Genomic DNA, 72089 nt, shown 5'->3' with positions numbered 1-72089 from the left:
TGGCATACAGTCTAGAACTTGATATGTAATCTGATTATAGTGTTCAAGCGAATCTATTCTGTGACAGCAGGTGGTAAGAAACCCATGAACAACACACGTTATTCACACCGGACAAATCACTCTAAATCACTCCCATACTCCAGTGTGATCAAATCCAGTCAGTGATTTTCAACCCAAATTAGCATTCCTGTGGTGATGAAGTAAGATTATCTTGCTGAAACCATTACAGTAATTTTGTGCACTGCTTTTGTTTTTCTTCTTAATTTGCTAAGCGCATTCTAGGTCAGTGAAGACGAGTAGCATGTTGCGTGTGATGCATATTTTGGATAATATGAAATATGCAGCAGCAGGGTTTGGCTGACCGTCTGTCCACACTGAACTGTAATTTCATTCCCAGGAAGACACTGGCACCCTTAAAGCTGTCAGAGTGTCTAAGAGATCTCAACTACCACGACATAATTTAGTGTCAGACTGGATGCTAATATGACTGACTAAGTAAGAACTGATGACCTTCCTGCATGGTCTTGAATCTAGACTCCATTGGGTTCTTGAATCAATATTAAAGAACACTTAAATTTATGCCAAAATGGTTCTATATAAGAAGAAATGTCTATGCATAATACACTTTCATGCCTAAATGATTATCATTTTTGTGTGTGTGATAAAGTATTTACAAGCTGTTTAAAGGGGTCCTTGATTATGATTTCAATTTTTTAACTTTAGTTTGTGTGTAATGTTGCTGTCTGAGCATAAACAACATCTGCTAAGTTATGATGCTCAAAGTTCAATGCAAAGGGAGATATTTTCTTTTAAAAAGGGAGGTATTTTCTTAAAAATCAATTTTTAAGGACTTCAACAAATGGCTGGTAGGGACTACAATGAGCTTCTTCCCGGGCTGGTGATCACAAACCCCAAAATTTACATAAACCCTGCCCCCAGGAACACATAACAAAGGGAGTGAGGCCATGTTGGGCTGCTTTAGAGAAGAGGAAGAGTTGTTGTAGTAGAGTGTTGTTACCATGCCATCATTTTACGTCAGACTGCTTCACAAACGAGGGTCAGTTCAACGCTGGATTTGCATAAAAGATTAACATGACGGCACATGCTAGTTACACAGCAGCTACATAAATTTATCCACTACTAACCATTCAGAAACATCCAGTTTGATTTTAAAAATTGTAACTTCTTCCTGAGTCTCTCCAATAGTGTCGACTCCGGTTTGAACAATGTAAGGCTGAACACCGTTACTGACAATCCTCATTTTGGCTGCGTGAGATTCTCCAGCTTTGTTGTTGTTGAGCAACCAAAGCACGCGTTGTTAAAGCTCCGCCCTCTTCTGGAAAGGGGGCTGGGAGCAGCAGCTCATTTGCATTTTAAGGGACACATAAAAAGCATGTTTTTGCTCACACCCAAATAGGGGAAAATTTGGCAAGCTACAATAAATTATCTATTTTGGGGTATTGTGGGGTATTTTGAGCTGAAACTTCACAGACACATTCTGGGGACACCAGAGACTTATATTACATCTTGTAAAAGGGGTATTATAGGTCCCCTTTAAAGGGGCTATATTTAAGAATTTTCTTCTATTAATGGCTTTTTTATTGCTAATGTGTGAACAGCTTGTAACTAAATTAAAACAAACAAAACAAAACAACAAAAAAACAAGACCTTCCCTGACCTCCTAGGTTGTCTATAAAAGCCTGTAGACTGATTTTAAGTGAAGGACTCGAGATGTTTTTGCCAGGAAAAGGATGTGATGCTTACAGTATGTGCCTTCCAGAGAGCCTCTCTTCCATTCAATGACACATGAAATGAATGCTTATTCAATGTTCAGGATAATACCGAAAAAGCCATTCTGTACTGTAATGTCAATGTGTCATGCAAAGAAAAGGGATTCATTCAAACTATAGTCTCACATTGCGAGATCTATATAGTCTATAGTCTCAAATATACTTTTTAATCAAACTATCATAACAGTGTAATTTTAATGACCTCATCTGTCAACATGATGGTGGTTAATCGCAACTTACAACAACCTGCTTATATAAGAAAACATATCCACATCGCAATGATCAGATGCTTTCTTAACTGCTGCTTTCTCACCACTGTCATTTTTGTACATATTTACTGTACATATGCATCTAAATGTTGCTCTCATCAGCATGGGTGGCATTGTTCATTAAAATTATATCACTGCAAAGGAATTTCCAACTTCTTTTTAACACTAAGACATGAACGGAAAAGAACATAGCTGTGAGAATATCAGGGCCTTTGATAACGTCCAGTCTCTTCTCTCTTGTAGACCTTCGTTACGTGTCGTGTGCTGCAGTTCACTTAATGGCCATTGGAGTCACTAACTTCTGAATTCTACATATAGCTCCTTTAATTCATAACATTTTATTTAAAAAAATTAATTAAAAGAATTAAATTAAATAAAACTAAATCCATAAAATAAAAAAATTAAAAATTAAATTTTGTTTATTTAAAGTATAAATGTAATAAATATAACTCAAATATACTGAAAATATTTAGTCAAATTAATAAAATTAAAATGAGGGATTTGATTTGAAAATCATTTTTAGGATATTTTCATTTTTAAAACAAGTATTTCTGTCTATTGAAACCCTTTGATGGACTACAAACTAAATAAGACTTTTGTTTTGTTTTGTCATGCTGTTCTTATAAATAACACTGTCTCTTTGATGAAAGTACTGCTGAATGGAGATAAAAATAGAATCTGATCCTGTGAGAGTACGCAAAAAACAGTCACCTTCGATCGGACTTATAAACTGTTCTTTAAAAAGACAGACCGACAGTGCATACGTGCAAAAACGCACATATATAACCATATTCCTAACACAAAAAATTCTGCTTCAACTACTGATTAACTACTCTGCATCTTAAAAACCAGTTCTGAAGTTTTGAATGCAGTGTTTTTGTAGAAACTATATAGGCCAGCTTAGTTTTTGTGCGTGCCTCTGAATAAACATATCTGGGGATATGTGATATGAAGTCTCAGCCTTATGTGTCTGATATATGTCAGTGAACATGTGTTTACGTGTGCTGCCCATGCAGGTGGAGGCAGTACCAGAGATGTGTAACTCTTCCCAGAGTGGGTGCTTCTTCCATATAAAGCGTTGCAGGAGCTCAAAGCCCTTGTAAGAACAGGAATCCTCACTCACTTCGGCTGAAGCACTGCTGCTTTTGCTGCGCGTCTGGGCACCACGATCTTTTGCACAGCTGCAGAGAGGTGAGAGAAGGGCAGAGAGAGAGAGAGAGAGAGAGAGAGAAAGAGACATTACTACACAGCTAACAATGGCAAATTTGTCGATTAAGTTATTTATTATTTTATTATTTGTTATTTTTGTGCATGCATATGAACACGCATATTATTGTGCTAGTCTGAATTTACAAATATTTGCATTTCAGTGATTTGTAAATAATTGTGGGTTTAAATGTTTCTTAAATTTGCCAATGCAGTTGAAGACTGCTATGTTAATATTAATGGAAAACTGCATTTTTGTTGGACTTAAATACACAGTAAAAAGTGGTAACATGCAATTGTTACCTTAAATAACTATTTCTTCCTGATTTAATGGATACAACTTAGTTTGTTTGGTATAAATCAATGTATTTAGGTGGGTTCAGTGATGTTAAATAATATTTTTGACTTGAATAAAACATTTTTAGTGGGTTAATTTTGAAATGCTGAATTAATTCTAAAAGGATTTATTGGCTGGATTAGACAAAACAGTGCGATTTAATTTACTTTACATATACATTAATAAAGTAATAAATTAATTACATGACCATTTATGAATATTTATTAGAAATCCATTTTAATTTAAGTAAAATTAATGTGGGTGAAGTTATTAACATCATTATATATGGAATCATGTTTTCATTTTATTATTTCATTATTATTATTATTTTACTGTTCATTATTTTAAATTGGAATAACATGCAGTGTAACTTACAACAACCTGTTTATATAAGAAAGTTAAAAAGGAAGGAAAAGCTCATAACCGATAATCGCAAATAGCACACTAATAATCTCACATACCACACATAACAACATTACATTCTGTATTTCTTTTCCTGCTGCGGCAGGCCTTGTGCACATGTTTTGTGTGCACACAGAGTGTCAGAGTACAGAAAGACCAGGAGCTTTACAAGAGCAGGAATGTATGTAGTGAGTGTTTGGAAGCTGAGGGGGAATGTGTTGATTGTTTAGTGACGAGTGACGAGGACAAACAGAAACACTTCAGCTATTGCATATGTGAATATGTAATACAAGAGTTGCGAAAAGCTAATAGTCAGTTTTCAGTTTTTGATTAATTAAATTTTTGATCTGTTATTTTTTATTTATTTATTTTTAATTGCTCTTTTGTGAAAAAGAATTTTCTCCAAGATGCTGTGAAAGAAAACTTAAAATAGGTTTTTATGTTTATTAAACTTTTATGTATTAATTAAACTTTATATTTATTAAGTGGTCTGCTGGGGCCTATGGGGGTCCTCTCTTTGATGTCTTTTACAGTTTTACACATGACAACAAAATTGCATGACAACAAAATGGTTTCTGAATGTTTGTTAAGCCACATTATATATATATATATTATATATCATATTAATAATATATTTGGGTAACAATCATATAGTTATTAATATTTATATAATCTTAATCATAGATAAAAGCACATTTACAGCGGGGCACAATTTCTATTGAAAGCACTGTAATGTTAACATTTACACACTCTAAAGTGATCATACACATTGTGCTAATTATGCTTTGGTTTTCCTGTATTTCCCAGAACAGGCAGTGCAATGATTGAACTGGGCTCAGTGGAGGAGGGCAGCAGTCTAATAGACGAGCTGATGGAGTTGACATCTCAGAGCTTATGTCAGCTTGAGATTAAAGAACATTTCAACATCATTAAAGAAATTGGCCGTGGCAAGTATGGCCATGTGCTGCTGGTCACTCACCGCTGCAAAGGTATGTCACCCAGACGTAATCAATACGCAGAATTTGCCCTCTGCATTTAACCCTTCCAACTTAGTGCACACCACACATATTAGTAGTGAGTAGTGAACACACACACCCGGAGCAGTTGGCAGCCATTTTGCTGTGGCGCCCGTGGAGCGATTGAGGGTTTTGGTGCCTTGTTCTGTCATTTCCTGCCAGTATTGAGAATTGAACCATGACTTTTATTCTTACAGTATGAGGTCACTCACTGTGTTTTTTAAAAGTTCAGTAAGTTCCAGGATTTTTTTTTTTTTCTTTTTTTCAAAACAATAGTGTTTCCCACAGAATTTAGTGAGACTGTGGTGGGTGGACATCGGCCCTTTCTTACCCCCCCCCCCGTAAGAAAAGTTGGACATTTTACATTTAAATGCCTAAATCTGGCGCATTTTGTAAGCAAAATTAATGAACTCAGTGTTTCCCATACATTGACTAGACTGTGGCGGCCCGCCACATTCTAATTTGTCCCGCCAGTCTCAGAATGAAACGGAAATTAGGTTTGTCGCGATATATAAATTACCGTCTGATAATTGCGCTCTTTTATATGGCAAACGTGGGAGACATAGAGAAAAATAAGTAGACTAGTACCAATTAAGTTTTCGTGCACTATATTCAAAGTCATCTGAATCCATTCCATAGCTTCATGTGAGGGACAGAAGAAATGTACATCGATAAGTTCACGGTCAGAAACTCGTCTTCCCTCCGCTACAGCTGTCAATCATTCAGCACTCAAACAGCGCGTCGCGTTCGGTAATGACAGTCAGCACGGTAAAACTCTCCAATATGATATATTCCCATTATAATACTTGATATGTAACATAAAGAGCTGTGGATTTGCATAAAATGACTTTATCTTGCTGGAGTTTATTGCTGTTTCTGAACGATGTCATCATACTGGCTACAGGATGTCTGTTAGATCGCACAACACAAGGACTATCAATTCGTGTCACACGCACAATAACTGGAATTTAAAAATGAAAGAAACAAATGATTAAAAAACTGTTAGATACAGTCAGATGTAAACAGGGATTCTCTTTGTACCGTGAACTTTTCAATGCGCAGCACAACTTCGCGCTCTGACTCGATATTGCTTCAAGCGCATCATTCTTGCACCCGGGATGCGCATTAGCGGTTTTTTTTGCTGCTGTTTTGAAGCGTTTCATATCATCATGGTTTTGCACACTGAAAGATTATTAATAGCCGATTTTTTTCTGTCGTATCTATAGCTTGTTGCCCCATTAAAAAGCTGCACGATACATTTAAAATAAGCGCCTTTTAATTTTACATTAATATAAACACATTTAATTATTTACATATAAATCTAATATAAATAGTTTTTTCATTTCAGAATACAAATAGTAATTTTAAACTTTTTATTAACATTTGGATTTATAAAATTACTGTGCAAAGTTTTTAGGCTAGAATATTTTTTGCTGCTGAATTATATACTCGCCTAGTTTACTTATTTATTTATTGGTCAGCTTATGAATATATTTTTATTCATTTGTTATTTTTCTCTATAATGAGATGGTGTGTTTAGTGCATTCTGGATTGGTTAACAAATCAAAGATACAGGCTCCCAAAATTAATTCAACAAAGGTAACCTCTTTTGCTACATATTTTTAATGGTTTAAATGTGTATACTCTACATGTTTGACCACTTATGAACTATCATTTAGCCTACTATATGTTGTGTACATGACTAATGTGCCCCACCATCACCAATAAATAAATTACTTTTAGAGCACAAAATTGTTTACAAGAGAACAAATTTCTTTATTGATCTAGTCACGTAATTTTGCTCTCAGAATACACCAGATTTATGCATTTAAATTAAAAATTTACAAAATTTTCCTCCGGGGGGACATGCCCCCGGACCCCCCTAGAGGAACCGACGTCCACCCACCACAGTCTCCCAAAATCATGTGGGAAACTACAATGAATACTACATCAATGAAGAAATTTGTTTTCTTGTAAACAATTTTGTGCTCTCATAGTAATTTGTTTATTGGTTGCATAGACATGAATGATGATGTAGGGCACATTAGTCACATAAACAACATATAGTAAATGATAGATACATAAATAATACATATTTATAATGTACAGTTATTATTTCCTAGTGGTGTAATGGTTAAAATTACTCACAGTTCAGTTTTTATTACGGTTTTAGGGTCACAGTTTCGGTATGGTTCGGTATACTCCTATGTTCAGGGGAAAAATAGTATTTCCTAGTGGTGTAACTTAATGGTTCAAATTATTCAGTTCAGTTTTTATTACGGTTTTAGGGTCACAGTTTCGGTACGGTTCGGTATATGCTATGTTCAGGGAAAAAGATTATTTCCTAATGGTGTAACTTAATGGTTCAAATTATTCATAGTTCGGTTTTTATTACGGTTTTAGGGTCACAGTTTCAGGGGGAAAAGGACTGTCATATAGAAATTAAGAAAATAAGAACAAATAATCAAACCACAAGCACAAACAAATACAGTAGAGCAAAGATTCAAATAATATAAACCGTGCTTTCAGTTAGGCTACAGAATAAAGTACTGAATAAAGTAATCAAATGTAAAAATATCATTACATATTTGACTGTATAAATTAAAGAGTAATCCTTATTAAAGTAACAAAATTTCTTCACAAATAAAAAAACAGCATTTTAACGAACCCCGTTTTGGGGTTTTGTGTCATCCTAATGATTGTCTGACTGCAACGTACATTTTACAGCTCACAATTTATTACAATCACTTACACAATAAATGAATGAATGGAAATGAATTCTTGATTTGAATTGGGATTATTTCATTATTTTACCTTTAGTTTGTCTATTCCGTTAGTCCATTAGTCTATTACAACGTACAGAACAATCGACGACCTAGTCATGACTCGAGACGAAAACCGTTTGTATGAGTGCGCGAGTCCGTAGTGTGATACGAGACATGAAAGTAGCGCCGGTCAGTTGCAGAAATGTAATGAAATAAAACGCTAACAATAAAGATAACTAGCTAGGTTAGCTAATTAGCTTTTACTGCCGTTAACACTTTCTCTGACCAGCGGATGCAATGTGACGTTCGGCATAAAGCCTCTGAAAATGCAAAATAATTGTTTTTATTAACTGGACACCGAATTGAACATTCCGAGGTCATGTGACAAACATATTTCGCGATGGCGTCATGGTAGGCGCACTATTTGAAATGTTAACTGTGGAATACTGTTTATTTCATTAACTAAAATAACCTAAAGTAGAATATTTTAGACTTTTATAAAATCAGTTTAGGTTCAGTTACCACTTGAAGAACATTTTAGGTCATCTATCAAAACATTTTAATAATTAATTTGTGTAGGCCAAAGCATAGGGAAATAATTGTCATTATTTTACTAATAAAAACAATTTCCTGACCAACAATTTATGGTTAAGACAATTAAAAGCTTAGTGTTTAGCCATTTTGGGCTTGGCCCTTTTTCCGTCCAGGAGTGTAGTACATGAACATGGGAATTGTTCAGTACCATTATGTGTATCAAATTAGCCTATTATAGTATTATTGTACCATCCAGTCTATGTGTATCATGCACACTTTTGTTATAGGGAACACTTTGAGCAGTGCAGAAATGAGTTAACGCTATTTAAATGAAACACTACCTCCGCTTTTACACTCCCACAGATCTTAATGCCAAGATATCACCCGAACAGCTGTGAAAATACTTTCCACTACAAACTTAAGACTACACGTCATTTTATTTCTCTAGAGCAGCTTCTATGAAGGCCAAAAGTCCTCTGATCTTGTCTATTTTTCTCTGCTGATTGTGTCACAGGGACTCCAATGGCTCTGAAAGTGCTGCCCAAAGCCTCGACCAAACTGCAGGGCTTCCTGAGAGAATACTGCATCTCCTTGCATCTGTCTTGCCACCCCTGCATTGTGGGCTTGTTTGGGATCGCCTTCCAGTCCAATGAGCACTACGGATTCGCCCAGGAGCTTGTCACAGGACGGGACCTGTTCGCCATCATCCAGCCACGGGTGGGTGCTCAAACATCATGAGATCTTTCCCTTCATTCTTGTTTGCAGATTCACAGACACATGGGTCTTTCTTCAACTATGGGCAGTTTATTTTTATTAAAACTCACAAACATTAAAGGGATAGTTCACCCCAAAATTCTGTCATTAATTACTCACCTTCATGTCATTGCACAACGTTAAGACCTTCGTTCATCTTTGGAACCCAAATTAAGATATTTTTGATAAAATCTGATAGCTCAGTGAGGCCTCCATTGCCAGCAATGGCTTCAGTATGCTAAAGAGGATGTTTTGTTTTATATATTTTTGCAATATTACTTGAAACTGTCTTTACTAACTGATAAAAGGCTATTTATTAGGTGCACTGAAAGGAATAATATTAATATACATCATCTATGCACGAGGTAGGGCCTTAAAAACATCAGCCAATCGTTTACGCGATCATCGCATAAACGATTGGCCCTCTGGCTTGTCAATCACTGCCGTGACGTTCCTTGTGAGAGACGTGCACAGATTGGCCCTCTGGCTTGTCAATCATTGCCATGACGTTCGACGAGCGCGGCTGTGCGCTCCAGTAACTTTCCACACTCCACAGCTGCATGCAATGTTTTTGTCAGGAGACAGGAGTAACAACTGCAGATTATGAGTTACCTGCGGTGAGTCCGACATAATGAATCCACGAACACGACACAGCGAATGCCGGTGGTAAACACTCATGTTCCAATACTCGTGCACGAGTTTTGGGAGGCGTTCCATTGATATGAGGCAGGGTTGTTCTTACGCATGCGCTCATTTCAAAAACTCAGTAACAGTCTTTGGTTTCTCAGTCGACAAAAAGATCCTCTTTAGCACCGTTAAATAAATAGAGATAAATATATGTGTGTGTGTGTGTGTATATATATATATATATATATATATATATTTGTATTTATTTAATACTGAAGCCCAAAGAAGTCACACTAAGCTAAACATAGTGACATATGTCTGTCATTGCAAGATAACTTCCAAATCAGTGTCCGACACTTGAGAAGGTTACAATTTCATCGTCACAGACACTATGTGTCTCTAGATGTGGTATATTTTCTGTCTGCATGCCTATAGAATGATGTTTGACAGATGCTGATTAAATGCATCGCAGACTGGAGATATGATGACTGATGTATAGAATGTGAATGTCTCAGGATTACAAGAAAATAATGCATGGCCTCTGAGAGCTTTCGTAACTTCCAAATACTTTAAGAAAATGTTAATTTTAGCAATTCAATAAGCTAAGGAGTCAATTTACTCAAAAAAATGGTGAAAATGATATTGGTTGAATCAGACACATGAATATTTGCTTCTGGACATTCTTAGTACAGAAACTAGTGAGAAATGTGTATTTTAAGTTTATTTTATTATGTCCACGATGCCAAAAGGGCCCATAGCTGAAGTAAACACTTGCACAGCATGTGACTAATAAAGCTCCAGATCTTTAAAGTCACTCCAGGCCTTCACTGACATGTACTAAAAGCCCGTTCACACGCTAAACATGTTCACATGCTTTTCGTACTGAGTAAGGAGCAGGAGGTACGCTTGACATATTTCGGTAATGTTCACATGTCCTCTTAGAAGATTTTGGAGGGTGTAATGTGTGAGCAAAAGAGCTGAGCAGCTGTTTTTCTCTGTCACCACATGAGTCTCTGTTACTTCAGCATATCCAGTGAAACCTTAAGCCAGACGTACTGAAGACTTAAAGTGGCAATAACACAGCAGGGGCTCCTAAACTCATGCAACCTAATATTTTAATTTATAATGCAATGATGTTGTCTTGACAGAATTTTGGGCTTGCTCATAAGCAAAGAGTCAGCAAAATGTTGTTTTTCTTTGTGACTATGATTCATGTACATTTTAACAAATTAAATTAATAAGCACTTCATTTTATTTTAAATGTAAAAGATAGGAGCATGAAGAATCATTTTCACACATGAATTGGCACCTGTGAGTCCAGAGTCCTTAAATTCATTGAAAGTCTTTGGGGTGTGCTGGAATAGACTTTACAGAGTGCTTGCATTTTCAAACTAGAAATAAATGTTGTGATGTTATTTCCATCAAAAGATGCATCAATTTGAAAAAAATAAATAAAAGTTGAATATAGGCCTATATATTTCCCTATAGATATTTGGTTTTGACTTGGTGATTTTAAGGTATGGTTGCTTTTTCAATGTTTTCCTCAAAAATATATTTTTTGTCATTTATATATGCCATTTATATTTCATATTTATTTTGTTACCAAACATTAGAGGGTTTTTGGGTGGCATTTTTGTGTGCAATATGCATAACCTAAAAAAAGTTTATTGATAAGTTGTTCTATATATATATTTTTTTTTTCTCCAGGTGGGCATCCCTGAATGCGCAGTGAAGCGTTGTGCCGTTCAGATCTCCTGTGCTCTAGAGTTCATCCACCAGCGTGGCCTGGTCCACCGTGACATCAAGCCTGAGAACATACTGCTTCTGGACACCCACTGCCGGCGGGTCAAACTGGCCGACTTTGGCCTCACCCAGAAACAAGGAAGCTTCATCCGCTTCATATCAGGCACGCTGCCGTATATGGCTCCAGAGCTGTGCGCCATGGTCTTGGAAGAAGGTCAGAAGGAGGTGAAAGTCCCTCCACTCAGAGTAGAGCCCACTTTAGACACCTGGGCCTTTGCTGTTCTTCTTTTCTGTATCCTTACGGGCTTCTTCCCCTGGGAGCGCTGCAACGACAGTGACGATTTCTACGAGGAGTTTGCAGACTGGCGCAGAGGTCCGGCGAAGGCTCCCGTGCCATCTCAATGGAAAAGGTTCACACCTGTCTGTATGCAGATGTTCAGGAGGATGTTAGCCCTGGATGCCAGTGAGAGGTGCTCGATAGGGGAGGTCAAAGGTTATGTGGGTAAAGACTGGGTACGAGCGAAGGATGCCAACGGATGGGTTGGAGAAAATGGGGAGGTCAGCACATCCACACCGAGCCCCTGCAGAAGCAGCCACAGTAGTGAACAGTGACGTGTTATATGACAATTTAGCAATCAGAATGTGGTGCTAATTGCAATGCAGACAGCTGATTGGTGGGATGAATTGACATCATTAGAGGTGTTGATATAGATATTGCTTCTCCGAAGTAACATATCTCAAAGAGTAAAGAGGAAAACACTCATTTGCCACAGACAGTGTTAAATTATTGCAGGTTAAATACAATTAATGCTGCATTAGTTGCAGCAATTGTGGCATGCTATAATGAATTGTCTAATATATATATATATATATATATATATATATATATATATATATATATATATATATATATATATATATATATATATATATATATATATATATCATGATGATTGATTCAAGCTATAACAGAATAGATGTAATATATACTGTATGTTTACTTGACCTTATTAAGCCTTTAAGTTTGTTAGCAAAACACTTTTCTACAGTATCTGATACACACATGGATAGTGTGATATATGTGAAATTGTAGTAAAATGTTCTTGAAATCTGTATTATTATTTCTACTAATAGTAAGGGCAGAGGAAGCAGGGACACAAGACACTATCATGTTCAAAACCTCCAAAACATTTTGTCGGTGTTATTTAAATAATATGTTTAATATCAGGGACAAAATCTGACAACAATGGCATCACAAATCATGCTACACATCAGCACAAATTGCACGAGTTATTTTTCAGGCTGGTCCATGCACATGCACAGAGCAAACACACAGGCGGTGGCTCTCTCAAAAATGTGGTTGACTCTTTTAACTGGAGGACTACAGCTGCCATATTGAGCTTTACAATTTTTCCCATTTATTTTCATATGAGTGGATCGTCTCCTTCATTTTTATCTCTGATGCAGTTATGTACATGCACAATTCAAACCTCTACCTCCATCCAAAATTACAGACACTTTCAGTATTGATCCATATTGTATTATTTTATGATTTGCCAATCAATTATTTTTCATGCAGAAATGAGGGTCCAGTGAATGAAGAATACAAAACAACCAGACATACATTTCCCCTAACTGTAGTGTAGGTGTTTTTTTTTTTTTAAAAACAACTTGTATTTTACTCATGTTGCTATTCAAGTTTATCTATTATATATATTTGTATAAACTGTGTATAGTTTTCATAGGAACTTGTTTTGCTTGCTGTGTGCTTATGATGAGACCACGTCACTATTAAAGCCTGTCCTATATTATCTGAGGATAAATCTAGTGTTTGAGAATCTGTTGTGTATTAACTAACATTTATATGTACACATAAAATATAACCATTTAATATGACCATTTTAATTAGTACTTACTTGTAAAATGTGGTATTGACTGTGATATGTCAAAATTTTATGCTAAACATTTTCTGAGTAAATAAAAAATAAATCATGGAAAGGCAATATAATATACAAGATGTGGCTGTTGCTTTTAAATTCTAGTATTTGTATGTCCATTTTCACAAAAAAAAAAAAACCATAAAACTGCCCTTAAATGTCAGAGTATTGATGAATTACTTCTAGAAAGAAAAGAAAAGAAAGAAAGAAAAAGAATAGATAATTAGTATTAAAAGCAATTCAGTTTAAAAATAAAGATGGACTTCCCCGAGTGAGGAATAGTCATTTATCCCTGAAATATGATTGACAGGATTAAACTCCTCTCCAATCTTCCTTTAAAACTTCATTACATAAATCTCCTTTTTTTTATTTTTATTTTAGGCAAATATATTGAAGTTACCGTGTCAAAATGTGCTTTGAAACCCCTTCCAAGTCACCGATGACCTTTGCTCGTAACCCCAGTAATTTATTACAGTACATACAAACACAGAGAGCACTACCACCTTCTCTGTTCAACATTCAGAGATCTCCTGGCATCTATTGCAGCTGGTGTGGTATTGATGGATTCTGGGCTGGTGTTTGTTTAGGCCCAGCTCTAGAGAAACTGTCCCGGTGGGACGTCGTCACGCTGGTGATTTGACAGCACTTCTGAACCCAGCAGCTCCCTTTGGTTTGCAGCATATTTAGAGAGTTACACTAACTGGGATAATGTTACTGCAGTCCCTATGAGCTGGTCCAATCAAAGGCCTTCATTACTAAATCCTCTAATGCAGCCAAAAGCCCATCATGGGGTAAAGGGTTTACCAGCTTTCACTGAAGCTTGACTCCTCAGCAATGACTCATAATCTGTTTTGGTTGTTACTTTAAGCCAGAAATTTCTTACAAAAGCATCCCGCAATAACAGCCCTTTCACTGGTTACTTTGTGGAAACTGACACTTTATTGTTGTCAATTAAATCAATGAACTACACCTAGTTTGCTTGGACTCCTATTCAGGGTTACTATCATTAAAGGGTTAGTTCACCCAAAAAGTCCACCCTCATGCCGTTCCACACCCGTAAGAACTTCGTTAATCTTCGGAACACAAATTAAGATAATTTAGTTGAAATCCGATGGCTCTGTGAGGCCTCCATAGGGAGCAATGACACTCCCTCTCTCAAGATCCATAAAGGTACTAAAAACATATTTAGATCGGTTCATGTGAGTACAGTGGTTCAATATTAATATTATAAAGTGACAAGAATATTTTTGGTGCGCCAAAAAAACAAAATAACGACTTATATAGTGATGGCCGATTTCAACTGCTTCATGAAGCATCGGATCATAAATGAATCAGTGTGTCGAATCTGCTGATCGGAGCGCCAAAGTCATGTGATTTCAGCCGTTTGGCAGTTTGACACATGATCCAAATCATGATTCGACACACCGATTCATTTATGCTCCAATGATTCCTGAAGCAGTGTTTTGAAATCGGCCATCACTAAATAAGTCCTTATTTTTTTTTTTTTTTTGGCGCACCAAAAATATTCTCGTCGCTTTATAATATTAATATTGAACCACTGAACAAACATGAATTGATTTAAATATGTTTTTAGTACCTTTATGGATCTTGAGAGAGGAAGTGTCATTGCTGGCTATGCAGGCCTCAAGGAACCATCGGATTTCAACAAAAATATCTTAATTTGTGTTCCAAAGATGAACGAAGGTCTTACGGGTGTGGAACAGCATGAGGGTGGCTAATAAATGACAGAATTTTCATTTTTGGGTGAACTAACCCTTTAACTAAAAACTAACTAAAACTATTAAAGGTGCAGTGTGTAAATTTTAGTGCCATCTAGCGGTGAGGTTGTGAATTACAACAAACAGCTCAGTCCATCCCCTCCCTTTCGAAGCACATAGAGAAGCTACAGTGGCAGACACAGGACAAAGATGTTGTCGTCTGATAGGGCTTTCACACTTGGCTCGTTTGTCGCAGTCTGGGCACAATTGTTCCCACTGCCCCCCGCAGCGTTGGTCTGGTTTCACTCTCAAATTAATTCTATCGAACCCTGGTGCATTTGTGTTCATCTTACGTCATCGCAGACGTGTACGGCGCATGATGTAAAATGGAACGCGGGTCAATAAATTGTGTTTTTTATTAATTTGGTGCTATTATGTGCAGCAGAGTAAACGACACTTGTGTTTACTGTATGTGCGCCACATGTAGACGGTTTTACGCTGTTTGCAAACAGACTGTTTTGAGGAGACAGCTGATTGCCATTCATTGCTAATGTATTCAAGTTTTGAAGCAGGGTGTGGCTGAAAGCCGTTGGAGCGGAATGAGGCCGCTGGAGCGATTGCTAATGAGAGACAAATGCGACACGCGGCTCAAGAGCAGTGGAGCTTTTATTATGCCGCAGACGACTGCTATTGCGAAGATAGCACTGTTTTATTATATTAGATACATTTCTAATATAATGAGAGTTGAAGAAAAATGATAAAGAAAAGTAAAGTAAGTGAAGAGGAAAGATCCTGCCGCACTCAGTTTCATGTTCTCTTAAGTCATGCAATCACGTTCAGACATTTTAAGTGTCTGAATACTTTTTTGGAGGCCACTGGAGCAACAACACTAGTAAACATGTCGATACAGTGTCAGTTCCTGGAACTTGGACAGCTGCTGAGATGGAAATGAAGTCATCAAACTGCACTGCCCCAATATGAGGCTCTAATCGTCTGATATATCTAATAAATGCCACTCAGGTGGACTGTTTTTAGTGCTTTAAACAAACCATCATGCAACGCATGTTAAAAATGTTCTTTGAACTTCTGTACTTCATTGGCAGACTCGACAACTTGACTTTTATGTGTTTTACGATGACACTAAAATATCATCCACCACAGTGGCTGAACCAATCACAACTATATTTTAAAATTATAATTTTATCCTATAAATGCAACAGAAAGTCTATGATATATTCACTATTAAGACCATTACTTTTTTATGCAAATGTATAAAATGTATATTTTTTATTATAATTTTTTTTATTTAATTTGCAAAAAGAGTTTCAGGATTTGGTTTGTAGGATACCATAAACTTTTATGCATTGCAATTGAGACACAAATCATATTTGTTGTAATGGTGAATTGTTATCGATTTGCTGATTTAAAACTCAATTTTTAACAAATATTATTGATGATGAATTATTATTAATGGATCTTATTATTATCAATAATAAGTTGTATTAGAAATCATGCTACTTTTTTTAAAAAGATTATTTGATGAATAGAAAGTAGAACATTTATTTGAAATAGAAGTCTTTTGTAACATTATAAATGTATTTACTGTCAATCAATTTGATGCATCCTTGACGAATAAAAGTACCAAATAGGAAAACAGTTATTTTAAATTGTAATAATACTTCACAATATTCAATATATTCATGAAATAAAATCATATAATGTGGAAACATAAAAATCAGACATCACTCCACATGACATCACTCTCTCCAGTATCCCATAAGGCTTTGAGGGACAGATGCCATGAATCAGCGACCGAAGAACCAATGGATCTGTGTTACTGCCAGCAGCAGCACTACTGCTAATAAATCTTCGCTGTTATGGAAAACCACAATCTCACAGCCAACAACTGCTTATACCACCAATCCACAGGCATGTTTTGAAGGTTATTTCTGCTCTCACAGTACAGAACAGTGCGTCTAGACTCATGGAAACATTGAGCAAAGCATCATATGAGACGACAGCTTGATTATATTTCTGAATGCCACTCACTGATGATATTGTGCATGAAAGCTGTTTATGAGAGTTATTAGGTTTATGATCTACTGAATGTTAAGAAAATTTTAAAGAAGGCCTATTATAGATAGTGCAATGCTTTGCAGGTAACATGAGATATGTAATCAGATTACTTTTGTCAAGTAATGAGTAAAGTAAAACATTACTTTTAAATTTACAACAAAATATCTGACTTACTTTTTTTTTAAAATAAGTAACATATATTTACTAACACCTCTTCTGTCGCTTTGTTGACAAAAATCAGGAGTGAGAAACAGAGGCATTGTGTGCGCTGTGTAAAAATGATGGCTATTGTCGTTCAAGACATTTCTTCTGCCGAGATCCTGAAGTGTCCATACAACAGACACTTTACTATCCCATAAGGCCATGGGAGAGGATTTATAAATGGCAGTGAAGCAGAGTAACACATTTAGTACATCCAGATTATTCATACTACACAGATTCTTACTATTAAGAATGTATTTTTTTAGCGGTAATTACTTATACCGTAAGTACTACTCAAGAGAATATGCGATTTCGGACTCAGCCAGAGTGATGAACTTTCTTCTCCTGTGTCTTAATCTTCTGCAATCCAGAATGGCTGCAGATATTAAAGTTTTTTTTGAGCAGCGCCCTCTACTGTACAGGGGTGAATTTGCATTTCCTTCAGTCTGAGGCTTATTCATTTCAAAAATATAAACTTTTTGCTGTTGTTAATAAAAAACAAACAATTAAGCCCAGTCCAAGTGAGAAATAGTACACATAACACTACACTTAAAAAAAAAAAGTAAAAAAAAAAAAAAAGTTACTGCCTTAAATTTTTAAGTACATTAAAGTACATACATATTTTTAAGTATTACACTGATTTTAAAAATGAGTTGAATCTTGTATAACTTATAAAAAAAAAAAGTTAGAAAATTGCTTAACTTATTTTAAATAGTTCAAGCAATGTTAAAAACATAAAAATGCAAGCAATGTTAAAACACTTTTAAAGTTAACTTTTCCAAACACTGATTAAAGAATGCATCATGAAAATTCGATTCAATTTCAGACCAAATGTTTATGTCAGATTGCAATGGTCTGCTGCATCATTCACATCTCTCAGAATCGGAGTGCAAACTGATTCTCATAGAAAAAAACTCCAGGAAATTATATGTCCTTTTTAAAAATAATACAAGTTCAAAACAACAATATAAACAAAAGATAAAATGTCCACCCATTATTTCACACGCATTAGTTCAGCACAAATCAGCACAGGCATAATTAATCTTCTTAAACAAGCTGTGTTTTCACGGAACTGTAGAGAATGTTCAAACAAATCCTAGATAATCCTCATTTGAATTTCGGAATGTTCTATTCAGAGATTCTGGCCCCTGAAGACACATGGTCAGTTCTCTTCAAAAGAAGCATGTTCTGTTTACACAAACCACTTACAAATGAGCCCCTCTGGGTAAAGCAGATGACATGTGAACTTCACCGGCCACAGGAAGACGTCACCGAAATACACTAGTACTACTAGTTATAGTACACGCCAGCTGTTACTATGTGTAGTGAGCAGATGTCAAATGTAATCAGACATTTTTGCAATTAAATACACAGATCGTGTGGGATTTAGAAGGGGAATTCCTGATGAAACTCAGAGAGCAAACTCTTGTGCTGTGAATCAAACTATAGGTGTTACAGAACGATACAGTTTAACACACAGCACCAGAGCACTGCATCTCCACTGACACCGTTTCACTCTCCAGCTCTTTTCACATTTAATGGAGATTTAAAGAGCATCCATAACAGTGAACAAAAGAGCCAGAACTGTCAATTACTTTATTGTGAAATAAATCTATAAAATTGAAAAATTGATAAAAGCCATTTTCAAAGCAAGCAAATAAAATAACACAGGTCAAAATGAAAAGACTGCAAAGTTTCTAAACAGTGCAATATTTGAGTTTACAGCTTAATATAGCAAAATAAAAACAGAACAGAAAACTTGGATCTTATTGTAAAATTTAAAACCACAATTCTTTTTAAAACAAATAGTAACTCTTAAAAATGTGATGATTTAGTAAAATTAAGGTCACATAATTATAATTTTATACATGCTCATAGTAGTAGGCCCAAATGAAATATGCTTCCTTTCTGGCCTTCGAATGCAGCCTATGAAGAATACAGCCTCTGAATTGGGACACAGCTATAGTGTATAAAGGGATAGTTCACTCAAAAATGAAAATTCTGTTATCATTTACTAATCCTCAATGTGTTCCAAACCTGTATGAATTTCTTTTATTTCATACTATAGCAGTCAATGAGGCCCATCAACTGTTTGGTTTCTCATATTCATCAAAATATCTTTAAGAAAGAAATTCATACAGATTTGCAACAAACAGAGGGTGTCTGGTAAACTATCCCTTTAAATGATTTTTTTTTTTTTTATATATATATATATATATATATATATATATATACAAAAACATGACAATTTTATGAAAGCAAATGAACAGAATAACCTATATCAAATTTTGATTTCAAGGATTTCTGCAGAAATCTCACATGGACCTGCTCATGAGCTTCAACACATGAAAAACAAATGAAAAAGAATGTAAAAGACTTTCAAAACAACTACAATTTTTTTTTTTAATCAATTTTGGCTGTCGTTGACACAAAAAAAATAGCTATTTTTGTCAAGTCATACTCTGTTGTGAAGATAATGATTTTGTTATTCTAAAACAGTGTCCTTTTTCTTATAAATCTTGAGAGTTAGAATCAATACACAGCATTTAGGACTGTATTATCTTCCCACTGTTCTACAGTACACTAACAACATAAAATGTTATCTCTTAATATTATTATCTGAAAAGTCAAATTTGGGTTAACACTTTAGTATTTTCATGGTCTAATTTAGACATTCTACTAACCATAAGTAACTTTGCAAGTACTGTATCTGTGTGCAGCCTGCATTGTGACTGATTGATTTTTATTAGAGAAAAAAAAAAACACAACAAAACAAGAACAAAACCTTTGCCTCTGTTACATGCTCACCATTCCTTTTGGGGATTTCTAGGATTGTGTGTGTGTGTATGCATGTAAGTGTGTTCTGTATTCTCATGCCTTCATTTGTGTGTGTGTTCTGGATTGTGGCAGGGTTTTTTTTTTTTTTTTTTTTTTTACAAATTTCCCCATTTGATTAGTTACTTTTTTTATCACAACCACAAAAACTCCTTGAATCCAGTCAATTTGTCAGTGTGTGTGTGTATATACCAGTAGTCCAAGATCTTGGACTACTCCAATGAAAACTCAATTTTTAACAATTAAAAGAAAATTAATTTAATGTCAAAATGACCTGAACAGAGGATGAAAGTTAATGAAAGATAGCTGCATGTAGTTGACTTATAATTAATAGTGTCTAAAGTGGACCATCAAAATAAAGTGTAACCATGAGGCTGCATCATTACTCTTGTTCAGCATGAACTTCTACCTCAGCGGTCACCACCACTGCATCTGCATTTACACCTGTACCTGCTTCTGAATCTGTGCCTGCATCCACGGCTACATCCATTTGTGCTTGTGTGTCTGCCGTCCCTGCATTTTCATCGGCTGCAGCCTCGACGGGCATGACATCATCATATTCCTCCTGATTCTCTGTCTCCACTTCATAGGTGTCCTGATCTTCTGAGAACATGAAGGAAAAAGGTCACCATCATTTCCACAAGGGTACAAACTAAATGGAAACTTACACTGTGCATTTTAGTGCTGTACCAAGAATGTTGTCGGGTCTCTTGGGAAGGAGAGGGAGGTTGTCATCATTGTGCATTTGGTGAGGAGAGATGTCACCGTTTTGTCCCTCAATGTCATCATATTCAGTACCAGAAGAGCCTTGACTTCTATTATCTGCATCCTCGTCTCCTGTTGGAGAAACCACCAAATATGATTTATTCTAACACAATTGAGCTGAACAAAGGTGTAACACTCACTCTTAAGCCCAGGATACATTGCACGATTTTAGCAATCATTACTTTATCACACTGTGCGACATGGATCATTAAGTTTGGGTACGAAATGCATGTAGACTATACGATGATGACACCTATTGACTCGTAGGATGCAAGTTCCTATAGAAGATTAAAACGTCATCAGAATAAGACCATGAAAAAGATCATTATGAATCACACTTTGGCAGTTGTAGTTTTTATGTGTGCTGAAAAAAAGGAAGCGGTGAAAGAAGAAGGGAAAAGAGCTTGAGGTAAGCAGTTTTAAGTTTTAGCACCATGTCGCACTGATTTCATGTCGCATTTTCATTGGCTATTCAGTAGACGTAGGTTGTAGCAGCAAACGATTGCTGCGTCCGAAAACTGGAAAATGCTGCCTTCGGAGGACACATTTCAAGGTAGGAAGGCATCAAGGCACGTCCGAATCTAATGTTAGCTTCACTTCCTGTTTCCTGAGATACCTTCATCTGATCGATTTTTCAAGGCAGCATAGATGTATCCTTAGCTGCCTTTGATATCCCACAATCCTGTGCTTTCCATTCTGTGACAGTAGAGCTAGAAAAATAAAGATGGTGTCCAAGAATTGCATTTGCTGGCCAGTTTGTGAGTAAATGTTCATTTTTGACCAACATTTTCCACTTTTGATGTAATTTCTAGCGAGAAATTACAGCTGTTGTGATTAAGTATTTGTTTAGTTCCCACCAAAGCTCGCGCTATTGCTGTAGATCATTAAACTGTTACGCTGCCTCAGAAGTCTGTCCGAAATCAGTTTTATGAGGTGCTTTCATGCACAAACACTGACACGAGTCAGCTAGGTTTTCGGATGTGTTACTCTTGTTATCTGATGAAGGCCTTGGATGGCCGAAACATCGTGTTTTTCAATTAATAGAACAATTGGATGGAGAATTAGTTGTGTAAGCAAATAGACAGATATTTGAAAATCTTACTTGTTTTGTTCTTGTCAGAATCCACATCCTCATAGTCATCATAATCTAATAATGATGCCTTTCCTTCAGACAAATCTGAAACAGATTTGGCTTGCTTTAAATACACACACACAGAGGTTTGTTTTGCTATCAAAGAGAGGACGTTCCATAGACGTTTTTATACTGTACAAACAGTACATCCTATCCCCCTACACTACCCCTTCCCCCAACATTCTGCATTTTTGTATTTTTAATAAAACATTGTTTAATGTTTTTAAAGCCATTTTAAAAATGAGGACTCGTGAAGTGAAATTTGTGTGCTCATAAATCACAAAAACGCGCTCTCTCACACACACACACACTGTACATTTCCATCAGATGTCATCTTTAAATGTTTGGCTTTTTTTTTTTTTTTTTTTTTTTTTACATATGCATTAACTTATTTCTCTAGATTCATATAATTCAAAATTGAATAATAAAATGGTATACCTCTGTCCTCTTTCTTTATGTTATTCATTTCATTCCCATCAACATTGATGTCTTTGCCATTTTTATTTCTGTAACGTCTTACTGCAAAGAGAGAAACAGGTAGAAATTTGTGCTTTTGGAGGTTGATAAATGGATAAAGTAAATGTTTTGTTATATGTTAAAGTTATATAATTTTAGATTTATGTTAGTGTTGTGCCTCTGTTGGGTATTGTTCAATCTGTAGTGAGACAAGGACAGGAAACACTGCCACCAACAGGTTAAAAATATGAAGGCACTTCAAATATCACTGTAACTTCAGCATTAATAAATAATGTTTGTCTGCAGATCAAGATCACGTCTTTTTGCATGGTGCAAGCGATACTCACAGACTAAAAGAAGGCGTTTCCTACTCATCCACAGAAAAACCATAATCAGCAACCCCAGCACACCCAGCGATAGACCCGCTATCAGACCAAAATCCGTTTGAGGTTTATCTTCTTCAACACAACCTGCAGTTTTAATGATACAGTTTCACAGATCAGATTATTTATTAACCTTTAATCAACTTCATGCAAGAAAGCAAGCAATGGCAAAACAAATACTAAAAAATGTTTTTACCTTCACATTTGATTTCAGCAGGTATGCATTTTTTTTTCTTTTCTTCTTTGAAATGCACACACTGAGAAATTCTCTGGTGGTTCTTTGGGCAATTTATGGTCACCTCTATTTCTTTGGCTAATATGTTTTTGCTTTCATCCAGTTTTTCAACATCCGTGCAATTAAGCTTTTCACAAACCATTTTAGTATCAGTTGGATTTAGTGTTCCACAGACATAATTCCATTGATCACTATACTTGACTACAAGCTTCCCACCATACTTCTCAGTGGAGCCCAACTCAATACTATCTGCAATAAAAAAAAATGTACTAATCTTTTTAAAAATGTTTAATATATATATATATATATATGTTTAAAGTGAATTACACAACACAAAAACACAAACATATAGATAGGCAAATGGAAACTGACAAACGGCCACAAAACTCTGATTTCATGGGATGTTTAAAGGTACACTATGTGACTTAAGACCCTCTAGAGGTTAAAGGCACAATATGTAAGGTTTTTGGATTAAAATATCCAAAATCTACTAGAACAAAGTTATATATTTAGTTGACTTGTGTACTTACATTATACCAAATGTTTCCAGGAATGTTTAAATCCAGAGAAATAAACCATTTTAATCAGGACACGGGCCGTGTCCTTGCATCGCCTACCAATGACGTCATACCCACATTTCCCTCAATTTAACTTTTATTTGTAGAACCCATGGAAAGATCAAAGACGCTTAAATATAATTAATGTGTTTTATTAGACAGGTGAGCAATATTAATATTATAAAGCGACATATTAAGCTGAATATTTTTGGTGCGCCAAAAAATATTGCCTTTGCTTTGAATAAAACAATATAACACCTTATATAGTGATGGCCAATTTCCAAACACTGCTTAATGAAGCTTCGGACCGTTATGAATCTTTTGTGTCGAATCAGCAGTTCGGAGCGCCAGAGTCATGTGATTTCAGCAGTTTGACACGCGATCCGAATCATGATTCGACAAAAAAGATTCATAACGTCCGAAGCTTCCTGAAGCAGTGTTTTGAAATCGGCCATCACTATAGAAGTCGTTATTTTGAGTTTTTTTGCCGCACCAAAAATATTCTTGTCGCTTTATAATATTAATATTAAACCACTGTACTCACATGAACCGATCTAAATATGTTTTTAGTACCTTTATGGATCTTGACAGAGGAAATGTCATTGCTGGCTATGCAGGCCTCACTGAGCCATCGGATTTCAGCAAAAATATCTTAATTTGTGTTCCGAAGATGAACGAAGGTCTTACAAGTGTGGAACGGCATGAGGGTGAGTAATAAATGACATTATTTTCATTTTTGGGTGTACTAACCCTTTAATGGGCCCCTGCACTCCCACACAAACACGCACCAAAGTAGCCGTAGCAACTTTTCTCTATTTACATATATGACAAGACACACATGGGCCAGTGACACATGTGCGTAATTTCCCGCGAAAAAAATCTGACAGGTCTAAAATATAAACACTTACAACATGCTTACCATAGTGAATCAGGGTCAGACAAAGCACACTTTGCAAAAAAGGACTGATGATGGATTGACTCATTTAAATGTAAAGTTTGAACAAAAAAAAGTCACATAGTGTACCTTTAAAAGAGGAACTACATTTCAGCATTATTTGCAGTAACATTCCTAATTTTAGCTAAGTATTATGTGTATGACTCACCTTCACAGACCACAGAAAGGAATTTCTCACATTCGCTCTTCTTATAGCCACACTGCCACAGAAGCATCTCATTGCCAGTGCAGCTGAAATGGTAGCAATTTGTTTTAACAGAGAATGTCGTACTCCAGTGGTGGATGGCCTTACCACAGTTGAGGCTGTCACATAAATCACTGAACATATGATCTTTAAAATGAGATGCACAAACACTCTCATTATCTATGAGCACCTTGCCTGCACATTTGTTTGAGAGTGTAATGTTTGGATTACCTGGAGAGGAGTGAAACCAGACAATCAGATATTCCTGTTTTGTATGTTTATGGAAAAGTTGGGAAAGAATTAAAAAATGTATGTCCTTGCAAATCATGAGTTTGGCATGGCCACAGTATCTTGAATTGGAATGACTTAAATGAGAACCAATGAAATTCAGCTAAACGGGCAAAATACTACATACTGGCATGCTGTTCAGGCCCATTTTGAACACTTTGGGGTAAATTAGAGCATTCTGGGAAATTACGTGGTCTTCTATAATGGTTCAAAAAAAGATTTAGTTAATTTATAGTTTATTTAATAATTAGAGTTTATATAAAAATATGTGTGTTTGTGTTATTTTAGTATCACTGAGGTACTACTATAGTTTGTATTAATATTTTGATGAGCGTCAGCTGCACCGGTCTCGAATCTCTCACGGAGGAGCTCCAGAAGCATAAGAGGGGAGTGACGACAGTGAAGGATGAGAAAGGACCAGGCCTGGACTTTACTTTATGTTTTATTATGTTTGTGTGGCCGGCAGATGTCCGTGAGGGTCTGCTGGCATTTACTTTCAAATGGCATTTGTTTATTTTATTTATTAAAGTGTGTTTAACGTTCGCCGGTTCCCGTCTCCTTCTTCCCGTATATACGAACTGTGTTACATTGGAGCCGAAACCCGGGAGGAAGGAGGGACATGCTGTTGGAGAGCCCTCGCTGCTGAGGGGGATCGCGGTGCTGAGGAGGTCAGGCAGCGCGGGAGTGTGAAGACCGTGAGAGGCTGCCCGAGGTGGTTTTGCTGGAGCGAGTATACATCGGGTGGGAGGGAGCGAGTATACATCGGGTGGGAGAGAGCTCGCAGCCGTGCTCCTGGAACGAGGTGGGCTGGCTGCTGTCCATGAGGAAGCGGAGTCGCCGCCGCCGTGGGTCGGAGCCTGCTGCCATCCGCCATGAAGGGGAGGAGCAGGGAACGGGGGACTCGCTGCCGGCTGCCCTCAGCCTGGAGGAGCCATCGCCGGCCGCCAGGGGGCAGAGGAGGATTGAGCCTTCCACCGAGTGTCCAGTACCAATCGCATGGCACCGCAAGGAAGAGCCTCTCGGCTGGCTGAGGTCTGAGCGGCAGTTTGTCAGGGAACCGGACCAAGATTTTTTTTTCCTTCTCCTTTTTCCTCTCTTCCCTTTCTCGTCTGTCGCTCCCTGTGCTTCCGTCTCCTTTTCTCGCGGTGACGCAAGTGATAATAAGCGTCAGCTGTGCATTGCACCAGTCTCGAGTCTCTCACGGAGGAACTCCGGAAGCATAAAAGGAGGAACAACAACAGTGAAGGAGGAGAGAAGACCAGGCCTGGCCTTTATTTTATGTTTTGTTATGTTTGTGTGGCATTTTACTTTAGTTTTGTATTTATTTACTTTGAAATAAAGTTTGTTTAAACGTTCACTGGTTCCCACCTCCTTCTTCCCATACATCTGAACTGTGTTACAGTTGTCAATGCTGCTAAGAAAATACTGTTCTCAAAAAGCAAGAGTTTATAACTGAGGTGATTCCTACCATTACATGTGATGTTTAATTGCTGTGTAGGCTGGACGGCCTGATTGTTTCTCTCGCATTCCCACATATCCGTCTTCCCTGAGCAATTATAGGTCTTATTCCACCACTCTACTGTGCGTAGGAATCTAGTGGTGTGGTCTGTGTAGTTTCCACACTGTAGATACTTGCACAGCTGTTGCCCTTCCTCTTGGCCCCATCCCTGTCCATTGACATGCTGTGTTTTTCCTTCACTCAGAGCATACACAGGACCTCTGCATGGGCCTTCCTTTTTATACAGGAATAGTCGTTTCCATTCTGTAACATGAATGGCAGAAATATCAAAGGTTTCTGTTAGCATGTTTAAGAAGCAGAGGTCAAAGTTCAGAAGAGATGCAGAAACTACACCCTTCACCTAAAAAGAAATGTATGCACGTTTCAAAAGAGGTATTAGCATCAATAAAAAAAATGCTAAATACCTGTGCATTTCAGATAGCCGACAGGGCATGGTTTTTCTTTAACTGAAATGCTGTTAAATTTACATTTGGAAACAGAGTTGGCATTACTCTGACATGTAATTGTTCCTAATAGTCCTTTGATTTTAGACTCATGTGGCGAAGTCTCACTGATAGCCTCCCCACAATTCAATTCCCTGCAGATTGTGTTTTTAAGAGCTTCATTAAGACTATCTTTGCAGACAGGTGTCCAGTCCCCAAACAGCAGTGACACATTTCCAGCGCATTTGTCTCTTGGATCCTCCAGTCTAGCTTTGATGCTGCCTGTGGGAGAGTATCAAACAAATATTTATTAACTGTCCTTAACCCTGCATTAACATCTCATTTAACATGAGATTAAGGGCCATTTTCATTTTGGGTTAGAGGCAACATTTCTAATTCTGTAGAAAGTGTAATGCTTGCCTCACTAAATATTAAAGCACCTTTTACAGTCACAAAAACTTTCACAGGCTGTTCAGTTTCAGCATCTAAGAAAACAATATTCAATAGTGAATTTCCATTGCACAATATTGGTCTAAAATGTCTATTCAAGACAAAACTGAAAGAATTATTATTGTTTTAATTTCACAGATTTTGGGGTACATTTTAAGAAACAGCGCAGATTTATGTGACAGGTTTCACGCTCATAACGGGCTGTATTTTTCTAATCAACATTTTTAACCTTTTAAATATGCAAGTAAGTACCCTAACCCAGGGTTCATATGTCTAGGACATGTCTAAAACATGGAACAAAAAACACATTTTGTTGGAACAAAAAACACATCTGCCAATATCTGACTGATAACGATAGTTTGATTTTTTTAAGGGAAAAAAATCTCTCCCAGGTAATATAAGAAAACTATACAGGGAATGCTCTCGTTTGGTACATTACAGAGTTAAAATTAACAACAGAACCCAATCTATTATCTTATTATAACTGCTATTTATTTACATATATAATAATTACACTCAAATAAAAATAGAAATGTTTGCATACAACTCACACGTCATAAAATGACACATTTATTCAAACATACATATATAATAAAGAGTAAATAAGTGCCTCTCTAGTTTTTTATAGCTAAATACTGTAAACTAAGGACTGCGAACATCAGATAACTTCTGAGGTAAATGCAACTTTAAGTGACATATTGCTCAAAAGCTGTATTATTGATGTCTTTCCACGGTAGAAACACTGATTGAGCGTGAGACATGATTCACAACATACTTTTTGATGTTCATGCATGTTTTTGTGTGCTATAACTTGTATTAAAGAGGAAGAGATGACTCAAGATTCCATGCTCATGCTTGAACTGAGGCACTGTCACGTTTAAGAGCCATTTATTGTTTAAATTTCATGATAAAATGGATACAATCTGTAATCTGACACATTTTTCCACCCCCTTTTGATTGACAGGATATAATGAGCCCTGATCATCGGCTGATAGTGAACAGAATTTTTATATATACGGGTGCTGGTCATATAATTAGAATATCATCAAAAAGTTTATTTATTTCACTAATTCCATTCAAAAAGTGAAACTTGTATATTATATTCATTCATTACACACAGACTGATATATTTCAAATTTCTTTTCATTTTGATGATTATAACTGACAACTAAGAAAAATCCCAAATTCAGGGTGTGTCTCAATCAGTTCCCTAGCTCCCGAGCTTGTGAATCAGTATATCGTGTACACGAATTCGGGCACTGGTAAGGACAGTAAAAGATGCTGGTTCACTACACATTGGAACACTTATGACTCTATTTCCGCGGACGTGACAACGTCCTCATTGTACAACATCACTACTGGTATTTATGAACAACAACAGAGCTGATATTTTCTGGCATTACTTGTAATGTTATTTAAAGTACATTATGATTAATTATTTGCTTGTTACATATACGTGCAACATTTCAGCCGTGACTAAATTATAAATGTTAGCTAGATTATGTTCATTACCTGTCTAGCAATGTATGTTTATTCTGAAATATAATAAAATAACGGTTTGTATTTTTAAAAACATCTATTGCGTATCGTTATGTGTAGTGAGTTGGCTCACGTGATTCAAGTTTCACGCTTCAGAACTTCCGTTAAAGGAGCATAGTGAGCATCGATGCTCCCTGGTTTTCACGGTGCATTGTGGGACTTTTCAGGGAGCGAACGTTTCAGTGCCCTGAAAGGATTCTGCGATTGAGACAGCCCTTAAAATGGCCGACTCCCTGGTCAGTGCCCTGACTACTGAACTAGGGAGACACAGGGTCAGTATCCTGGAAAATTTGAATATTGTGAAAAGGTTCAATATTGAAGACACCTGGTGCCACACTCTAATCAGCTAATTAACTCAAAACACCTGCAAAGGCCTTTAAATGGTCTCTCAGTCTAGTTCTGTAGGCTACACAATCATGGGGAAGACTGCTAACTTGACAGTTGTCCAAAAGACGACCATTGACACCTTGCACAAGGAGGGCAAGACACAAAAGGTCACTGCAAAAGAGGCTGGCTGTTCACAGAGCTCTGTGTCCAAGCACATTAATAGAGAGGCGAAGGGAAGGAAAAGATGTGGTAGAAAAAAGTGTACAAGCAATAGGGATAACTGCACCCTGGAGAGGACTGTGAAACAAAACCCATTCAAAAATGTGGGGGAGATTCACAAAGAGTGAACTGCAGCTGGAGTCAGAGCTTCAAGAACCACTACGCACAGACGTATGCAAGACACGGGTTTCAGCTTTCGCATTCCTTGTGTCAAGCCACTCTTGAACAACAGACAGCGTCAGATGCGTATAAAGACAAAAAGGACTGGACTGCTGCTGAGTGGTCCAAAGTTATGTTCTCTGATGAAAGTAAATTTTGCATTTCCTTTGGAAATCAGGGTCCCAGAGTCTGGAGGAAGAGAGGAGAGGCACACAATCCACGTTGCTTGAGGTCCAGTGTAAAGTTTCCACAGTCAGTGATGGTTTGGGGTGCCATGTCATCTGCTGGTGTTGGTCCACTGTGTTTTCTGAGGTCCAAGGTCAACGCAGCCGTATAGCAGGAAGTTTTAGAGCACTTCATGCTTCCTGCTGCTGACCAACTTTATGGAGATGCAGATTTCATTTTCCAACAGGACTTGGCACCTGCACACAGTGCCAAAGCTACCAGTACCTGGTTTAAGGACCATGGTATCCCTGTTCTTAATTGGCCAGCAAACTCGCCTGACCTTAACCCCATAGAAAATCTATGAGGTATTGTGAAGAGGAAGATGAGATATGCCAGACCCAACAATGCAGCAGAGCTGAAGGCCACTATCAGAGCAACCTGGGCTCTCACAGACTGATCGACTCCATGCCACGCCGCATTTCTGCAGTAATTCAGGCAAAAGGAGCCCCAACTAAGTACTGAGTGCTGTACAAGCTCATACTTTTCATGTTCATACTTTTCAGCTGGCCAAGATTTCTAAAAATCCTTTCTTTGTGTTGGTCTTAAGTAATATTCTAATTTTCTGAGATACTGAATTTGGGATTTTCCTTAGTTGTCAGTTATAATCATCAAAATTAAAAGAAAAAAACATTATCATATACATTATCATTATATCAGTCTGTGTTTAATGAATGAATATAATATACAAGTTTCACTTTTTGAATGGAATTAGTGAAATAAATCAACTTTTTGATGATATTCTAATTATATGACCAGCACCTGTATATATATATATATATATATATATATATATATATATATATATATATATATATATATATATATATATATATATATATATATATTTATTAGTGGTGGGCATAGATTAATTTTTTTAATTTAGATTAATCTAGATTAAAATGGCTCATTTGAATTCTGCAGAAGACATTCAGAATATGTGAGCTACCCAAATAATAGGTGCGTCCCAATTGGCGTACTTATGCACTATTCTATGACGTTTTTAAGTATAAATAGTGCGAGTAGTGCGTTCACACAGAAAATTCCAAAAAGAAAAAGTGCACTTTAAATACCCAGATGATGCACTAAATTAACGGAAAAAACTAAGCGTGTGTCTCAACCAGCTCCCTAGTTCAGTAGTCAGGGCGCTGATCAGGGTATCAGCCACATTCACTTTCATTATATACTGATTCACGACCTAGGGAGCTGATTGAGACACAGGGTAAGTGTGGAATGTTGGACACTTCGTGCACTCAACTGTCGCAGCTTTAATTACGTAATGGAGGGGAAGGGAGGATCGGACTCCGTTGTTAAATGACAAAATAACCTTATATAATTCACACACTACATGGATGAGTGCATAGTGCACAAGTACATAGTGTAGAAGTTAGTGGTTCAACGGATCACAAAACTCATGGTTCGGATCACATCGTGGTTATGATGTCACGGATCGGATCATTTTTCAAATCAGCACCAAAAAAAAATAAATAAATAAATTGGATAGGGGGTAACTTAACTTTGCATTTATTACTTAGCCCACTTAAACTACTCTGATACCACAGCATAAACTACTAGCCTAAGTAATACATTATTAAAGGCAAGTGAACAGACTGTAAAAAGAACAAATACTGTACACCAATTACAACAAGCATAGATAAATACTACATAAAGTTACAAATAAAGTATAAGGTCTAACTGTAGTATTAATTTTCATGCACAGAAATGTAATAATTAAATGTAAATTGACAATGTTCACTGTATAAATTTAATACAGATTAATCTTTGTTAAAGCTGTGTTTTGTTGTTTGATTTACATGACAGACAACAGCAGGTATTTATAGGTTGCTGTCACTTTAAGAGTAAGATGCACGCACACATCAGATAGATACACATCCGAATTCTCACCTCGTTCAATTAAGACATAACTGAATGTGTTTACAAGAATACTTGCTGAGAGGGGTATTTTGACTGACATAATGCGTGTATGTGACCATCCAAGTGCATTGAGGACGCGAAAGAGAAATCTATTGGAGTTTGCGAGCTATAACGCCTCTCTCTCTCTCTCTCTCTCTCTCTCTCTGTGCGCACTTGGGTAAGGTTGGTTTTATATTCGTACATTCGGACATCCGTATTCAATAGCCTTGCTAATCACACTACATTGGACATTCAGTGGACATTCACAAGTAAATATGCCATTAAAACAATACTTGCCTATTTTGATCGACTGTGAAAAATGTTGTAAGTTGACAATCGTTGGTTGTCAATATCATGTCGCTGCTTAAAATTCGCAAACATTAATTTATTGCACATTTATTGGAAAGCCTGAATTTATCATAAGTCCGAATGTGCGAATATAAAACCAACTTTACCGAAGTTCTGTGCGCGCGAGCCTTGAATGTGTGTGCGTCTGTGCGCACCGATAACAGCGCTGCGTGCGATACCGAATTAAATCCTCTTTTAGCGCGCTGGGATGTTTTTATATCTATTTAATGTGTAAACTAGCAAGACAAAACACGTTCAAATGATAATCTTTCACTCTATTGCGGTTAATGTTGCAATTGATCCGCGAATCACATGCCTCCCGAACCGTGGGCCTTGGTCCGTAGATTATGGATCAACAACGATCCGTTTAACCACTAGTAGAAGTGCATAGTGCGTCATTTGGGACGCAAATAATGACTAAAAGTAATCCGCCATTTTGTCCGACAAAGTAGACAGGAGTTAGAAGATTAACCTCGGTGGAGTTAAACTTGAAAAATGGTGTATATTGACATCTTTCCGCGTTTGAAACAACATTGATTCTCGTGTTCATTCATGTTTATTTGATGCTGTAAATGGACTCGTAGGAAGAGATGATCGGTTTACGAGCCTCTTGAGCTGAGGCGCTACAGCTATCTGTCACGACACATTAAAGAGCAACAAAACGGTTTGTATTGTTTAAATTTCTTTAAAAAAAAACTACACAGTTTTAAAACTGGGACTTTGTTTAATATCATAAGTAACCTGCTCTGTCTTGTCTGTCCACGTGTTGTCAGTGTCCTCTTTGCTCCGCGATGCATTTATCACTGTGTGAAAGCGCCACAGCTTGTCAGACAAAGCAACAGTAACTAAGGGGGTCGTGTCTTTGCGAAGGGTCAATTCGGCTATACATCCACGCTAAAATATCAAGGTGAAAGTCATCATAGCTTGCGTAGTATAGACCCAGCTCCCAACCCAACTTTAAGAATAGATTAACTGCGATATTTTTTTTATCGCCCGATAAGAGTCTCACGTTAACGCAGCTAACGGCCCACCACTAAACACCTGTGCATCCCTAATTTTAACCCTTAACATTTTTAAGTATGAAAAGAAAAAAAAAGCTAATGACTAAAGGAAACATATAAACATTTGGTGGTGAATAAAGCAACTGTACACATTACCTGTGCATATCACTTGGGCTGGGCCGCTGCAGTCATTCTTGGAAATAAATTTGCACATGCTCATATTTTGCCTCTCCTCTAAGCAGTACACACTATAGAATGCAGATCGATTTCTTGGAAATGAAAACTGGCCATCAATTGGATTACCACAGCCCAAGTTTTCACAGATCTTTTTGGACTCTTGATTCTCCCAGGTGTCCTTGCAAATGCTGTCACAATTGCCACCTCTGCAGACTGCCACCGTTCCCCAGCATCGTTCTCCACGCTTGTTTCGAAGCTCCACACTATTTTGGCCTACAAGTGGCAACATTAATAATATAAGCATTTTACACACAGCAATGTTAAACGTACACTATGTAACCCTCTAGCGGTTAAAAATAATATAGCATCCATCTTGAAAATCAACATTGCTTTCCCAGAATTTTCATTTTAGGGTGATCTATACCTTTAACTACTATATAGGCCTACTTACATCAAATACTAATACAATGTACTTATTGTGATCATACTGTATTGCAAAACACTTTTAGGGACAGGTTTCGTGGTATGGGCTCATACCACGAGAGAGAACCAGCAAAAGGCAGATTTGAAAATAATAATAAAAAAACTGCAGAACGAGAGATGGGACACAATACAAAACAGCTCAAAAGAAAATCAATGGAATGAAGGTTTATGACTAGGCAAGCACTTTAAGGCCCGGTTCCTTTTCCTTGCAGGAATAACGCTTATATGCTTTTGAAACCTAAAGGTCCTCAAACTTTGGGTCTAAATCAGTGTCTGGATTGTGTCCAAATATAAGAAAAGGGGAAACAACTCTTAGGGACAGTTAGACAACCATCTAAATATAATAGTCCAATGATATTGAGTAACAAACTAACTAATAAACACATGATTTTGGCAGATATTGTTTTACCTAGTAACAGAAGGGTTTGACCGATCATATTGTAGAATGCTTTGCCATGCTCCTATTTTATATAAACCGTATTGTATTCTTTTTGCTGGTGGGATTCTCTGCGATTGATACGAGGTCCGTACTCCAGCCATGATTAAAGCATATTCCAAGACAACAACTGGAGTCTCTTATTGTACAGTGCTGCAACTTAGACACTTGAAATCTATCTCCCAGGTTTAGTGTCGTAGGGGACGAGACGTCGTTCGACTCAGAGTGAGACTCTTAGGCGGGGTTGATTGCGGTCAGGTAACTATAACTCTTAGGCGTCAACCTTTGCGGGCAGAGTGGGATTCACCTGAGGATAATTCTTGTAGGTGTCAGGGACACCAGGTTCATTTTGGTCAGGTGCGTAGGGGAAATCTACCACAAATTACAGAAATTAATTATAGCTGTAATTATATGCAGGTATTTTATATGCAGGCATTGTATAAGTACAATGTAAAAACATGTACGTACACAGCAAGTGCATTATTAAATAACTAATTTAAATGTTAATAGTAGTTAGTATAATTACAGTAGTTAGTATCATAAAATTAAAAATGAAACTCAAACCATAAAAAAATTACATCCCTTGTACATTTCTTTAATTTAGTTTTTCAATTTTAATTTAATTTTGTACTAAATGTACTAAAATATGTACTAAAATAACTAAAAATAAAAATGAAACAGAAATGAATAAAAACTATATATACATTAAAAAACTGATCTAAAATATTAAGAAAGAATATAACAGTATCTCAATTACACTAAAATAACACTGATTCATGGATGATATTTATTGCTGTAACAGCAAACGTTCATTAATGCCCAGAGCTATTTTGTCTATGTATGAATATGATGTGAGTGCCGGGCAGATTAATTACAATCAGTAATCTTACTTGGTACAAATTACAGTAGTTAGTATCATAATCTATTACATTATACATTTTAAGTCATGTAATCTTATTACTTTTTGATTACTTTTGACCTAACTCATTTATCACATTGATTTGAGTAGAATAATCTGTAGCATGTTGATATAAAAATGCAAAGAGAAATCAAATTTGTTGTCAACATCTACGCCAGGGTTCGTAAATTGATGAAAAGCTAATAGTTAATTAAAACTTAAACATGTTAAATTAAAAGAAAAATATTTTAAAATAAAAACAATCAAAACAAAAAACATGCTAAAAATATTTTGTTTATGCCATGTGGCCTCTCAATTTTCCATGTAACTATAGCTGCCAAATTAGTGGCTGTTCCTATGTGTGCAATTCCACAATAGAAAACTTTCCAAACAAATACAAGCAACAGGCTTTTTTTAAGGAACATTTAACAGAAACAAATAGGAGAATTAGAGAAAATCACTGAATTATGAATACTGCCATATTGAAAAATAAGTAATCATCAATAAAAATGAGTCAGATCAGGAGTATTTTAAAATGCTACGTGATCTAATAACAAGTATTTAATATTAGGAATCTGATTACATAATCCGGATTACATATAATCAAGTACTACCCCAGCATTGGATGTGACATGCATGAGTGAATGACAGTGAAATCCAGCCCGACTGCTATAAAATAATGAACTGTTCTAAGTTTATCAAAGAGTATTTAGGTAAAGACATGGTTTGGAAAATGGTTGGGAGAATTCACCACTGGCAAGATGGGCTTTTAATAAAATTTGGCTGTCTATACAGTAAATAAAACAAACAAACAAAAAATCTGAGCTACAATGGTCATCATTCTGTTTTGCCAAAAACTATGCACATAAAGAGCACAATTACATATACCACTGACATTACAAAGATGGTTGAAAATCAGCAAACTTATCCTTTAAGCCAAGAAAAAAAAGTTAAAATTGTACATCTTGATGGAACTAATTTAAAGAGATCATATCATACATTTCCTCCCTTTCCTGCCTATCTAAATTGCAAGTAAGATGTTGAGACAGAAAAGTTTTTCTTTTTGGAACTTAAATGTTCAATTATTAAAATTAGAATAAAATGATAGTCAATAGGCAGTCATAATGGGTCAATAGAAGACACCTCGACTAACAAACAGACATTGTGGTGGCACACATACCTGAACATGTGACATTGGCATACGTGCTGTTGTCCTCCTTTTCAAAATAAGTTAGATTACCACACCCCATTGCGTGGCATGTGTCGGTGGCCTTTTTCTTGTTCTCTTTCTTTGGTTCTGCAGGCAGCCAGCGATCCTCAGCCTCATCATTAAAAAAGTCGATGCGTATTCTTCCCTTGCAGGGTGAATCACCTTCAAAGAACATAAGTTCTTCCTCTGAGAACGAAGATAAAGGATTTGTGGTTACCTATAGTGGATGTTCTACATGAAAAGTAATCACCCTTAGACTTTATTACTTAATGAACAAAAGTAAAAACTACTGGGGTGAAGTATGTCGAAAATTAGGTAAATATTGTGAAAATATGTCAAAAAGATGGATAAAATAAAACACTATATTGGTAATATATTAATATTATATTATTACTTACTTTGGCAAATGATTTGGATGTTTGCCTCTGAACGTGAAGGTAAAGGTGAAGGACTCTGATTTATCTTCAAGCACTCGTGGAGTTTTGCTGTAGAATCTTTACACTTGAAACTCCATGGTGATTCCAGTTGCTTCTGATTCCCTTCGATGAAGTACTGTTTAATCTTTTTAGTAGAATTACCACATTTGAGATGTCCACAAACCACATTTGACTCCGCCTCGGTCCAGTCTTTGGAGCTTATGGACAACCATGAGCCCTCCAATTGCAGCTCTACACGTCCAGAACATCGGCCCAGACCATCACTCAAGCGCACATCCAAGCTGCCTGCCATTTAAAACCATCATATTTTATTACTGCACCAGTTACAGGTGATTTGAGTAACTTTCCTGATTGTTCTATGGGCATTTTTCAAAAAAATATATTGTATTCAAAAATTTTAGCTCATATAAAGCAAATATTTGTTTATTTAAATGACACGTAACAAGAAAGACGTTATTTTTTTTATTCATCAAGCTTTTGTCACCATTTATGAACATGCTTACGATTAGGAAATATGCATAACAAGCTTAAGTTATATCATAAAGTTTTCTTTTAGTTAAAAACATTAAACAGTATGTGTAAACAAAAAAAAAAAAAGAACAAAAGCATTTAATCTCAAGCAGAGGGAATGAAAAAAGCAGACTAAAAGCAGTTATCGTGCAGAAGGTATACATTTGAGTCAGCATATGTTTATCGTGTTTATATTGTTTCACATGTTCATGTTGAGAAAAACAAAAATATCCAGGTGAGAAAACGCTAAGCGAAGTTTCTAACAGCACTTTGTGTCTCCCTCGATGAAACTTAAGCAAGCTTATGTGTCAGGATAATTTTGCTATCTGATAAGGAAGGAGTGTCAAACTCATTTTAGGCACAAAACAAAAATAGCCGACGGACTGAATGAAAATGCACATTCACTCTCTAACAGCAGGTGGCGCTTGTGGAACAGCAGCGATATATCGTACACAAAGTGGTTACCGCTGTACACAAAGTAGGCTGCGCATTTCTGAAGACAGTTCCCTTATTAGGTACATTCATATAAAACTCAATTCAATATATTTGGTATACTTCCTATATGCAACAGTGACAGTGCAACAGGGTTTGAGATACGTTTTCTCTTGTTTGGTGGGTGTGTCAAAAATGTCAGTGCAATCAGCAGCAACATGTATATAATCCACCTGGTATTAAAGAGACAGCTGGCACAATGGGTCCAAGTAAAGGTGATTACAAACGCTGCAGCTCGGCATATCAATTCTTCAAAAAGAACACAAAGAATGGCCTTTCTCAGCTGCCATAGTTGCAACTGTTGCGTCATCAGAACAGGGTGTTCGATGTACCACTGTTTCCATTTAAAAAACGTTTTGTCAGGGCTGAATGCAGCCCTGCAGTCGTGAACGGACAGCCGTCTTTCCACTTTCAAATGGTGGATTTCATGTGATTTCTAATTACGGTAGTGATATTATGACAAATAATTTTCATTAATTCATTTGATCAAAAGCAATTCCATTTTGTAAGATCATTTTTCATTTTCATTCAAGAAATTTCAAATTTTGTGATCAAATACATTCAACTTGTTAACAAGCTCCACAGCGCCACCCAGTGCATTTAATTATAACTGTGAGTTTTAGTTTGCGTGCTTGGGTTTTTATCATGGATTCACTGCATTTACAGCCAGAAAAAAAACAACAACATAGTAAAACCAGAATATTATTTGTATTTTTCGAACAATAATTACAGATTGAATATTCAAATATTCAACTATTTAAGCACACCCCTAGTCCCTAGTTTTGAGTAGATCATAATTAATTAGTTGCAAGGCGGTCTCAGTTACCTGCACATGTAACTGTGGTTGTCCTGCATTGTTTTTTCTCATGATTGGCCGGGCAATGCCACAGTGACACCTCGTCGCCCTTGCACTCAACATCATGTAGCAAAGCATTAGACTCCCTGAGGTTCTGTTTCACATCCAGCACCTCTCCACAGCCAAGCTCTCGACAGACCACCTTCCCCAGGTCCCGGGCTTTCTTCATATTACTGAAGCACACTCCATGCTCAAAGCCGTTCACAACATAAATAACATCTCCAAAACACTTTGGCTTTAAATTGCGGAGCTTTACGTTGTCTGTGAACACAGAAAATGTAATTGTTACAATACCTAATAAACATACAAATAAAAAAAATAAAACGTGCGCAGTTAGCGTTTACTGAAACTCGTATGCATTATTAACACAAACTCTAAATGTTTATTAAACAAGACAATAAGAATGAATGTTATGCTGACTAATGTGTTAAAATATAAAAAATATAAAAATAAAATAACAGTAAAATCTGTTTCGCACTTCTTTATCAGAAAATCTGGAAACATGCATAAAAATAAAATCGTGATATTGCTCATAGATTTACTACAATAAAATAAATATAATACAATTTAATAATAAATACAAATAAATATATAGTCTATTAATATTTTTAGTTATGTCAGAATTATAGTCACATTTTACAAAGTTTTACAACCTTCAGCGTGTAATGTCAACTGAAACTCTCTACCCTAATAATAATAACTATTAACCTATTATTAAATTGCAACACATATTAAAATGTATTAATTTAACTTGATATGAAAATACAATTTTCTATTTGTAAAAATATTAATATAGCCTATTTATTGATGTAATATTATTCAAAGCAAAAAACAAAACCGAGCCTTACCTGAGCATGTCAGTCGGAGGTTGTTAGTTCCATGATCGTCTTTGAAATTTCCAGTGGCACCACAATTTAACTGTGTACAGATGACTTCAGGGGGGACATCTTGCTGCTGAGTAAGATTTCCAATGGTACAATTTAACTGTGTACAGATGACTTCAGGAGGGACATCTTGCTGCTGAGTAAGATTTCCAATGGTACAATTTAACTGTGTACAGTTTTGCTGCTGGAGAGGATTTCCTGTGGTACCATAATTCAATTGTGAGTTGACTTTCTTCTGAAGAGGAACCCACGAATTATCTGTAATATTGTACATTTCCACCAACCCAGAGCAAACATTGTCGCCATCTCGCAGACGAAACATCCTGTGTTCTGTATAATACAAGAATTTCAGTGTAAATATCGCTGTAGGGCTGCAACAATTAATCAATAAAATCGATAATGAAAATCATTGACAACGAATGTCATTATCGACTAGTCGCATCTGCCCACCGTGCACAGAAAACTTCTGCCGTTGGCCAGTCGCGTCAAATTACAGCATTGAATAACGCATTTCTATGGGGAAAAAATGCATCTAAAAATACAGAATGAGATGCTGCTGGAAAGGTACATAATCCGAGCGGCCCTAACATGAGAATTCATTATTTTAAGCTTCAAGCTATATGCATTAGCGTGATGATTACACGACTTGCCCTATCAGGTGCTTTGACAGACGTGCGTGTGCTGTTTAATGTGTGATATGTTCCCTCAGCGCAAAACTTTCATTTTATGGTTATTTCCTTATCTGTAAGTGTTACAAATTCACACGGGTATTTCCATTTTCCATGAAGGCCCGTCCTGACGTTAAACCTTAGACTTTACTAAATGCGCGCCGGGGCAGGTATGCACGTCAAACACACAGGACGCATTAGAAAGGGAAGACAGTTCAAATTCAGTGCAAAAATATTAATTTTGCTGAAATATCTGTTGTTGGATGTTAGCTTTATGTTTAAAAGTCAACATAATTCAAGTATTTTATGAGAGTGGTAACTGTAAAGGGATAACAGTGTGTAATTAAATATAACTGTAAGATAACAGTGACAGTAAAGATGACAGTTACTTTGTCTGTAGTGAAAGTGTGTGTTTCTACAGAACATTCCTCTTATCTGTTAACACAGAGTTTGTGTTTTTCTTTATTATTATCATCTTCATTTTTAATGGAGGGATTTAAACTGTCTTTTTGCTTTACAGCTCTTTTGAATATGGAATAAATATAGACATATATTTAATATTTATTTTTTCATAGCATTCAGTTGGCACGTTTGTTTGAAGGATAACATTGGGCAATATGTGGAATAGTGTGTTTCGTCAATAAAATAAATAAAGGAAAATTGGGCTTTTTAAAATCCGATTAATCAAAGAAATAATTGGCCAACTCATTTTAGTGCCACTTTAGTTTCCCGGATGAATGGACTGATTTACACTGTTGTTATGGACGATGGTGAATATTAGAATATCAGAACAATGAATGCCACCATTTAGAGCGAAGTACTGAAGAACAGTAACTTTACACTTACTGCTGCAGATCACACTGGCTCGTTCTTCGCAGTCAGATAAATCCATACATTGCCAAGAGTACTGCTCACCGCCAGCACAATTAAGCAATACATTTTGTGTTCTCTGTTTTTTTTTGAAGATTGCAAGCTTAGGGATGGAATAATGATCTCCACAACCAAGCTCCTGGCATATCTGATTGGCTCTGCTGCTATCTGAGATTAAAAAAAATAAATACATAAAGACCATCCTTTTGCAAAGTGTCAGCTACCATTTTCAATACTTAAGCTTTTCTCAAATAATATTTAAAAATGTAGAAATGTATCAAATTGGTCTTTTGCAGTCGATTGCAGTCTGTCTGTTAACTTTGTTGTTTGTCATTGCATTAGACAATGAAATACAAAACAATATAAATATTTAGTGTTCCTACACATTTTCGATTGCAAAATTCCATACTTTTCAGACTCAAGTTTCCAAACCTCTCTGTAGATTTTTTCAGACCAGCATTATTTTCAGCATTATATTTAGTATATAGTACAGTCATTTAGCATACCCAAAACTGGTTTTACATGATTAATAAACGCTTTATAACCTGCATATATTCACCTCTCATCGTGGTTTGATGTTACATGATCACCAAACAGCAAAGTACAGTCTGAATTAAATTGTTTGCTCCTTTATCTGTTGCTGGTTTAAGTGGCACGCACACATTCGTTTAGTGAAGTTCAAAAGAAACTTGCATAATGAAAATGTGTGCCTTGAATTCATTCAGCCGTGTTCGACAATCACTAATCCAGCACTAAACTTTGCCATGAAATTACTCTGCTTGAATATAAATTTATTTTTTAGAAATTCTCAATTTTAGAAAACTGTACACAAGTAATTACACTGTAAAAAAAAATATTTTCATGATTTGTTATCATAACATTTTTTCTTTTGTCAAATCAACTTAATTAATGTGGTTCAGATAATATAATACTTTGAGTTTCACCATTGTATTAACTCAACATTTTAAGGCAACCAGATACTTACTTTTTAAAGTTAAACCAACAATGCTTTTACAGCATATTAATAAAAAAAATGTTCTTCAGTGTCACATGATCCTTCAGAAATAATTCTAACACGCTGCTTTGCTGCTCTAGAAACATTTCTGATTATTATTATCAATGTGGAAAACAGTGTGTACAATTTATTGATGAATAGAAAGTTCAAAAGAACAGTATTTATCTGAAATAGAAAGCTTTTTCAACATTAGAAATGTCTATACTGTCACTTTTGATCAATGTATTGCATCCTTGCTATAAGTATTAATTTCTTTAATTTATTTCCAATAAATAAGTCTTACTGACCCCAAACTTTTGAACAGTAGTGATAATGTTACAAAAGCTTTTCTATTTCAGATAAATGCTGTTCTTTTGAACATATATATATATGATTTGCTGCTCAAGAAACATTTATTATTATTATTATCAATGTTGAAAACAGTTGTGTGCATTTTTTTCCCCATATATATATATATATATATATATATATATATATATATATATATATGGGGACAAAAAAGCACACAACTGTTTTCAACATTGATAATAATAATAATAAATGTTTCTTGAGCAGCAAATCAGCATATTAAAATTATTTCTGAAGGATCATGTGACACTGAAGACTGGACTAATGATGCTGAAAATTCAGCTTTGCATCACAGGTACTGTATACATAAATATTTTAAAATATATTGAAATAGAAAACAGTTATTTTAAATTGTAAGTATATTTCACAATATTACTGTTTTTGCTGTATTTTGGATCAAATAAATGAAGCGTTGGTGAGCAGAACATAATGTCTAATATTATGACAACAATGACAAACAGCAAAGTTAACAGATGATTAAATATATATATATATATATATATATATATATATATATATATATATATATATATATATATATATATATATATATATACAGTGCCCTCCACAATTAATGGCACCCTTAGTAAATATGAGCAAAGGTGGCTGTGAAAATAAATCTGCATTGTTTATCCTTTTGATCTTTCATTCAAAAAATTCACAAAATTCTGACCTTTCATTGAAGGAAAACAATTGAAAGTGGGGGGAAACTCACATTATGAAATAAATGTTTTTCTCCAATACATGTTGGCCACAATTATTGGCACCCCTAGAAATTTTTATGAGTAAAATATTTCTGAAGTATATTCTCATTCATATTTACATTTTTTAGCACACCAGGCTGATCATGAACATGAAATTGTCCAGCCATGACTTCCTGTTCCACAGGAATATAAACATGAGGAAACACAAAGTCCAAATTTCCGTAATCATTCATCACAATGAGTAAAACCAAAGAATATAGTTCTGATTTGCAGCAAAAGATTGTTGAGCTTCACAAAATAGAAAGTGGCTGTAAGAAAATAGCTAAAGCATTGAAAATCCCCATTTACACTATCAGGGCAATAATTAAGAAGTTCCAATCGACTAAATATGTTACAAATCAGCCTGGAAGAGGACGTGTGTCTAAATCATCCTAATGTGAAGTGAGGAGGAAAGTTTGAGTGGACAAAGACTATCCAAGGATCACAGTTGGAGAATTGCAGAGATTAGTTGAGTCTTGAGTCTCAGAAAGCCTAAAAAATGATCAAACAGCACCTACATCCCCACAAGATGTTCGGGAGGGTTTCAAGAAAAATCCTCTGCTCTCATCCAGAAACAAACTCCAGCATATTCAGTTGTCAGACATGACTGGAACTTCAAACGGGACTGGCTTCTGTTGTAAGATGAAACTAAAAAAGAGATTTTTAGCAGCAAATTCACCAGATGGTTTTGGTGCACACATGGATAAAAAGTACCCCATGCCCATGGTTAAATATACTGCTGGATCTTTAATGTTGTGGGCCTGTTTTTCTGCTGGAGGTCCTGGACATCTTGTTCAGATACATGGCATCATGGATTCTATCAAATACAAACAGATAAAAAATCTAAACCTGACCGCTTCTGCTAGAAATCCAATAATAGGCCATGGTTGGATCTTCCATCAGGATAATGATCCAAAACAAACATCAAAACCAGCACAAAAATGTGTCACTGAACACCAAATGAAGCTTCTGCCATGGCCATCCCAGTCCTCTGACCTGAGCCCTAAAGAAAATGAGTGGAGTGAACTGAGGAGGAGAAGAAGCACCAACATGGAGCTGGAATCTGAAGGATCTGGAGAGATTCTGCATGAAGGAATGGTCTCTGATCTCTTTTCAGGTGTTCTCCAAACTTATCAGGCATTATAGAAGAAGACTCAGAGCTGTTATCTTGGCAAAAGGAGGTTGCAAAAAGTTTTGAATAAAAGGGTGCCAATAATTGTGGCCAACATGTATTGGAGAAAAACATTTATTTCATAATGTGTTTTCCCCACACTTTCAATTATTTTCCTTCAATGAAAGGTTATAATTTTGTGAATTTGAATGAAAGATGAAAAGGATGAACAATGCAGATTTATTTTCACAGCCACCTTTGCTCATAATTACTGAGGGTGCCAATAATTGTGGAGGGCAGTGTGTGTGTGTATATATATATATATATATATATATATATATATATATATATATATATATATATATATATATATATATATATATATATATATATACACAGCTATGGAAAAAATTAAATTTGGATTGAGTTTTTTTATGTAATGCAATGACATTCATACAGTCTTATATTTATGTCATATATTTAGTGTCTAAGAACTAAAAAATAAAATAGACTTTGTCCACTAACCCCAGCCACGATTACAGACACCAAAGGTGCCGCTCTCCGTTGAGAACTCCACCACTCCAGCACATACATTCTTCAGCCCGTTCAGATTCAAACTCAGTTCAACATGTCCTATGGTGAAAAGCTTGGCATCAACAATGTGTATTAATTCACCTCTGGAAACTTACTAAGATGACCTCAAGCATAAATATGAAACTTTTATTTTTTCACAGTTAAACTTGCAAAACCAGGAAGATACTACCTACCAGAGCATTCCACAGCAACACCTACTATGCACTCTTTTGCATCTCTAAATGGGCAATTCCAAAGGCTTGTTTCGCTAGATGTGCAGTTCACTTGATCCATCAAATATAGTTGGGGATCTTGGATCTTGGAGAGACTTGTATCTCCGTACAGGCTCTTTTCTATATCAGACGTCAGAACATTCCCACACTTTAATGATTTACACACAACCTCGGCATTCTTGAGGTTCCACCCATAATGACACACCAAACCCCACTGGTCTGTACTACCCTGTCGCACCATCAGCTGGCCTTTACACGGGCTGTCAGATCCACGTAAAATCACATTGAGACCTGCAAAATGAAATTACGAAATGAAATTAAAAAACAAGTATATCATAATTGCCAATCTTTTTTTGTGAGTTTGTTTTCTTTTGAAATTGCTACACTTCTATTGAATGCAATAAAAGATTCAAGTTATACATCATCAGACATCCTGAATTTTTGTTGTCATAAAAAAATACTCAATGACATAAAAAAGGGAAAAGAAAGTTCATTTATATAATAAATAATATTATATAATATCATCAGGGTCAAGGTGTCTCTTATAACCTTATATGGTCACTGGAAAATGTGGTTGTGAATTCTCAGAGCAGATGAACCACATGTTCTGCAGAAACTGCTGTGGTCTCTTATCTGCCTGTGGCTTTCAGCTCTGAAATTCTGACAAATTGCATGTTTATGCAGATTCTGAGATAAACCCGCTGCACATAAGCATCGACCAGTTAACCACAGGTATAACCGTGCCTTTCCATGCAGGGTTATGAAGAACATACGCTTGGCACACAAACCACTGCATGAACTTGCTTTCGGAATCTTGGTCTATAACTTAAATTAAAATTTAGTGCAACATTCATGTACTACATTAGGGAAACTCATGTAGCATGTTTTAATAATACGCAAACGTATTTATGCATTCCTACATTTTTTGCATAAAGTAGATAATTGCCTAATATTAAAAATAATACATTTTAAGTCACAAAGAAGCAGATCATATTTTACTATAGATTAATCGATTAATTTAGAATGAATGCTAGTGATTTTTTTTTTATATTAAATTAATTAATTGATTCATCCTGAGAGGAGAAAAAGAAAGGCTGAAAGATGCATTTATGCAGTTATATGTATGTGAAAAAGTATAACCAAAATTGGATATTTTTGTCAAGTTTGTTCTTTCTTATTCATTAGTTTTAAATTCCTTTTCAATTTTATTTATATATTTTATATATTTTCTCGGGTACTTGATCTATATGTAAAATCAGCACTCTAGTTAAATAATAGGTAAATAAGATTCTAAATAATTCTAAATAATTATTTACATTATAAAGTATTCCTTATGCATCAAGTATTACTAAGTGTTATCTGACATTATTAAGATTACATTTTTCTGACACAGTTTAACTCTGAGATCTTGTCATATTTTATTATAATGTTTTTAAACTATAGTGAATAAACTGTATTAATGAATGAAATGTTCAAGGAGTGTATATATATATATATATATATATATATATATATATATATATATATATATATATATATATATATATATATATACATATGTTTGTATGTATACAGCCTACATATACATAAATACATGTTGTCATAAAAATGTACTAAAATTGTGTTAAACAGCTCATGAACATTACGAATAATTATAATAAATAATCAAATAATTATAAATCATTATTTACATTATTAAAGTATTCTTAATGCATGTATTAGGCTAATATATATTACATATATTATATTTTATATTACATTATGAAGATGAAGTACTCATAATTGAAATTAGTAGCAAACAAATAAATAAACATACTGAACTTTTAAAAAAATGTGGGCTTTTCTGAACTAGTAGTTGTAAAAGACTGATGAGTAAGAGCTTCATTTTCACAATTATCTTTTGATCTTCCGCATGTTTTACTAGATATAGATTATCATTTTTTATATATTTTAAAAAAATGTGTTTAGTACTTTTAATTCCTATCATATTGATTATCTCATAGTCAGATTTTCCTGCATCTACTGAAGCACCAGTTGCTCTTTGTAACTTCTCAAATCACGAAAACATGATCATCAGGTTTTATTCATGTCTGCTCAAGTGCTATAGTGTCAAAGCAAAATGTATTTTCATTTAAATTGTTATCTTGGTAACATAAATTAATGAATGATAGGCTACTTCATGAAAAACGTTGCACAAAATGAATTACAAAAGCATGCAAAAGACTATACTTTTAGCTAGATTATACAATACGCAAAATAAATAAACTTGAATGTTACTCATTTGTTTAGACTACATCCATTAAGTGCCTCATTAACAACAGCATGAAACACAATGACTGTAAACAGGGACAGAAATCAGAATATGGACCCAGGAATAGACTTTAGTCCTCTGTAGTGGACATTATATTTTAGTGATTTTCCCTGACATCATGTCACAATTTTAAGTCTGAATGTCCTGTAAAGACCACATTCAGGGCTTCACAGAGAAACAACATTTTTTAGAGGTTTCACTATGATATTAACAACTCCTTGGACTTTAAATATGACTGAAAATCAAAATTAGCACTCTTATGGAAATATGATAACATTTTCTAATTATCATTTAAATCGGACAAATTTTCAAATTGTTTGTCATAAATCAACATCTCAGGAAAATGTTATGGGGTTTCTAATCAAAATATGACTTTCTGTTATGAAACAAGACATCGATTTTACATGTCCACTGTAGAGGACACCGGGACTTCAATCATGTTTATCAGGCATTTTAAGAGACACAACAAGTGAGTAGGGAAAGAAATTGTATATTAATTTTCCTATTAATTATTAGATATTATGAAAATGGTGCCAATTATTACTTCCATTATTACACTTCTTTTTTCATTACATGTTGCTCCAAGAACACATTAATATGCAAATTAGATACAGTGTATAGATGCATTGTATTGAATGGGAAAACCCATGTATGACTATTTTACCCACATATTCCATAAAGTAAAATGGCATATTGATTCATTCCGTTCCATCTTTCATAACATAGTTGAGATTCATCTTTATACAAAGTTTGGTTAAAAAAAACACTGAAGCCTAAAAATTGATTGGTGATTAAAAAAAAAAAATCCCATTGTTTTTGCCTATACATGTCATTTTATTTTATTATTATTTATTTTTGTTGTTGGTTTTTTTTTTTACCATTTGTTTCTTGTGCTCTAAACAATGTAATGAGATAAGGTCTCATGGAGGCTATGGAAGTTTTTTTTAAATTAGGAAACACAATTTCACTTGCCTTGAATAGCTGATATTTGCACGTGCAGGAGCAGCAGGAGCAACATGACTTCTGAAAGAAGGATGGAGGAGAGGGACAGGCCAAATGCTGTAACTGCTTTTAAGGGCTCTGTGATGTCATTTTCTTAACATCCTGTTCATTTCCTTCATCTGAGACCACTGAACAGCGTTTCAGTTGATAAAATGAGCCCTTGTATTTAGTTAAGCAGTTATTTGCTGATAATCTTCTCCTCAAACAAAGCTCTGTAGCTAATCTATGGAAGCTCACGGAATAAAAAATAAAATAAAAGTATAGACTTTTTTCTTTAATATAGCCTAACAAATCTTAAAATCGAGCGTTTTTCTCCAATTCTGAGGGGGAAAGGTCATATCTCACAATTCTGACTTTTTTTTCTCATAATTTTGAGATATAAACTAGGAATTGGCACTAATAAAGCCCCAATATAAACTCACAATTGCGATAAAAAGGAAGAATTGTGAGTCAAAAATGTCGCAATTACCTTTTTTATTCAATGGCGGAAGCAATTACGCGTCCATAATTTCATTCGCGTCCAGATAAAAATAAAGAAAATAATAATAATAATAATAATAATAATGTTTTTGTGAATAAAGTAATGAAAATTGTAACGTTTGTGTGAACTTTTCTTTCAACATCTTGTCACATCCTATTCTCTTGGCCTCGCGCTGCCTTCACTCCAACTGCAGCTAGAGGTCAGTGTTGCGTAATCATTTTCCCGCCCTTCACAGGTCATACTAATTAATAAACGTATGAAAGCTGCAGAAAAAGATGGATTATTCCTACTATTTTACCGTTTCTGTTCTTGCTAGTTGCCTTGAGAGGAAATCGAGAAGATGAGAGAGGAAAGATGGACAGAGAGACAACTCTGGGAAAACACTTCTTTCTGGAGATGCTAATCTGTGTTATTCACCCCAAAATATCATTACACTTTCAGTACTAAGCAAACATGTTATATTACAGATACCTACATCAGATGTCTAACGTTACATCTGATAATCATCACCAGCTTATATGTTGCGTTTTGAATTCTGAAGTAGGCCTAACGTTACCTGGAGAATAGTATCCATTAGCATTTCCATTCAAATATAAATTACAGTATGCAAAACCTGGCCAGTTTAATCCATGGTTGCAGGGTGGAACATCGACTCACATTCCTGGACTGGATATAACAGCTTTGATTACATAAGACAAGCCCATAAGCAAATAAAATGTACAGAAAATCAATAAACTGACCATCATATCATAGTTAAACCGTAATAGGCCTACAGGGCTCAGAGTTCAAGTTAGCATGAATTGAATATTTTCTGAATGCATGTTATAGAACTTTTTGTAAACAGTTAATATAGGCCTACATTTTTTTTCTTCTGCTTTTTATTGAACTCATAATTTTTAATAAATATAGCCTATTAACTCAATCCTCCAGTGAAAGCGGCTTATTTCTCTCTAACCATGTGTTGCCAACTATTTTTCAATTAAAATTAGCTAAAGTCTGCACAAAATAGAGTGCCCCAGGGATGACGTGTTTTTGTAGGCCAACCTGGAAGTTAGCGGCGCATGGGTTCCCTCGATTGAAAGCCTATGCATTTTTCCCATAGACTTTTGGAAAATCGCAGAAAATAAGCTCTGTGTTTAACAATGTTATGACACACACGTTTTGTCTATCAAGATAATCTTTACAAGTTAACACAACATTTACAGATTTTGAAGCCTAAATAAAGTCGTCAGATATAAAAGGCTAACAATAAGCTATAAACGGACTACAGCACACCATGGTCGCGGATCAACGTCGTCACCACCAAGCTTCTTCAAACTTTACCTGCGTTCACGTCACCTCGTATTTACCGGAATCTTGAAATGACAACACGTGACGTTATATTCGGAGCTGTTCACGTCCTTTTGGTCCTTGAACTGGGAATTATGCGTTTCCATGGCAGCACTGTCAACGCCTAAATGAATCTACAGCTGTCAGGTGGTACAGCGCGGCCACGTGGTATATCTGGGAGCTTTCAGAAAACTCCCAGCTTACAAGCTGTAATTACGAGCTCTACGAGGACGTGAACGCTTTTTACAAGCTAGAATCTCGTAACTACAGGAATTACGAGGCCGCGTGAACGCACCTTTTTATTTAGAAAACAGCTCTATTTAAAAACATGCTCGCTGATTATGATCTGCGCTGTGTATGAATACTTATCCACTTTTTCATGAGAAATGCTGTCCAAATGTCCTGTTTGTCATGATGACGTCTAAAGTCCCCGCCAAAGGAAGTCCTTTTAGCAGTTTGTTAGCAACCGCCGATTTTAAGACACAGTAAAAGTAAAAAAAAAAAATAAGTGGGTTATAAGTGTGTTTTATGTCATAGATCAAAACGTGAAAGTATTTAGAGGCTTTGTTAACCACAGACCTTATTTCAGGCGATTTAGCAAAAACCCATTCAAAAAACCCATAGACTTTAGGGTGATGGAACCGGAAGTCCTAAAATGCTAACTCGCTTCCGGGTTTTGCCTACAAAAACGCGTCATCCCTGGGGCACTCTATATAGCTAGATGATGTAATGCGCCAGCTATCTGTATTTACATTTGTTTTCTATATTTAATAAATATTATATATATAATAAATATTTTCTGTCAGACAATGGGATGAGTAGGCTATTATGTAGTGACTGACTAAATGTCAACCAGCGGTCCAAAATGTTGCTACATTTGTCATTAAAGTTGCTTTTTTGAAGTTGCACTCTAAAAAATAGCTGTAAAAACAAAAGTTTACGCAGTAAACTACAATGCATTCTGGGTAATATTTGTAGTTTTTGAGAAAGTAGCCTATAATATTATTTTAGTTTTTTTTTTTTTTCGGGAGCACAATCGCTTTGGAAAGAAAGTGGAGCTGCCGCACTTTCCACGCAAAGTGTGAATGGCTCCTAATATTATATTCTTTGCAAACAGCAACAACTTTGTTGCAGATAAGATCGGCTTTGCATTCACAAATCTAGGTAGGATGAACGCATAGTTGTCTTTCCATTCTTCTTTGTATGCCCTATTTTCGATGTCAGCTTTCCTCTTTAGACTCTTTTCTCTCACCAGCTAGCTTAAATGTTAACATCTGTATAATGTAATAGCGTACCTCCAGCACGCAAACAATAAATAAAAATGTTTAAAAAATGCAGTTTAGTAGGCTATGTGAAGATGCCAAGGAATAATTCTGAATGTAAAAGTAGGCTAAGTCAAATAATTATTACAATAAGTTAGGAACCATTGTGTAACAAGCAAATTAAAACAATATAATTATTTTCAATATGGAAAGAGGAAATAAAACAGTTTAAGAGCATGACCCAAACATGCTATTAATGGGCTTATTCAAGTCCTCTATTATTTTTTTAGTTATTTTTATCCATTCCGCATCTCCCACATATGTGTGTTATAGCAAGGCGGTCTGTGTTGCAAGTTGGTGAATGAAGATACTTGCCAGTTTACCTGTCACTACTCTGCTTTATTAATTTATCCAGTGTAAAACCTGGACACCACCACACAAATGTGGCTTTTTGTTAATGACTGTCCTACCACAGGATTTAACACAGAGTAACAGCTCACTACCAGTTACAAAAGACACTGGAACAGTCTGTCACGGGCAATTCTAGTTGCATTTTTTTCATCAATTAATTAAATTCACTTAAATTATCCTTTGACTAGTTCTGGCCCGCCATCTAGTGGCGAAATTTTTGTTGGCCCGATGCCAAACTTACTTGCCGACCCCTGCCCTAAATTATCGTTACATGTGTGTATGGAACAGGACTCACTTTGGAAAATGCATGATTGACAGCTTGGAAACCATAGCAATGTTCTGGCGTCTCTCGTGTTGGGTATCCGTCATTGTGACCAAATTTTATTACAGTGACAAAACACTCGTTATTTTCAGCAATTTAACTAAACACACTAACACAGTCGACTGAGGCGTCGTGTTTTGTTTGTGCTTGTACACCGTGTTTACACAGAGGGCGCTCTTTCTGTGTTGCCATGGCCAGTCATTATAAGCGTTTTTGGGCTTGTTGTGTAAGCACGTCTGTTTCAAATGTTTTTAGTACCTTTATGGACCCGGAGAGTTTGAATAGCTTTGCTCTCCGAAGATAAACGAAGGTCTTACTTGTTTAAAACGACATGAGGGTGAGTAATTAATGACATTATTTTCATTTTTGGGTGACATAACCCTTTAACGTCATTAACAACAAGTTGCTCAGCACTGCACAGCATTTCTGTAAATGCGGATGTCACTACCTGTATTAATTCAGCTGTCACTCCCGTGTTTTACTGAACTGTGTGTGAACAGAATGCGATTAAGCACTAAAAGGTGAACTGACAACCGAATTTAGTTGCAGTGTGTACATGGCCTCAGATGTAGCCTACAACACAACATGGACTAAATACTCGTTACTTTGGTTTCATCGCAGCTTTAAAGTCAACATAAAAACATATATCATTTCCAAACCACATTTCATAATTTAATTAATTCCCAGAAGTTAAAATCAAGCCCGACCCAACATATTTCCAGCTTTGAATATCCTGTTCCTATCACATTACAGAAGTAAAACGGTTTTTGAATGCGTTTCATGTTGACTTAACACTAAAAGACTGGCAGCGGTATGGGTAATTACGCTCAGCTAAATTATTATGATTTAATGGTAAATTCTCACATTATGCAAATTGATAACCTATTACACAGCATTCCCTCAGGATAAAACCAGAAAACAATTAGCCACGAGACTTTAGTGAACATCGTGTTCAAGATTAGCACTATAAAATATCAGATGGTGTCAGCATATCTGAAGAAATGACCATAAAGCATACATTACATTTTTGGTGCCACTGCAGATGTTCAAATGTGATTGAGAGCCAACAGACATTGTGTTTTCTGAGTTCTGTTCACTTTATTTGTGGAATAGACTTTACACCTCTGTGCTTTTGATATCTAACTCTTTAATCTTCTACCAGGAGCCGTTTCATCCAAAACCCCCTGCCGAAAATGAGCAGGTGCCCGACCAATTACTAAATTTACCACTTCACACCGTTTTATGAAGCTGGAGAGAGAGAGAGAGAGAGAGAGAGAGAGAGAGAGAGGGGAGAAAAAAAGACAGAACCAAAACAAACAGAAAAATAACAATGCTTGTAAACAGAGTAACAAATATATTTTTCATCACAGTCAAGTGCAAATTTGCATTCCTCCCGTTTTGCACTCATTTCCATAGATAATCGTATCTTTCATTTCAGTTGTAGTAAAAAATAATTACACTATTATTGCCTGTCTCATTGCTGCTTAGGAATTTTAAATAAACATTAACAGAGCATCAAAACAAATCAGAGAAATGGCTCACTGGACATATCCGTGTTTGATGCATGAACTACTGTATAAAAATAGCTAGCTAGGGTTTAAAGGTTACACTTAATTATCAAGCCAAATGAAAAATAAGTTGAAGTGACTCTAATTACTGCTGTAAAACTTAATGACAGTGGTAAACGCCCTCGATCCGCTTTAAAATGCTATAGAAACGCTTCATTTTCCCATGGGAGAAAACACATTAAAAATACCTACAACGGTATCCATGCATATCTGTGATCAAATAACACAAGTCCTTCCGAATCGGCCCTCACGCACACACACGCACACACTCACGCACGCACGCTACCGCACTATCCAGCCTTAGATTTTTGCAAAGAACATGCCTGAATGTTTTTTTGTCATTTTGTTTTTTGTTTATCATTCTTTTTTTTCTCTAATGTGCACATCTGGTGCAGCACGTTTGATCATTAATACTCTGTAAATATCTTTTTTTAATCAATGTCAAAAAAGAAAACAGGACAAACGAAATAGAGGTAAAAGAAGTTTCATGCAAAAGTATGTGAGAGTAGCATGTTGGCGGCTCCATTCTCTGCCATGGTATCTACTATACAACAACATGCATGTTTGGGTAGGATTGCTCAGAAATCTCTCTTTTTTTTTTTTTTTTTTTTTTTTGTGGGGTTTTGAAGATGCATGTGATCTAAAGAGGTATGATACAAATATTGATACATATACAGTACACCACCTCCATCTTTTTTGTAATAGCATTTTCCTACTTCACGTTCATTCCCACTTTTTGTAATCTCTCCTGCAACTGTATTACGCAGTGGATGTATAGGCATAATTCCTGCTTGTTGAAACATTGCATATCTTTAAAAGTAAAAGGCCTTCTGTGCCACTATAACTGCTGATTTATCATTGTAAAATGCGTCTGATTGAGTTTGTCTTTTCAGTCTCCTCCAAGCGCGTACGAACAAAAAAACACGTCAGCTCATGCGAGTCCGCGTCGAATTGTCGATTTGGAATGAAGCAGATTCGTTACGAGATGCACTTAGTCTTTTCTGTGGCGTTGCGCTCTTCCTGGGAGAAGCCCCCATCGCTTCCTTTCTGTTGTGCAATAGAGGGATGCTTGTGTGCTTGTGGCGGTTATAAGGAGGAGATCTTCACTGTCTCATGGGTGAAGGAAGAGCGAGAGTTGCGCAAGATTCCGGGAATGGCAGGAGAGGGCGGCAGACTCTCGTCAGGAGTGTTGGCGGGAGGGGTGGGTATACTGATTATAGCCGCTGTGAAATCTCTATCCTCACAGTTTAGCTTCAGGTCTTCTGTCCGGGCGTTGAGACTGGAGCGGCTGCTTGGATGCACACACACGCGTGCACAGAAGAAAAAAGTTAGAGGTTAGATGGGATACCAATGTAATTGTTACATAAAGTTATAACAATTATACCAGTGTAATTGTTATATAAGTTATTGTTTTTGTTGGAGTCATAAACATATATATACATAAACATATATATATATATATATATATATATATATATATATATATATATATATATATATATATATATATATATATATGTATATGTATATATATTTTTTTCAAAAAAAAAGTATATATATATATATATATATATATATATATATATATATATATATATATATATACTTTTTTTTTTTTGAAAAAAATATATATACATATACATATATATATACATATATATACACTTTTTTTTTTTTTGAAAAATTACAGTAAAAAACAGCTGTATCTACTAGTGTGTAAAAAATATTTTTTAGAAATTATGTTGTATTTAATATTGACATCTTCATTATTAGGCTATATAAATGATCTATTATGACAACAAAAAATTATAGGAGAAAAATATAAGAATTATTTTAGACATCTTAAGAAGAATGTCAATTACTGTAATGAATAAACATAAAATAAAATATTAATTATTTATAGTTATTAAAACATATGAAAAATAAAGCTATATATATATATATATATATATATATATATATATATATATATATATATATACTATAAATAAATTAAAATCATTTAATGCAAATAATTAAAATCATAATTATAAAACAACATAACCTATAGTGAATGAACCTATAATGATATAGTACTTATATGTAAAATATTCATTATAGTTGATTATTTACTGTTTTTGGAAGTCTCTTATGATCACCAAGGTTGCATTTATGTAAATAAAAATACAATAAAAACAGTAATATTGTGAAGTATTATCACAATGTAAAATAATTTATTTTAATATTTCACAATGCAATTTATTCCTAATAGAATGTTAAAAAACATTGTTTTTTTTGTATCAATTTAAAGCATCCTTGCTGGATAAAATTATTTCTTAAAAAATGGAAAAAAATAAAAATAAAATTAATATTAAAATTAAGGAAATTTTTATGTATGTATGTATGTATGTACAGTATGTGTTTATATATACACACATACATACAGTATACATGCTATATATATGTATAATAATGATATAATAATAATGATATATACATGATATATATAATTGTAATGGTGCAAAAAATACTAATTTTCTTTATGCAAAATAGAGTCAAGTTTATTTTTAGGTTTTTCACAATACTTTTTTTCTTTCCTTTGATTTTGGAGTGAAAATGACATATCATCATGGTCTGTCATACCTTTGTGGTCCAGCAGAGGTTTTGTGCACTTGCAGGGTGTCCAGCTCCTGTACGCTGCCCCGGCTGACGGATACGGTGGAGTTGGCGAGGCGGATGGCTCTTCTCTTAGCTCTGCGGGGGCAGCAGGACGTTGTCACCCCCTGCTGGCTAGAGATGGAAGTGCTGCGGCTGGTACGATAGCCTACCGACTCAGTCATACACATCTCACTGAACGTCAGCTCATCTGTGAACTCATGATTCTGTTGGAAATTACAGGAGGAAATGCTTAATGAAACCTTCTGGATCATGCACTTTGATTGAGAAATGCATAATAATTTGTGTCCAGTAACAGGCTGAGCACAAGAGCTGTACTTACGGTTGTCTTTTCCAGACAATGTAGCAGGTGATGATGTTGGTGCTCAAAAGAAGATCTGTTCTTCAGACACAGAGCACTGTCACTCTCTCGAAACTGAGATATAAAAACACCACAATAGTTTATTTAAGGCGATCCATAAAAACCATGTCTTTAGATACAAGCACCTTAAAACATCAATCTTATGTGGACACAGATCTATTTAAAGAGACCACGACTATTTACAGCCTTCAGAGGATATTAGCATAATCAAGACTTCAGGTTTATTTTTGTTAAAGAACAAAAACATTTTGTTCACCGTCATCTCCAATAAGTTTTATAAAAGAAATTTTTCACCCTCAGACATATTGCTATTGATTATTTTTTGAAAAAAAAAAAAAGATTTAAGAACACATTATAGTCATTATAGTCATATAGTCATCACTTTTTAAATTAAATATATTATTAATTAGATAGATAGAGAGATAGATAGATAGATAGATAGATAGATAGACAGACAGATAGATAGATAGATAGATAGATAGATAGATAGATAGATAGATAGACAGACAGATAGATAGCCTGAAACAGGATAAATCTCTTTTACGCATGAATTAGGACAACTTCAGTCAGGATTTGTTTTAGTCAGGAACAAACCAATGAATAAAATTATATAAAATCACATGAAAACTATAAAATATATACCAAAAATGGTAATACTTTACAATAAGATTCATTAGTTAAACGTTAGTGTATTAACTAACATGAACTAACCATGAGCAATACATTTGTTACTGTATTCATTCATCTTTGTAAATGTTAATGAAAATACATTTGTTCTTTGTTTATGTTAGTTCACAGTGCATTAACTAATGCTAACGAGATTTTAATATTGTATTAGTAAATGATTAAAAGAACAAAGATTAATAAATGCTGTATAAGTGCATTATTAGTTCATGTTAACTAATGTTAACTAATGAACCTTATTGTAAAGTTTTACCCAAAAAATATCATAGAGCTTCAATTATTAAAAACCCAATTGAGTTTGTTCTGTTTCAACCAGAGGAGAATTTCATACAAGTTGAACTTTGCGTCTTTGATATAAGAACATAAGATCTGGTGGCACAACTTTATGGTAACCCAACTCAGACTGTGTAGAAAACACTCATGCTCCCTCCAGTCTAGAGCACGCTGATTTACCTTTATTAGCTGATAATTCTGATTATGTTAAAAATGGACACATTTCTGAAATCTACATTGATCTACTGATGTTTTCAGACAGTCGAAAAACTAGCGATCAGATGTTTTCAGTCTCATCTGAAATGAGCAGTGTTGAGGGTAACACTTTACAAGTAACATGCATTATGTAATCATTACTTTTTTCATGTAACAAGTAATGCATTACAAGTAATGTGCATTATGTAATCTGATTACTTTTATGATGTTACAAGTAAAGCATTATAAGTAATGTGCATTATGTAATCAGATTACTTTTTTGATGTAACAAGTAAAGCATTACAAGTAATGTGCATTATGTAATCAGATTACTTTTTTGATGTAACAAGTAAAGCATTATAAGTAATGTGCATTATGTAATCAGATTACTTTTTTGATGTAACAAGTAAAGCATTACAAGTAATGTGCATTATGTAATCAGATTACTTTTATGATGTTACAAGTAAAGTATTATAAGTAATGTGCATTATGTAATCAGATTACTTTTTTGATGTAACAAGTAAAGCATTACAAGTAATGTGCATTATGTAATCAGATTACTTTTTTGATGTAACAAGTAAAGCATTACAAGTAATGTGCATTATGCAATCATTACTTTTTTGATGCAATGAGTAAAGCATTACTAGCAATGTCCCTTATGTAATCTGATTACTTTTATGATGTAACAAGTAAAGCATTACAAGTAATGTGCATTATGTAATCAGATTACTTTTATGATGTAACGAGTGCAACTGCAAAATACATTGTAATAACACAAATACATTTATTTACAGCCAAAAAAAGTTACTGCAGCTAAAGTATTTTCAAGAACAACAGTCACAGTAACAGTATGAATTGTAGCTGAAATAGTAATGCATGATGTCCAATTTAATGGACAGATGATTAATCAGAATTTCCTCCATTCTAAAATCAATACTTCAATACTGCTAAATCAATGATATAACTCCTTAGATGTTTTTCCTGCAAGAGACTCCTAGGATAGAAGGAATGGATGGGTATTCCAGAGCAACTTGGCATTTCTGAGTAGCCATTGGCAATCTTGGTTTGGAGAAAAAGATTCCACATACAGCAGCTTGCCACATGGTGGCAGTGTATAGGTTTTATAATTTTGTGAATATTTGTCCACTGTAGTGACCTATGTATGAATGGTATATGTATATATATTACAACACAATCTAAATTGTTTCCATTTTTCTGTAACTACAGTAAAAATATTAAGAATTAGGAAAAAATATTACAGAAACAATATGTATATGGAAGTCAGCTAAATGATCTAAATCAGTCAGCAATATAGTGAGTAGGCAGTGATCATGTTGTGTGACTTTGGCTTGCTGGGAGATTCAAATTTTGTTCCTGCAAAACTTGTTGCTATGATACAGAGCTGCTGTTCTTTGAAGTTTTAATCCATAATTACATAAATTACAAGGCATTATTTAACTGCTTTAATCATTGCAATGTAGTTGCAGTGGGTTAAAACCTTCACTGCCCTCATGTCACCTGTGATTTGACCTTACTTTACCGCGCAACTTCCTCCCGAGACAGACCGCTGTCCTTGATGCCATTCGCATGTATCCGGTAACCTCTATAACCTCTCGTTGTAAAACGATCACATGCAAGGATGTCGTGTACTGAAGAACAAGTCTCTCAAGAAACATCAGTCTCTGTGTCTCCCTTTTATGCTTCCTCGATACCATCTGGCCCCCAAGCTCTTGCAGCTCAAGTCAAGGTGGTTTATCGCCATTCCGGCTGCCATCTAGAAGCAGCCCATCAGAAGCCTTTAAAGCAGCCGATCTTATCATGGAAAGAGAGGACAGGCTGTTCAGAGAGGCTGTGACAGTCAGGAAGGAGCAAGGACTGCTCTGTCTGCCACGCAGGAAGTGCCCCGTCAGCCGAAACCAAGGATGGCAGAGTGAGTCGGGGCAGATAAGATCATCAATAATTGGACCCAAGCACAATTAGGTTTGTTTTTGCTAAACAAAAAGTCCCAAGTAGAATGGAATGACACAGCTATACCGCCCAAAACATTTGGGAAAGTTTGATCACGTAGGACGTGAGTGGGAGCAAAAAGCAATTCCACTTCCTAGATGGAAAAACCAAAACATCTCAATCCTTTGTGGTCCTACAGAACGGATCTGGAACTGAGACAACAGCAAACATAATACAAAGCATTTCACTCCCATATAATTCAACACGGGAACTACATTTAAAAATGCCCTAAAGCACAAGTGTGTGAGCAAACAAATTCTACAGAGCTGTTTCAATAAAGCACCCACTACGTTATCTTGACAACAACAACAACTGAGAAAAAGCTGAATGTGATACGTCCTTCGGTGCGACGCAAAATGAGAAAATTAAAGAAGCTCAATTTGTCATAATCTATTTCCTGTTTGACCGGGGAACCCAAAGTGAATTTTTCTGCCACCCAATCGCAGATACGAAAGCAATAAATCCCAAATAAAAACATTTCAGTCAAATCCACGGGCTGCAACACTGTCTTTCTGAACACTCCATCAGGAAAAGGAGAGCAGAGGAACCTCAGAGGGTATTAAACCATCAATCACTGACAATTCCATTGTTAAAAAAGCGCTGATAGGAACGTCACATTAACAACACAATTTTCTCAGTGGAGACAAGAGATACAGCCATTGGATAACAAAACTACCCATGATTAGCATCTACACAGGCTGTACTGGTGAGTGTGTGTGTGGAGGGGGGGGTGTTCTGAGAGCTCCAGGGTTAGAAAAGATGAAGAAATCTTGCAAATACAGTACATTTAATGGTTAAGATGATGATGCTGGAGTGTTCAGGGTGGTTGCTAGTAGGCTTGTTGCCATAGTCGGTGTTACCGGTGATACACAGTGTTTAACCCACCTACCGGTCATAGCACTTGACCACCGGCACCGTCCCCATCGTGTTGAAGTTTTAGCCTATAGCAATAAAGCACTTAATTCAGTTAGTGACTACGTGCTTTCGTAATTTAGCGTAAGCGGAACGAGCGCCGCAGTAAAGCAGCAGCCGGTGTCCGATTTCATTTATCATTTGAGGAGAGTGAGGCGAGCTAACTGGCAAAGGATGGCGGAAGATCTGGTTTCAAAGCGAAATGCAAAGCACCTATTTGGAAATATTTTGGATTCAAACCAAATGCCAACAGGGAACCTGAAAACGTTAACGAGGCAACCTGTAAACTTTGCCTGATGAAAGTGGCAGCATCCGGAGGTAACACTTTGATTAGGCTCCCCGTTTTGGCAAAAGTAGCCAAAAAATATCTTTCTGTTTGTGCAACAAGCTGCGCATCTGAGAGAGTGTTCAGCACGATGGGAAACATAATCACCCCAACAAGATCTCTTTTGAAACCAGAAATGGTAAATATGTTGGCTTTTCTGGCCAGGAATATGTAAGAATGTATGCAACAAGCAGTGTGATCACGTTTTGTTCCCTGTTGCAATTTAAAATGAAGGTTTTTCGTTTATTGTTTCTCATTTAGCCTATTTATAATTTTTTTGTATGGTGTATGCAGTTAATAGGCCTACCTCTTTTTTTAACAGCTTAACGTGATTTTAATTTTTATATTAGTTTTTTTTTTTTTGCACTTAAGTGTCCAGTGATTATTCGGGTAGGCTACCTTATTTAACGAAGTTTTTGATGTTCGTTCGTTTCATATTCGATGGTTGTGCGGGGTTTTTTGTTTTGTTTTGTTTTTTTGCTGAAAAAGGCAGGCACTTTATTTAACGAATAGTGATTTTTTTTTATATAATTTCTTGTTTGATACTTGCACGATGTGTGCAGTGGTTCGTTTTGTTAATAAATGCACTTTAAAGGTGTTTCATAAGTGCTTTTGTTTAGTTTTTGCATGGTGTGTTAAGTTATTATTCATTTTGCAATAAAGATGTGTGTAATACAAGCGAGTGTCTTATTGTGGTCCACTTCTTGATATAATTAATTCATCTTTAACACTAGGACACGTGCCAAAAACCTTTAAGCAGGCTATTATCAAACCTCTTATTAAAAAACCTCAACTAGATCCGAGAGATTTAGTAAATTACAGGCCAATCTCGAATCTACCTTTTCTGTCAAAGATACTAGAAAAGGCAGTTTCAACACAACTGTGTTCCTTTTTAGAAAGAAATGGAATCTGTGAGGATTTCCAGTCAGGATTTAGACCATACCATAGTACTGAGACTGCTCTCGTTAGAGTTACAAACGATCTACTCCTATCATCCGATCGTGGCTGTATTTCTCTATTAGTGTTATTAAATCTCAGTGCTGCTTTTGACACTATCGATCATAACATTCTTTTAAAAAGACTTGAAAACTATATTGGCATTAGTGGAATTGCTTTGGCATGGTTCAAATCACACTTATCTGACCGTTATCAGTCTGTGGTAGTTAATGAAGAGATGTCGTATCGATCACAGGTTAAATATGGGGTATCACAAGGCTCAGTATTAGGACCGTTGCTTTTCACTCTGTACATGCTGCCCTTAGGAGAGATAATTAGGAAGCATGGTGTTAGTTTTCACTGCTACGCTGACGATACTCAGCTCTATATTTCCTCGTGCCCTGATGAAACCTACAAATTCACAAAACTAACAGAATGCATAGCTGACATTAAAAACTGGATGACAAGAAATTTCTTATTATTAAATTCAGAAAAAACTGATATCCTAATCTTTGGACCAAAAATTTCCTCACGAAAAAACCTTGAATACTCTCTAACACTTGACGGGTGCTCCATTAAACCTTCGTCCTCAGTTAGGAACCTGGGTGTGCTCTTTGATACCAATCTTTCATTTGAAAGTCATGTTTCTAGTATCTGTAAAACCGCCTTCTTCCATCTAAAAAATATATCTAAATTACGACATATGCTCTCAATGACAAATGCGGAACAGTTGGTTCATGCATTCATGACCTCAAGACTAGATTATTGTAACGCTCTACTGGGTGGTTGTTCTGCTAGGCTTTTAAACAAACTACAGTTGGTTCAAAATGCGGCAGCTAGAGTTCTTACTAGAACCAGAAAGTATGACCATATTAGCCCAGTTCTGTCAACATTACATTGGCTCCCTATTAAACATCGTATAGATTTTAAAATCTTGCTACTTACTTATAAAGCTCTAAATGGTTTAGCTCCCCAGAACCTAAGTGAGCTCTTAATGCATTATAGTCCTTCACGTTTATTGCGATCTCAGAATTTAGGCCAGTTGATAATACCCAGAATATCAAAATCAACTGAAGGCGGCAGATCCTTTTCCTATTTAGCACCTAAACTCTGGAACAATCTTCCTAGCATTGTTCGGGAAGCAGACACACTCTGTCAGTTTAAATCTAGACTAAAAACACATCTCTTTGCTCTTGCACACACATAACACATTATCAATACATTAACATTTTTCAAATCCGTTAAAGGATTGTTACGCTGCAATAATTAGGTCGGCCGGAACCGAGAACATTTCCTATAACACTAGATATACCTGTACATCAGAATAAGAATGGCATCTACGCTAATATCTGTCTCTCTGCTTATCCTGAGGTTTGCCGGGTGCTGGATCCAGGCCGTATCCAGGTCAGATGGAGAACCTGCGTCTGGACCTGACTACAACGTAGCCCAGGAGACAATGGGCCTAAAGATCCAATTCTGGCTGCATCTATAATTCAGATTTTTAATCCCAGTATCCGCTTACATATATTTATATATAATCGATTTTTAATCTCTATTATAAAAATGTACAATTCAGATTTTGATCTCCATATACATTTACATATATATATCTTCCAAGGGGTTTTTTCCCTCCTAGGACTTTTTTCCCAGTGCTAGCACGCTGGGTTTTTCTCCTAGGGGTTTTTTTCCACCCCTGGAAGTCAGCCGACATTGGCTTAATGTAGCACCATCTTGTATATGTTACATATTACCACGCTTGCTTGTACAGTTTTAACCACTTCCCTTTTTTTTCTGTGCTTCTAATATGTAAAGCTGCTTTGAAACACCGGGATTACCGGTTTTTTTACACGTCGATTAACCGGTGGAAAAAATCCGTCACCGCAACATCCCTAGTTGCTAGGCTGTTCACTCTCAGAAAAAAAAGATACAAGAGCTGTCACTGGGGTGGTACCCTGTCAAAAGGTACAACTTTGAGCATTATTTACCCCTAAAGGGTGTATATTAGTACCTTAAAGGTACACATTAGTACCCAAATGGTGCATATGAGTACCTTTTGAAGGGGTCCAGTCCCAGTGACAACTTTTTTACCCTTTTTTTTTCCTGAGAGTGTTGATAAGTGGTTGCTTCCCAGTTCAAAATGTCAAATAGTCCAGGATGAGTTACTTAATTACAAGATGAAGTTTAATAATTAACGTACTTAAAAATAAATGATTATTATTGAAAAAATAGTTTTATATTTAGTGGTGCTTCCAAAAAAAAATATATATTTTTACTATATTTATAAAAAATTATGATTATTATAGTAAATACTGAGGCAAACAAAATTATGATTAACAATAACAATATCAACAAAACAGCAGCAACAATAATTTTTAATCAAATTTAATTATAATTATTATTGTTATACTTGCTTTAGTAAGCGCCACTAAATATAATGCTGCATTTTGTATAAATTGTTTATAAAAGCTAGTGCTGTCAATCGATTAAAAACTTAGCTAATTAATCACATATTTTTCTGTAATTAACCAAACTTATTTGCATATTAATATATTTTATATTGTAATAATTTCACATTGTAATTCCAAATTAATGTATATTTACATAATTAATGAAGATATATTTTAAATATGTTTTTAATGGAATCTTTTTCCTAAGTACTGTGAATAAAGGGCAGAATCACTGATATTGATGCCTCTATTAAATGGATTTTTTCATGCAATTTTAGCCATTAATTACAGCCATTCAACATTACAGTATAAATGAACATACACACAATGTTTTTAACATTTAATAGTTTTTGAAAAATATAACTTTTAATTTAAGTGAACAAACAAACTATAAATTGAATATAAAATAATTCTTATTAAAGCTACAAAAGTTATTCAGTCAAAAGCAGCGAGTGATTTTCTCTATCTTTTGTTCTTTGATTAACATTAATGACAGACAGCAGCAGGTTTATTAGTCTGCTGTCACTTTAAAAGCTAATGCACATGACACAGATCTGATTTTCTCACAACTCTATGTTCATTTAAGACTTTTGAACTCATTTAAGAGTGTATTTACGAGAATACTCTACAAAAACATGCATTTTGACATAAATGCACAGACAGATCTTATCTTGCTTAAATGGTTTAAAAGAACTTGAATGAATGATATAAAAAATGACTGCTGCGTTAATTGCGTTAAATATTTTTAACACACACACAAAAAAAAGCGCAAAATTAAAGCGTTAATTTTGACAGCCTTAAAAAAAAAACATCTGATTTTTTTTTACTTTTGAACATTTATGCCAACACAAGAACAGGTAAATCATACATAAATCACATAATTGGCACATTTCCTAATGACCTTTCATCGAAGGTCAAGGCTTGCACAGACTCTTGAGTGCTGAATAACAGTGTACAGAGACAAAAGAAAGACCTAAGTAGAAATTCAAAGCCAGAATAGGCTGAAGAGTTGAAAAAAGCCTTCGTCTGATTTATAAATAGCACTGCAGGCCTGTTAGTAATGGGTTTATAGATCCATTCTGAAAAAAATACCCCCTCACTCGGGGATTGTAAATATTGGATTATTGTGGGTTTCACAACCTGAGAAGATTCCGGAGAACTCTACCTGCCGCATTAGTAAAGAAGCGGATTGAATCTCTCTCTCTCACGCTCTGAATACAGCTACTTTTCCAGCATAGTGAAGATGGATTTCAGCAGTGGGAAAAGGTGTGTTTATGGAACAGAGCTCTGCTTTAATCCCTGCAGTTATGATCTGATAAACTGACAGGCCACGAGGCTGCGGCAGATACGATTTCAAGACCAACACACCACAAAGCACTTCAAAAAATCATGCAAGCTGTAAATCCTGCTTAAAAGAAATAGTACAACATTAAAGAAGCTATCTGACAGCAATGGTCAACATTCACTTTCACTGAAAAGCAGCTTGGACAATCACATAAGAAATACATTTTTGGAACAACATGAGGAAGAGTAAATAATGACAAAACTTTTATTTTTGGGTGAATTACCCTTCTAAACTTAAATTATAACTAACTATTTAGAAAGTATGGAAGCTTGTTTCTGCTACTAAATAAAATTAAAAATAAATAAAAAAAGGTAATTGTGACTTTTTATCCTACAATTCTATTTTTTTTTTACGACTGCGAGATTTAAACTCGCAATTGCAAGTTATAAAGTCCGAATTGCGTGATATAAAGTCCGAATTGCATGAAATAAAGTCAAAATTGTGAGATGTAACAATTCAATTCAATGCAATTCGGACTTTTTTTCTGGCAATTGCAAATTTTTATTACGCAATTCTGACTTTCTCACAATTCTGAGTTTTTTCTCAGAATTGCAAGATATAAACTCACAATTCTGATTTGTTATAAAAAAACAAATCAGTCTTTTTTCCCTCACAATTGGACATTCTGACTTTATATCACACAATTTTAAGTTTATATCGTGCAATTCTGAGAAAAAAAAGTCAGAATTGTGAGATATAAACTTGCAATTGTGAGAAAAAGTCAGAATTGTGAGATAAAAAGTCGCAATTACCTTTTTTATTTTTTATTAGAGATTCTTAAGGCATCACTATTATTGCTTATACTTGAACAAACCGATAACATGCATATTAAACTTTGCAGTGTACTGTAGCTTATTCTTATGTATGCTATAGACTCAAAAGACTGCCTGGCGAATGATAAAATAAAAAACCCATAGATGTCAACTAAATGTCTTAGGACAGTAAGCAGCCACAAGCACCACGTTGCTTTTATTCTTTCTTAGTCTTTAAGCAACTTTGAATTTATGTTAAACAAATGGGAAAATCCATACGCTCTTATTCACACTGTATATCTTCATTTTCTGCTCTTAACCGTGAAGAAGACTCTGTATTCAGAATGTATTACAAGAGCAACATGATCAACAGCAAGCGCAGGGAACACATCCTGGGGCACGAGGAACTGCAACGAGTGAAATAATTACATAAAACCACAGAGAGAAACAGATATTTAAACAGGTTTGTTTTCCCTGGGATGGCAATTACCACAGAATAATGATAACCAGGGCTTCCTCATAAAGGCAGTGATTGGAAAAGGGCAAGAGATTGTTTCCATTGGAATAAACATCATACTTAATATTACTTAATGCAGCAGAGAAAATGGTATTTGAGAATGTTAAACACCCATACGCGGGAAGGGTAAATATAACCTGTTGATATATTTTACAAACTGCTGAATCATACTGTGATAAATGACTTCATGAGGTACAGAGACCCAGGAAGGAGAACCAGGTCAAAGTTACACTGCCGGTCAAAAGTTTAGAATAAAAACCTTTTTTTTAATGTTTTCAAAGAAGTCTCACTAAGGCTGCATTTATTTGATCAAACAATAAAACTGTAATATATTAAAAATATTATTACTGTAATGCTTATATTCTGTTTTGGTTTAATTGTGTATTAGTTCGGTTTTCCCTGATCCTGTTTGCCTGCGTGTCCTAGTTTCCTAGTGTGTGCCTGTTTGTTCCTGTGATTATGATTCTGTTCACCTGTCGTTCAGTTTATTAACTCATTTAATCTGTGTATATATACTCCCTGTTTTGTTCAGTCCTTTGTCCGGTCTCGTTTTTGTGAAGTGGATGTGTTTCCTGAGATTCTCCTGCCTGTTTTTGTGTATTATTGGATTAAAGACTGTTTCCCTTGAACTTTTCATCTTTGTGCGCTTATTATAGTACCCACAGGTGACAATTACAATTTAAAAAGAAATGTTTTCTATTTTAAGATATTTTAAAATATAATGTTTTCCTGTGATAGCAAAGCTGAATTTGATCCTTCAGAAATCATTAAAATATGCTTATTTGGTGCTCATTTATTAATAATGTTTTTTTATTGTAATCAATGTTAAAACAGTGGTGCTGCTTAATATTTTTGTGAAAACAGTGATACTTTTTTAAGGATTATTTGCTGAATAGAATTTATGTGACTTTGACCTTATTTGATTATACTGTAACATTATAAATGTCAATTTAATGCATCCTTGCTGAATAAAGTTACTAATTTCTTATTTTTGTTTAAAAAAATCCTACTTACCCAAAAGTTTTGAATGGTATTGAAACATTGTTTTGAAAAAAATATCAAGCATCACCAGCATTTTCACTATTGATAATAAGAAAATGTTTCTTGAGCAGCAAATCAGCAAATTAGAATGATTTCTGATGGATCATGTGACACTGAAGAATAATGATGCTGAAAATTCAACTTGCATCAAAGGAAAAAAAAAAGAAATTTAAAATACATTCAAATACAAAATAGCTTTTTAAAACTATTTCAAAATATCAGTGTTTTGACTATATTTTTTCAAATAAAATCAAATAAATGCAGCCATTGTGAGTGTACCATAAGAGAGTTCTTTCAAAAACATAAAAAACTCTTAATTATTCCAAACTTTTGACCATTAAAGTTTTTTTTTCCTGGATCTCCAGTTCTTACAGGCCTCCAGATGGTGTAATTATGGCATCTACCAGCAGGGGGCTAACTGAACCATGCTAACCTGAAACTGACCCCTTGGAAAAAGCTGCCTTGAGGTGTTACCAAGATGAGTGCCAAGTGAAGTGACTTGCCTGAAAGGGTCTCTGTAATTACTGCTGCGCCTCCCACCTGTCCGACATCACCTGCCTTTCATTTCGTGCCCTTCCTTCAGTGTTGTTAATTGCTATTTCCTCACAGCAAGGACACAGCCCCCCGGGTAAGGTCCTAAAACCGTGTTTAGCTGACTCTGAATGTCAGCGGTCATATGAAAAGCTGTTATTACAAGGCTCTTGTGAGACTGACGCATTCTCAGAGGCCAAATGACTGACCTTTACACGTACTGTAACACTGTTTGATGAGTTTGAAATGACTGTACGATCGTTAACATCTTAAAAATCTGTTCTGTGCTTAGCAGCACGCTGGCAGCAGAAAAATATACTGTACTTTTTATGAGCTGGTTTGCTATGCTTTAATGATTCTCAATATCATGCTGTGAATATGAATACTTTGATGCCTGAGCTGAGATTCTCTTGTTGCCGGGTTTGACTGTGATTTAATGTGTTGTATTAAACTTTATAGTTTTAGGTTTTTAAAATCTGAGGAATTTATCTTGCAATTCTGAGCTAAGAAAGTTACACATTAATAATGGACAAAGACAATCTGATGAACTAGATAAAGAGACTGGAAAAGCGCATCACAAGACAAAAAAACAAATGTATTAAATACAAAAACTTCTGGAGATGTGTAGATAGCAAAAATAGCACAAAGATTAAAAAAAAAAAAAAAAAAAACACAAATATGATCCGCACATGAAAAATAGGCCAAAAAAGTTCACAAGTATTTATTGTCCAGAGGCCAAAAATAAAGTGCAAAAGTGCAAACTAAGTGTGCAAAATGTTTTCAGGATTTTGGCACTGATGAAGGGTTGATCCCGATATCGTTTTGTGGCCTCTGGACCATACATTCTTGCAAGCTTTTTTGGCCCATTTTTGTGTGTGTGGATGTTGTTTGATTTTTGATTCATTTGAACGAACATGAACTAACAATAAACAATACTTGGTAACACTATTTTACATTGTCATTGTTACACATGTTACATGTAGTTACTGAAGTAATAACTATAAATTATGCATAATTACTTTCAATTAACCCTAAACCAAACTCTCATCCTAAACCTAAAGTAAGTACATGTAGTTAATTATTATTACTCAATACTTAAATGTATAATTACACTGTAACATGGACACCTTAAAATAAAGTCTAACCCAATACTTCTACAGCTTTTATTAACCTTAACATTAATTTCAACATTTACTAATACATTAAAGGTCCCATCGAACGTTTTTTTACAAGATGTAATATAAGTCTAAGTTGTCCCCTGAATGTGTCTGTGAAGTTTCAGCTCAAAATACCCCATAGATTTTGTTTAATTAATTTTTTTAACTGCCTATTTTGGGGCATCATTAAATATGAGCCGATTTATGCTGTGCGGCGCCTTTAAATCTCCTGCTCTCCGCCCACGGAGCTCACGCTTGCCTTAAACAGTGCATAAACAAAGTTTATACAGCTAATATAACCCTCAAATGGATCTTTACAAAGTGTTTGTCATGCATGCGTTGGATTATGTGGGTATTGTATACTGTTATAATGTTTACATTTGATTCTGAATGAATTTGAGGCTGTGCTCCGTGGCTATCGGCTAATGCTACACTGTTGGAGAGATTTATAAAGAATGAAGTTTTGTTTATGAATTATACAGACTGCAATTGTTTAAAAAAATGAAAATAGCGACGGCTCTTGTCTCCGTGAATACAGTAATAAACGATGGTAACTTTAACCACATTTAACAGTACATTAGCAACATGCTAACGAAACATTTAGAAAGACAATTTACAAATATCACTAAAAATATCATGATATCATGGATCATGTCAGTTATTATTGCTCCATCTGCCATTTTTTGCTATTGTCCTTGCTTGCTTACATAGTCTGATGATTCAGCTGTGCACAGATCCAGACATTAATACTGGCTGCCCTTGTCTAATGCCTTGAACATGGGCTGGCATATGCAAATATTGGGGGCATACATATTAATGATCCTGACTGTTACGTAACAGTCGGTGTTATGTTGAGATTCGCCTGTTCTTCGGAGGTGTTTTAAACATATGAGATTTATATAAGAAGGAGGAAACAATGGAGTTTGAAACTCACTGTATGTCTTTTCCATGTACTGAACTCTTGTTATTTAACTATGCCAAAATAAATTCCATTTTTCATTCGAGGGCACCTTTAAGATCGAAAGTTGGGTTACACTTTATAACAGTGTAATTATACATGTAAGCACTGAGTAATATCAATTAACAACATGTACTTAGGGTTAGGGTTTGGTTTAGGGTGAATAAGATATAATTAGGCATAAATTACTGTTATTACTACAGTAAGTACATGCAACATATGTAACAAGGACACTGTAAAATAAAGTGTTACTGAAAGTTGTATCTGTGAACATTAGTTAATTCACTATGAACTATCATGAATATTTTATTAACTAACATTAACAAAGGTTTATAAATGCTGTAAAATACATAGCTAATTATAGCTAATGCATTTTGCAGAAATTTGAAGTGCAAACAACAAAGAAGATATTCTGAAAAATGTCCTTTGGTTTGTCTAGGTTTGGATCAGCATGAGGGTGAATAAACTGACAGAATTGACATTTTTAGGTGAACTATCCCTTTAAGTAAGTATTGAATGTAAGTACAAAATGTAAGTATTTAAGACAAAAAACGTATGAAAAAATATATGAAGTGTTCTAAAGTTTTTTTATTCTTAAACTTGCTGTCAGACGTGATGCTACCGTTTCCCTCTCGACAGAAAACCATCTTATTATGGAAGATCCAATATCAGCTATTTCTGCTGGAGAATCTTTGAAGAATCGATTACACACAGTGTAAGCAGACACAGTACAAAGTGTAGTTGAAAGAACACTTAGCAATTCCTGCTCAACAATACGACTTCCCAAAATACACACAAATATTGTTTAATTCTCCCTAGTCAGATGCTTAATGTCTGTACTGAAAGATTCCCCTTATGCAACAAAACTTTGTGTATCTTTTAAAGATTTGATGTCAGGCAAACTTTGTCAAATCCAGCAACTAGTTCGTCCTTGGATGTGCTAAGTGAAGCAACTGGGAGATCATTTAAACATATACAGCAGTTCACACAAAAATGAAAACTGTCATCATTTACTCACACAGGACTTTTTCTTTCTTACAAGGAACAAAAAATGAGGCATTCTGAAGAATTTTAACAAG

General features: G+C 35.3%; 3 protein-coding genes across 5 annotated transcripts in view; 1 reads left to right on the top strand and 2 right to left on the bottom strand.

The window, feature by feature from the left end:
* The first annotated feature begins 3196 nt into the window (after positions 1–3196).
* On the top strand, positions 3197–12207 carry si:dkey-8e10.3 (serine/threonine-protein kinase SBK1). The gene is made up of 4 exons (XM_067393518.1): positions 3197–3250; positions 4812–4993; positions 8834–9036; positions 11407–12207. The coding sequence occupies exons 2-4, from the start codon at positions 4825–4827 to the stop codon at positions 12052–12054; spliced, it is 1020 nt and encodes a 339-aa protein (XP_067249619.1). The 5' UTR covers positions 3197–3250; positions 4812–4824; the 3' UTR covers positions 12055–12207.
* A 7487-nt stretch (positions 12208–19694) lies between these two features.
* Positions 19695–45487, bottom strand: LOC137026246 (scavenger receptor cysteine-rich type 1 protein M160). Of its 2 annotated transcripts, XM_067393516.1 has the most exons (17): positions 45190–45487; positions 44948–45055; positions 41182–41373; positions 39632–39997; positions 38754–39044; positions 36887–37210; positions 36459–36674; positions 33441–33734; positions 27088–27387; positions 26633–26926; positions 24841–25107; positions 23142–23429; positions 22910–23032; positions 22545–22625; positions 22077–22151; positions 20900–21046; positions 19695–20812 (listed from the first exon to the last, which is right to left on the bottom strand). In XM_067393516.1, exons 1-17 carry the CDS (start codon positions 45467–45469, stop codon positions 20592–20594), a joined length of 3867 nt encoding a protein of 1288 aa, XP_067249617.1. In that variant the 5' UTR covers positions 45470–45487; the 3' UTR covers positions 19695–20591. The 2 variants fall into 2 exon arrangements, with proteins under 2 accessions (XP_067249617.1, XP_067249618.1); XM_067393517.1 differs by lacking the exons at positions 41182–41373; positions 44948–45055; positions 45190–45487 and adding an exon at positions 40118–40256.
* Positions 45488–54668: 9181 nt separating this feature from the next.
* Positions 54669–72089, bottom strand: part of kcnd1 (potassium voltage-gated channel, Shal-related subfamily, member 1) — a 73524-nt gene continuing 56103 nt past the window's right edge. Inside the window, exons 4-7 of one of the 2 annotated variants that reach the window (XM_067393515.1) lie at positions 66889–66911; positions 56892–56973; positions 56537–56775; positions 54669–55205 (exon numbers count right to left, since the gene is read on the bottom strand). In XM_067393515.1, the coding sequence (XP_067249616.1) occupies positions 55001–55205; positions 56537–56775; positions 56892–56973; positions 66889–66911 (549 nt within the window). In that variant the 3' untranslated portion in view covers positions 54669–55000. Of the gene's footprint in view, positions 55206–56536; positions 56776–56891; positions 56985–66888; positions 66912–72089 lie in introns of both variants that reach the window. The other variant, XM_067393514.1, reaches the window with a different exon arrangement.

The sequence above is a fragment of the Chanodichthys erythropterus genome, chromosome 9, assembly GCF_024489055.1.
Source record: "Chanodichthys erythropterus isolate Z2021 chromosome 9, ASM2448905v1, whole genome shotgun sequence".
Taxonomy (NCBI): domain Eukaryota; kingdom Metazoa; phylum Chordata; class Actinopteri; order Cypriniformes; family Xenocyprididae; genus Chanodichthys; species Chanodichthys erythropterus.
Note: the sequence above shows the minus strand (reverse complement) of the source record. Positions and strands in the feature narration are given on the sequence as shown.

Coding starts and splice junctions, on each gene's coding strand:
- si:dkey-8e10.3 (XM_067393518.1), top strand. CDS start 4,825: ATGATTGAACTGGGCTCAGTGGAGGAGGGCAGCAGTCTAATAGACGAG. Junction 4,994..8,833: donor GGTCACTCACCGCTGCAAAG/GTATGTCACCCA, acceptor ATTGTGTCACAG/GGACTCCAATGGCTCTGAAA. Junction 9,037..11,406: donor TCGCCATCATCCAGCCACGG/GTGGGTGCTCAA, acceptor TTTTTTCTCCAG/GTGGGCATCCCTGAATGCGC.
- LOC137026246 (XM_067393516.1), bottom strand. CDS start 45,469: ATGGTGCGACAGGGTAGTACAGACCAGTGGGGTTTGGTGTGTCATTAT. Junction 45,056..45,189: donor TGTTGCTGTGGAATGCTCTG/GTAGGTAGTATC, acceptor TTTTCACCATAG/GACATGTTGAACTGAGTTTG. Junction 21,047..22,076: donor TTCTGACAAGAACAAAACAA/GTAAGATTTTCA, acceptor TTTCTCCAACAG/GAGACGAGGATGCAGATAAT.